The sequence below is a fragment of the Eptatretus burgeri genome, chromosome 11, assembly GCF_056783735.1.
Source record: "Eptatretus burgeri isolate ZD-2024b chromosome 11, Ebu_testis_v1, whole genome shotgun sequence".
Taxonomy (NCBI): Eukaryota; Metazoa; Chordata; class Myxini; order Myxiniformes; family Myxinidae; genus Eptatretus; species Eptatretus burgeri.
The window spans coordinates 52,976,908-53,043,546 of record NC_140971.1 but is presented as its reverse complement, the minus strand read 5'-3'; the positions used below and the strand labels follow the sequence as shown (position 1 = coordinate 53,043,546).

General features: G+C 41.9%; 1 long non-coding RNA gene across 1 annotated transcript; it reads left to right on the top strand.

Moving 5' to 3' along the window:
• Window positions 1-6,645: 6,645 nt before the first annotated feature.
• On the top strand, window positions 6,646-58,749 carry LOC147017081 (uncharacterized). The gene is made up of 3 exons (XR_015049716.1): window positions 6,646-7,333; window positions 38,543-38,661; window positions 58,026-58,749. It is a non-coding gene; the product is annotated as an uncharacterized LOC147017081 (long non-coding RNA).
• Window positions 58,750-66,639: the final 7,890 nt, after the last annotated feature.

Genomic DNA, 66,639 nt, shown 5'->3' with positions numbered 1-66,639 from the left:
TGGCTCATTTTCCTGACACTGATCCTGCTCACTGTGATTCTCTCAGTGAGAGGGAGTCTCATGAGGGGAGGGAGGCCAATGGGCTGACCACACACCTTGTGGCTGCAGCAGGTTGAACAGCATCTCAAGCGAGATGGGGATGGATGGGCCAGGCATCTGCTTGGGGGATGGCCAGTTGGAGGTGTCGTTGGAGTGCCGGGCAGAAAATGGACGCAGTAACGTGCTGCTCCGGCGTAGGTTCCCATTCCTTGACCCGTCCTTCTCTTTCCTCTCTCTTGCTCACCATGAATTCTGCATTCCTTGCATGTATCCCCAGTTCTTTCACTTGCCAAACTTGGCCTGGTGCAACTATTGTATCTTGAAATCCCTCATCAGATTCTTGAACTTACCACCCAATCATCCCCTCTCATTTGGATTCATTTGAATAACAGAATGGCTGAGTTGGTAGTGAACTCACCATTGAGCTAGTTTCTGGGTTTGAAAAAGGCTGCAATGCAGTTTCACCAGGGCAGGGAATGCTGAGTCTCAGAGCATGCTCTTCTCTGGATGGGGACATAATGCCGGCTGTGTCATCTCTATTTCCAGTTGTGGACGTTCTGAGATTCTACTGACAAACCATAAAAATGGCAATGCCGTTGTGTGCATGTACCCTGGATAAAATTGCTTACTTGAGGTGCACTGTGTAATTAGTGGGATCATCAGGTGGGAATGCCAGGTCAATGTGGACATAGACTTGGCATTATAGTCTCATTGAACAACCTAAGTTCCTTAATGGGTATTTCCTTTTAACTGCTCAACGGCTATCAAATTCCAGGGGATGAAGCCAGAGAATTTGAAAATCATAACCAGAGAGGTGTTTAAAATTTTCTTTTGTAGTGCATTGTCATGTAGGCATGATCAATTTATAATTCTAAACTGTTTATAATTTTAAGCACCTCACTGTACTGGAAAACGTGGGGACAGGAATACTGTACTGCGAATGGTGGATATTTGTATTGCCATGCCGGTGTGCGCCTCCCCCACCTGGAAGTGGCACGACACGATACACATTTACATAGAGCATTTTATGCCCCTCCCCCTCACCTCCAAAACCAGCAGCCAAGATAAAAACACCCCTGTACACTCATCGGGGTCGTGCTGATCCTATGTAGGAAGTCTGGATGTAATCAACTCCAGAACTGTAGGAGAAGCATGGACAAACAAACAAAAACACAAACATTGGTCTGTGAATTCATTGTAAGGATGCCACCTTCCCTCCCCTTTTGGAAAGCTTACTCTTTACCCCATTATCCAAATCGTTGATGTAAATAACGAATAGTAATGGTCCTAGTACTGATCCCTGAGGAACCCCGCTACTTACATCCTTCCAGCAAGACATCCTCCCATTCCACAGCCACTCTTTGCTTCCTTTCACCAAGTCAGTTTCCAATCCAACTGGCTACCTGACCAGCCACTCCACAAGCCCTCACTTTGGCTCACAACCTCCGATGAGGTCCCTTTATCAAATGCCTTCTTAAAGTCTAGATATACTATGTCCACTGCCATTCCCTCAACCACCCAATCAGACACTGTTTAATAAAACTCTAAAAGATTTATGAGACAGGAACTACCTTTGGTAAACCCATGCTGACTACCTTTTAATTAGTTTGTATTTATTTAAATGGTTCCTCATCTGGTCCCTAATTAATGTCTCCAACACCTTCCCCACAACTGAAGTCAAACTAACAGGTCTATAGTTTCCCAATTCTTCTCTGGATCCTTTCCTAAATTCATGAGTTTACATTTGCTACTCTCCAATACTCTGGTCCCTGTCCTGACTCCAGTGAGCTATTGAAAATATCCGTTAACATCTCGCCATCTGCTCCTCGCATACCCTCAATACTATCAGGTGCATACGATCTGAAAAATATATATATATATATATAAATATAAATATATATCTTCTTCTTCTTCTTCTTTCGGCTGCTCCTGTTAGGGGTCACCACAGCGGATCATCCGTATGATCCGCATAGTGATTTGGCACATGTTTTACGCCAGATGCCCTTCCTGACGCAACCCTGGTCGCCTCTTACGACACAGGGATATGGTACACCTATTTTAACCGGGGTATACACCGGCCCAATACACTGGTACTCATTTCGCCAACCTCGGAAGGATGACAGGCTGAGTCAACCCCCTGGTGTATTAATTCAGTGGTCCAACGGGGCTTGAACTCAGGACCTTTTGGATCCCAAGCCGCTGCCCTAACCATTGCACCAACACCAAGCTATTATATATATATATATATATATATATATATATATATATATATATATATATATATATATATATATATATATATATATATATATATATATATATATATATATATATATATATATATATATATATATATATATATATATATATATATAAATGTATATATATATATATATATATATATATATGTATGTATACATCTTTATATATACTAGTGCATGCTTGTAGATGCGTGGCCGTACGTGCAAACCCTCCCCCTTCCCCCCCGCCCACAAAAAACTCAAACCGCGTGTCAGAAACAACAAACCGCGTGTCAGAAACAACAACCACACAAGCCGTTCCTTCGCTTTCACGTGCCCGTACGTGCGTGGCTGTACGTGCAAAAAAAAATATATATATATATACTTTAAAACTGCTTGCCAGAAACAACCACACAGGCCGTTCCTTCGCTCTAGCATGGCCGTACGTGCGTGTACGTACGTGCATGGCCTTACGTGCATGGCCGTACATACAAAAAAAAATAAAAAAAACTTTCAAACCGCGTGCCAGAAACAACAACCACACAGGCTGTTCCTTCGCTCTCGCGTGCCCATATGTGCGTGGCCGTACATGCAAAAAAAACAACTTTCAAACAACCACACAAGCCATTCCTTCGCTCTCATAAACGATGACTGGATTGGGGCATTGTGTTTATCTATAAATGCGGATAAGAAATCGAGAAATTATTAGAATACAGTAAGTCATCACTATCCAAAAGTAGTGCGTGCCCGTACGGAATGTTCACATCATTCCACAAATTATCGCTTGCATTGAAGTAACAACTGCTGTGATACTTACATACAGAGTTAATTAAAATCAAGTTTACCTCCCTGTCTTTGCTTGCCATGACATTCGCTTCCATTTACTATTGGCACTCCTACCCCATGGTAACTAAGGCACCGATCGATCCCCATCTTAACCAGCACGGCACGTGACGTCATCGTCGGCCGGCCGTGCACGGGCCTACGCAGCCACGCCGATGCAGCACGTGTCCTGTCATTGGTTGGTAAATAAATGGCCATAACTTGGAAATCACTTGTCCGATTAATATCAAATCTTGAAAAGGCACATACTCAGGTCCCCAGCAATATACCTGGCAAGTTTCAATTAGATCAGACCAGTGGTTGTCGGGAAACAGCGGTCACAGACACACAGGCCACACACACACACACACACACACACACACACACACACACACACACACACACACACACACACACACCCACACACACACCCACACACACACACACACACACACACACACACACACACACACACACACACACACACACACAGATTGCTGGAATTATAGATAATTCAAAACAAAAAAAAGTTGTGCATTTTTTTTCGAACAATTTTTCTTAAATAAATAAATAATAATAAAAATCGTCTCCATGTACATTGTACACACCTTTATCTCGTTAGCTCCTCTTCATAAACAACATCGCTGAGGAAACGGTGCTTCTTCTTTGTTTCCTCGTCCAGGGCAAGAATACAGAGGCTTTTAATGGCCAATTATTCAATTAGCGCCAACGTATTTTGCCTTTTCGCAAGGAAAAACACGAAGAGAAGAGAAGAGAATAGAAGAGAAGAGAAGAGAAAAGAAGAGAAAAAACCCGTAATGGCGAACGCGGCTGAGTTTCTCTTCCCCATTGACCACTGCTACGCAGCAACGCTTCCTGTCATTGGTTGATAAAAAATGGCCGCAGCAACGGTTCCTGTCATTGGTTGGTAAATAAATGGCCATAACTTGGGAAGCACTTGTCTGATTAATATCAAACCTTGAAAAGGCACATACTCAGGTCCCCAGCAATATACCTGGCAAGTTTCAATTAGATCGGACCAGAGGTTGTCGAGAAACAGCGATCTCACACACACACACACACACACACACACACACACACACACACACACACACACACACACACACACACACACACACACACACACACATACATTGCTGGAATTATATATATATATATATATATATATATATATATATATATATATATATATATATATATATATATATGTATATATATATATATATATATATATATATATATATATATATATATATATATATATATATATGTATGTATGTATGTATATCCTGTGCCTATAAATGGTGAAGAATTGTTTTTAAAATTCTCATATCTGGATTTGGATATGATTTTCACCACAATCTAATCAATAATTCGTCCTGGTCACCACCCAACCTGTTCACCAAATTTTGTCTGAATGTGTCCACAACGTTTTGAGATATCCTGTTCAAAGACAGACAGAAAAACAAACAGACAATGATAAAAACATAACATCCGTCCACCTTCGGTGATGGGAGGTAAAAAAACGATTATATTTTACACTGGGTGTAATGAGTTTGGCCTGTCATATGATCTTGAGGTACGCACACTTGCCTCTAAGCTATCTCGACTGGGTTTGAATCTTGACCCAACTATAAACTGTCAACATGGTGTTTCACAGGTGGGGTGGTCCATCAATGGGTGACCCCTATTTTTTCACTCTTACAAGCTGTAATTTAGCTGGGGCACTGCTTTTAAACTCCAACCATGAACAGTTCAATAACCAAGTATCCATCCATGGCATGTTAGTCATTTCTGTCATAATCAATGCAACAAAATAATTATTGATCAGAGATCATGAACTCTACTCTATACAGGGTGTCGGTGCTGACAAAGCGGTTTCTATTGCTTGGATTACAATCCTGAACGGGTCTCCACTCCAACACAAGAAGTTAGTGCAGGAACTTTTAATTTGTTTACACTCATTTTCTCGTCCATGCGAGGAGGGGCTTTGAGGAAGGAGGGGGAAGAGAAGGAGGAGGAGGAGGAGGAATGGAGATGAGAATGTCCAACCATGTGATTCACACAATTTTTTCTTCTAATATGCAACCGACAGCAGTGTTTTTTTTATCATAAACATTTCACAATTTTTCCGTTGTGGTCCACGGTTTGTTTTCGAGTCGATATGTATCTCCTTTTTTCATTGCCTGGTGCTTTTCAAACTGACAAAAACGGCGTTGTCCCCAGTTATTTGGGTTGATCGTATCACGGATGTTGGACATGAAAAGGAAATAGCCATTTTAATTGTTTCGCAACATCGTTTATCAGCCTCGAAGCGGTTATAAAGAAAATCCTAATTGTATATATAAATTGGCTTCAGCTAATTTCATTTGTTGTTTATTTCCACGAGAGTTTTTCTGGTTTTTAAATGATGCTGATGGATGTTAACTTGTTGAACCACACATACAGAATGAACAACTAGTCTTGCTGGTGAATGGAAGTATCGTTCTGTATCGGCGGACAGGTGGAACAATGCATGAAATCAAACCAGACTTTGATTGAGGTATGCTAACCGTCTTGGGAAGAAAGGATAAACTGACGTTTCAGGGGTTGATCTTTCGACATATCTTTTGCTACGATGAGGGGTTAATGCCGAGAACTTCAGTTTATCCTTGCTTCGCAAAGTTGTTGGCATACCTCAATCAACTTCCTATTGAAAAAAAATAAAATAATATATATATATATATATATATATATATATATATATATATATATATATAAATATATATGTATGTAGACATATCAACTCCTCCCATGCTCTTCCAGCCAAAGAAGCTGCATAAAGAAACTCAGAAACGCCACCATGGAAAGCCCACACGGGTTTATTTGATTAGGTGAGAGCTGATTGGTTATCCCCTCCATTCACAGGTGAGAGATGTGGGTGAGTCTATCTATATCTATATATACTGCATATATATATATATATATATATATATATATATATATATATATATGCTCTTTCGAACCACTGACTGACTGAGTGATATTAAAGATCAGTGCCTTCCGGTTGATGTAGAAAATTGAAATTGTGTGTGTCGAGAAAGATCACAGCCAGCACACTGGAAAAAAAAATCACAGAATTGTCAGACAACATTCACAAATGAAAATAAATAAATGAGAAATCAAATGCAGGTGAGTAACCCGAGACAATGGGGAAACACAGTTCATATGCTTACACAATGTGGAGGCACACCCCGCAAGTATATACATATATATATATATATATATATATATATATATATATATATATATATATATATATATATATATATATATATATATATAGTTATGGATTTTAGAATCCGGTCTGATGAATGCATCCACACATCCAGGTCCTCAGACAGTTATTTCCTAAAATTCATGTTCAGATTAGCCCCATGTGTAATGGGATCTTAAATGCGATGTGTTGAGAAGGGTAAAGGATAGATCCCCTCTCTTATCGGAAGCTTTTTTCTTTACGACAGACACGTTCACACAGATTTCTTTCACGAGCTCTGAAGCCCGCCCTCATTTTTCCTCAGCAACATTCTTTCACGAGCTCTGAAGCCCGCCCTCATTTTCCTCAGTGGCATTCTTTCGTGAGCTCTAACGTCCGCCTTTTTTGAGAGCGCATGGGTCATCATGGTAACCGTGCCCCATTGGGGCGGGGTGAGCTTGGGGCGGAAGGCACCCTGCGGACACGGCCGGGGATATAAAAACAAGCGAGAGGTACGTTCTGAAGAGAAAAAGTCTGAAGAGAAAAGTGTGAGGAGAGAAAAGCGAAAGGAGGAGAGTGAAAGTGAAAGAAGGGGGAAAAAAAAAACGTTCTGAAGAGAAAAGTGTTGAGGAGAGAAAAGCGAATTAACTGAGCAAAAAGCAAAGGGTGAGAGAAGCGAGAAAGAGGCGGGTGTCTGACCAGCGCCGACGAGACAATTCATCCTTCCCAGTGCTTCGGAAAATGAGCGTGTGGTGCGTGTGTGGGTGTGAGCAGCGCCACCAATAAGTGAAGAACGGGTCGATCACCAACAACACCAGGGTCTAAACCCGCGACCGATGATCTCGGTGCCCTCCAGACTTTGACTGGCATTCAAGGCTGCCCCGTGAGTGGGTGCACAGCAAAGCTGGGTGATGGCGACAGACGTGACACGCTCGCACGCATTTCACGCCGTTTTCGCTTCATGGACGACTTTCTGGTGAGTGAGCCGATTGCCCCCCCCCACCCCTCCCCCTGAATGATCTGCTGGGTACCCTTGTATGTGTTTAGCTGTAAGAAAGTCAACCCCCGATAAGCATCTGCTCTTTGTCTCTTTCCTGGCATTTTGATTGATTTTGCTTTGAAATTCATTCTTTATTTAAAGGCCCGGTCACACCTTGACGTTTTAGCCAGCGATGGCAACATATTAAAATGTATGTAAAACGCTGGCTTACGTTGAACTTTTGATGTTTTTTTTTTAAAAATTCGGACGTATTCATAGCGACTTGGTCTTATGTATAACGCATTGATAATGGACACAGAATGTTTCGTTGTGTTATAGATAACTTATACCAACGAATGCTGAACCTGTTGGCGGCCTACACAACCGATGCCCAACGATAGTCTAACTTAGGCATAGCGCGTTGCACGCATCGCCGATGATGTGGTGACGTAGCCTATTAAAAGGCTGACGCACACTGATTCGAATCATAACTGCCGTAGAAATGGAAGTGTCAACATCGCGGTCACACCTTGGCGATCTTGCCAGCGTATGCCGACCTAAGAAAAATGTGTCTAAAACGTTGGGGCACGTCAAATACGGTATGAGTAAGTTTGGTATACGTGAGTACAACGCTAAAGTACGCTATCATACGTCGTAGTAAGTAGAGTACGTAAAGAAATTTTAAACATGTTCAAAATTTTATGACGTACTCGGCGTATGACACACGTTCCGCATGCGATGGGGATAAGTTTTACACACGATATGTGGACGCTTACACACGTCCACAAAGGCTACTTATAAGCTAATCATAAGTCGAAACACGTCGCGGTAATGTCTTTTTACGCGAAACTTATTTCTAACTTATGTTTGACGTGCTTTGAACCAATTCTTTACGTAGTCCCAACACACATCGACGTATGTAGACGTATTCCAATGACGTCTTCCGGTCGACAAAAAAAAAAAATTAACGTGTTTCTAGCTTACAACTGCCATATAAAGATGTGTTCCCAGCGGTTTTGGGAATTGGTATATAAAAATGGTGTTCATAAAAGGGGAACCCAACAGTGTTTTCGAGTCCTTTTTGAGTCGATGTCCATGTCAGCAGTAACAGTATCAGTATCAGTATTAGTATTAGTATTAGTAGTAGTTTGTTCATGTTGGCAGTAGTAGGTGAGTGTGAGGGGGAGGGTGTGGGTTATGATGGATCGTCCTTGCGTTTAACGATTTAACGATTTAAATGATAAACTCAACGATTTAAATGGCTGCATCTCCACTATTGAAAGTAGACGCTTGCGCTCAACAATTGGATTTTTTTTACACTCAACGACTTTTAAACGGTACCACTCAGCTATTTTCATTGTTTACAATGAACGATTGAAATTGCTGTCACTCGCCTTTGTTTTTTGACGCTGGGGTTTGGAAATTTGAAGCGTTTCTTCTGAACGTGTTAAAACGCTCAAACTCGACTATTTTAAATAGACGCTGCCGATGGACAATTGGAATCATAGCCAAGCTAGACATCGAAGTGTGAACATCCTCGTCATGCCAAAGAAAAGTTTGAAGAATGCTGCAAATAAGTGTCCTGGCCGTGGCCGTGGACGCTGATGCAAGGACGATCCATTATACCGACGTCTTTCAGCCTATGAGTAACTTAAAAGCAACGTCTGTCGATGTGTGGCAACGATTGCGTAACGTGCCAACAACACGTTAATCATAGGTTAGAAATAATTTCGGGTACGCTAAACATTACCTCGGCGTGTCTCAACTTATGATTAACTTACAAGTAGCATGTGTTGACGTCTGTCAACGATCGCAGACCGTGCATACAACTTGTGGCCAGCGTAGCGGAACGTGTGAGTCATACGCTGGCATACGTCGTGAAATTTCAAGCATGAAAAAATTTGAGGACAACCAAGAAGTACAACGTTTAAAGCCAACGTACAACGACGTATGGCAGTGTTTTTCAGCATGCTCTCAATGTTATTAAAACTTACCCATAACGTATTCAACGTGTGCCAGCGTTTTAGAAAAAAAATTTCAAAAATCGGCATACGTTGGCTAAAACGTCAAGGTGTGACCGGGCCTTAAGGCCCGGTCACACCTTGACGTTTTAGCCAGCATATGCTGACATACAAAAAATTTGGCGAATACGCTGGCACACGTCAAATACGTTATTGGTAAGTTTTGTATACGTTAAGAGCACGCTGAAGCACGCTGGCATACGTTGTAGTACGCCGAGCTCGTCGACAAATTTTAAGCATGCTCAAAATTTTCCGACGTGCTCGACGTATGACTCACACGTTCCGCATACGCTGGCCATAAGTTGTAGGCACGTTATGCGATCGTTGACACACGTCGACACATGCTACTTGTAAGTTACTCAGAAGTCGAAATACGTCGAGGTAATGTCTAGCGTACCCGAAACCTATTTCTAACCTATGAGTAACGTGTTTTGAACCTATGTGTAACGTATCTCCAACGCATAGTGACATATGTAGATGTATTTGACGTCTTCCGGATGACCACAGAACTTACTGAACGTGTTACTAACTTACAGCTACCGTACAATGGCGTATTGGCTGCGTTTAGGGGAATTGGTATATAAAAATGGGCTTTACAGGAGGAACCTGTCAGTGTTCCAGACTCCATGATTTTTTTTTTGTTGTTTTTTTTTCTTCGGAATGACGGTGATGTTGACACTTCGATGTCTAGTGCGGTTATGATGAAATCGTTGAGCGGCAGCCTATTAATATGGTACGCCACGTGATCGTCGGCGATACGCTGCCGCACTATGCATAAGTTAGACTATCGTTGGGCATAGATTGTGAACGCCGACAACACGCTAAGCATTCGTTGGTATAAGTTGTCTATAAGTTATCGAAACGTTCTGTGTACATTACTAATACGTTATGCAGACGTCCAACTCATCATTATTCACCCAAAACTGAAAAAAACATCAATAGTTCAGCGTACGCCAGCGTTTTACATATATTTTGATACGTTGCCATATGCTGGCTAAAACGTCAAGGTGTGACAGGGCCCTTACCTCAGCAAATAAAAAGTTATTTTTATTTATTTATTTTATTATTAATAAATTATTTGTTGATTTCCAACATGTCCGTATTTGTCCTTTCCTTCCATTGGTCTGGCATTGTCGAGGCCGAGATAGACTGGGAGGTAATTACCACAGATTTGACCAAAAAATCGTTGGCACGCACCGGCGGCTAAAACGCTCGGCCGCCCAAATTAAAATCTAATCAGATAACATTTGTGCTTTGACGAGGGCGCGCTCCCCACTCAGGTAACCACGTGACCTCTAGTTAAATGGAAAAATTAGACGGTGGACACTGGAACTCGTGGTTGATTGGGTGGCGTTCATGGTTTTAAAACAAGCCACCATACCACAACCTTAATTGTGAGCGGTGGCCTCAGGTCCGGCTCTACCGAGGACAACCGGGAATTGATCCCCCTGAGTGACAAGCTGGTGTCTTGGTACCCTTGGCCACAACAATATATATATATATATATATATATATATATATATATATATATATATATATATATATATATATATATATATATATATATATATATATATATATATATATATATATATATATATATATATATATATATATATGTAGCCTGGTGTGTTGGCGCAGTGGTTAGGGCAGCGGCTTGGGATCCAAAAGGTCCTGAGTTCAAGCCCCGTTGGGCCACTGGATTAATACACCAAGGGGTTGACTCAGCCTGTCATCCTTCCGAGGTCGGTGAAATGAGTACCAGTGTAATGGGCCGGTGTATACCCCGGTTAAAATAGGTGTACCATATCTCTGTATAATAAGAGGCGACCAGGGTTGTGTCAGGAACGGCATCTGGCGTAGAACATGTGCCAAATCACTATGCGGATCATATGGATGATCCGCTGTGGTGACCCCGAACGGAAGCAGCCGAAAGAAGAAGAAGAAGATATATATATATATATATATATATATATATATATATATATATATATATATATATATATATATATGTATTGTTGTGTCCAGTGGGTTTAACACCTACCTGGATGGACGGCCAAGCTTCTCCCTTGAAGACCTTCAGTCGACACTGTGATTAATGTGCGTGCTGGACGGGGGCGCAATTGGCAAGGGGCGGAAGAGCACAGAACAGGGGGGGTTTTACTCGAACTCCACTACAAATACACGGATGCAGAATTTTTAAAGGAACACATTTAATGAAAATAGACAAATATTTACAAAGGACAAGGATTCAAAAGGTAAAGATAATAACGTGAAGGAAATAAATCCTAAATTCGAGATGCCTCTTCACACAGACTTAAATACAGACAAAGGGAAAACAATAAAAAGAAAACCCTTCTCTTATTCTTGTACTTAGCTTGGCCCAGAGCTGGTCTTTGTGGAATTTGAAATCGAGGCACTTCCACCAGCACGTGCAGACTTGCGCAAAATGGCACCTCGTCGCTTCTCTCGTAACGTGACAAATGCATGCCAGGGAATCCATGAGCGACACTCCACACCAGGGATGAGACCCAGTGCAGCTGCTTCGTGCATCGCTCGTCCTCACCAATCCAACCAAGAGCCAAAAGCTAGCATCTTGCTTCACCACTCAAGCCAAATCTCCTCAACACAAATGTAAGGATCATGCTGTCCTCCTCGTGCATGCGCTCACCCTGAACTCCCGCCACTGACTGACAAACGTCACAGAAACCACCGTTTGCTCCTCCGGGGTGAGGCTTGCTCACCCAGGAAGGTGGGGCTTCCACCCACTCAGCACACCTGGCTCACCACTGACGTCTCACCCATCAATCTGCAGCCTAGGGGGTGTGACTTCATCCTCTGTCACCCTTGGATGTGGGGTTTCTGCCTACTCAGCATGTTTGCTTGTCGTTGTTTTAGGGACGTGTTTCCCCACCTCTATTGCCGATCTTGAAATATAAAAACATAGAAAAAAACACGGGGGGGGGGGGAACTCACTCACCCTAACTTATTCTTACTCCCAAAAAATTAACACCACCCCACCCCACCATGTGGTAACACCACCCCCACCATGTGGTAACACTTTAGCTCAAAGTTTCTCCACTTAATCACATCGAGACACCTCCTACACATCCACATACCAAACTACTGTCTTCAATGCTAAATTCCCTTTTAAATTCCTCCATCTATCCCCACAGCCATATATATATATATATATATATATATATATATATATATATATATATATATATATATATATATATATATATATATATATATATATATATATATATACACATGTGGAGTGTGACGATCACTCCCCTTGTCCCCATTGGACATAGTCCGACCCAAAGGCCTCGGCCCAGCAACACTGTAGAACAGACAAAGATTTCATTGTCAATGACAGTTTAACATGAAACGGAGCCAACTATCCAGATTTCAGATTTATTTGCCCTCATTAGAATGGCATACCAATAAAGAACACATTCGTCATTTATACATCAGACGCACCTCCTTACTGTTATGGTGAGCATCGCCACGGATTGTGTCTCACACGGTAAAACCGCATAATCCGCAAAGAACAACCATCTTTCTTCCAGCATGTGATGTGACCAGCCGGGAAATCGAAACATGAGGAGTGTGATGAGCACACCGCTGATCCCCATTTGACACAGTCCACACCAAAGTGTCGCCTCCAACACAGAGGCTTCGGCCCAGTGACTCTGTCATAGATATAAAGATTATGTGGTCATCATCATTTAGACATCAAACGGAAACACCGATCTGGATTTCGGGCTTATTTGCCCTCATCACCGGATCTTTGTCTCTTAGACAGAGTCACCGGGCCGAGCCCTCTGTGTTGCAGGCGACGCTTTGTTCGGGGATCAGCGGTGTGCTCATCATACTCCTCATGTTTCGATATATATATATATATATATATATATATATATATATATATATATATATATATATATATATATATATATATACATATATATATATATATATATATATATATATATATATATATATATATATTTTTTTTTTTGATGGGCGAGGTCCATCTAAAAAGTAACAGGACTGACTTCACAGAAATTTTATTCCAAAAAATAGTTTGAAATCACAGCTTGTCCCCTTTAAAATAGTTTCTCTCCAGTCTCACACACTTGTCCATCCTCTTCTTCCATGCTTTGATGTACCCCCGGAAGGCTTCTTCTGGAATCCTCCGGAGCTGTGTCATCACGGCCCTTTTGATGGCCTCCACATCAGGAAACCGGGTCCCCTTGATCACCTCTTTGAGCTTGGGGAATAGGAAAAAATCACAAGGGGCCAAGTCTGGCAAATATGGGGGTTGCTCCAGAGTTGGCACGTTCCTCTCTGCCAGAAACTGTTGGACGCTCAGGGCACTGTGAACAGGGGCGTTGTCATAGTGGAGCACCCAGGCGTTGTTCTTCCACAAATCCCTCCTCTTGTCCCGGACTGATCTCCTGAGGCGCCGGAGGATCTCCTTGTACACGTATTGATTCACTGTTTTACCCTGCAGTAGAAACTCGAAGTAGATGATGCCCTTGATGTCCAAAAACTCGATGAGCATCACTTTGACCTTCGACTTCGACATCCTTGCTTTCATTGGTCTTGGTGATGCCAGACTTTTCCACTGATGACTCTGCCGTTTGGTCTCGGGATCGTATTCGAATATCCACGATTCATTGCCAGTAATGACTCTCCCGAGCAGGTCTGGATCTTCCTCAAGGCGATCGATAATGTCTTGACAGACAGTGACTCTTTGCTGTTTCTTTTCGTCGGACAACAGCTTGGGGACCATCTTTGCGCACACCTTGCACATTTCGAGATTTTCAGTGATGATGCTCCAGACAGTGTCCTTGTTGATGGAAAGTTCCTCAGCAATCATCCGCACCGTGAGTTGATGATCTGCGCACACCATCTGCTTCACACGCTCGATGTTGTCCTCCGTTCTGCTCATTGAAGGTCTCCCAGACCGTGGATCGTCTTCAACCTCCTCCCATCCCTCTTTGAACCTCTTGTGCCATTCAAATTCACGTGTACGTGACATCATTTCTTCCCCGTATACTTGCTGCAGCATTGCGAAGGATTCGGAAGGTGTTTTGCCAAGCTTGGCAAGAAACTTCAGATTGGCTCTCTGCTCACAACTCATAGCGTGATGACTCAGACGAGACAATGTGTAAAGCACGACCTGTAAAAAATCATACAATGAGCGCAGTCAACTATCACCAATCACATATATTTCTGGAATGTTGCGAAAGACTGTGACACAACCCATTCATTCAAGTTGTGTAAGTGGAGCACACCGCAGGCTCAGTCCCATTGCTTTTTTGATGGACCTGATATATAATATTTTTTTTTTGCATGCTTTTATTGCATCTGATCTACTCCCCCATGTGATTCCACATTTGGCTGTCAGACATGTTGCTTACTCACAATATATTTGTTTATATTTTGCTGCAAAGCTGACCCCTGCTTATGCAGGAATAATTATTTCTGTCCAAATTAATTGAGTTCCCGGTACTCCCTCTGTCAGTGCATTGATTGCTGCTTTTCATTTGTACAATGACTCGACACCCACAAGCTGGCTATTAAACACTTGTCTGTAAACGTTATGGCAGTCCCTTGGATAACGATGAATTGTTTCCAAAACCAGGTTGGAAATCAGATCAAATTCTGAAAACTTCACTTTGAGAACTGCAGATCCTGATGGGGAAAAATAATAATTTATTAATAAACGTGAAAGTTGTCAACAGAAAATGCAAATGTTCAGATAGTGATTTTGAGGACCAACGAACTGCACACATAACCCTTTGGAAACGTTTCTGAAGTGTTCTGGCCAGGTAACATAGGGGAACTGCACACACCTTTAGTTGTCCGCAACTGCATTCAACTGACTGTGGAATCGCATCTTACTATAACATGTCATCTTGGTGCATTGTAACTTGATAGGTCAAAAGGTCGTTGCTTCGAGGGCATGTTAACCCGAAGTGAAAGATCTCGCAAAGGCCTTCGAAGAGAATAAGCCATAGCATGCTGGTACCGTGGTAAAATTCCCAATTCCTAACTCGTCTTCTGCAGAGTTCTTCCTCCTGTATTTATAACCAACTGAATGTTGGATCACAACATGAGGAGTAATGCCAAGAGATTGGTTCTGTGGTTGGAACTGCATCATTTATTGAGAAACTCCCACCCCCAGTGATACAAACCATATCGTGACAGGACATTTAATATTTTCAATGCGTTTTATTTATTTTTTATTTATTGTCACCCATCTCTCCTTTGCTTCTCCCATTCCAGCTCAAGGAATATGTGGAACACGAATTGTGTGCAAAGCACTTCCTTGGCACACCTGAGTTTTTATCAATCTACGTGGCCTTTATCCGTGGCTTGATGTAGTACTGCTCTCCCCTCTGGGCTGGCGCCCCTGCCTCACATATTGCTCAGCTTGACGCCATGGAAATCAAAGCCTTCAAGATCATTGAAACCTCCACCGATTAAGCTGAGTCTCTGCATCTATGACCTTCACATCGCAGACAGGTCGCTGGTCTCTGTCTTCGACCATCTCACCCTCTGACCTTTCCATGCTCTATCCTCCTAGGCTTCTGCAGAGCACACAAAGTCTGCCAGTAACCCCCTTCTGGGGAAACTTCCAAAATCCAGACTCACTCCCTCGTCTTCACTTTTTCGTTTCTCTTTTTTTTTTGTGCCTGTGAAACCAACTTCCTCAGTTTTTTTCCATCTCCTTCTTCCCTCCACGGCTTCTTGACAGCTGTTCACCACCACATGCCTCGACACTGTGTATTTTAATCAAATTCAAGAGACATCATATGAAGATTTTGGATTTGTTAAATGTGCAGCAAAATAATGCCCCTATTTCATAATTTGTAGATTTTACAATGACCAAAGGCTTGAATATAAAAGCACATTCTTCAGAAAGACGTTGGTAGGTCTACTTTTGCATAAAGTGCAAGGATATTATGAGACAATTGACAAACGTATGGGATATAGGGAATTGATTAGATGCTGGTCCATATTGTATGTGGGATTTGAACCTAGGTTTACCAGCATCATGAGATGGGGATTCAAAAGGGAACACCAACATGGACCCGAACTGTCATTCTGTTATTACATGTTATTGTTGTGTGTTCATGATTATTTTGAAGTTTGTGAAAATAATATTTATCGAATTAGCCATGCAGAGATGACTCGACCCACACTTTTTTTTCTCACTGAAGATTCTGCTTGAGACACGGCAAAATGTCTATGAAACTCCTTGTTTCCCCTCCAAATTTATTACTGTCAACTCATCCTACTCTGTTTCCACAATGATTTTATACCCCCTCTTAGCCATTCCTTCCTGAACTCTGTATTCCACACCTGAGAAGGTTGAGAAAGATTCTGTTCCAGCCTTGACCCTGCATCAATGCTCATTGTTTTTTTTGTTTTTTTCCAAATCCTGCTCTGCTGCTCTTGCTTCTCCTCTGCCAGCACTCCTCGTCCAGCCCTTCACATTTGGGTCTCCTATATTCTGCTGACATTGTTTTTTCTTTTTTTTCCAAACAGCCAGATCATTGACCATCATCTTGGATGCCATCCCAGTCACTCAACTTGGGACATGCTGCTGCTTCTCTTTCAACAATGATCGGTGGCCATAACTCTCAAACAAGAGGACACAATCGTCTCCATGGATATATCTTGAGCAGTCAATACAGTCTGGAATCCTACTCTGCTTCCCAAGCTTGCTTATCTGGATTTCTGACTTCCTCCACTTGCACAGTCAACACATTGCTCTCAATGGAATTCTTTTCTCTCCTCTCCTCTAAAGGTTGGAATGATTTGATGCAGTGTCTTGGGCTCGATGTTGTTCATCTATATTGTAAACGACTTATCTGATGTTCTGGAAACTCCTCTTCCTACTTGCAGATGATTCCACATGATGCAGTGTGGTACTCTGTCCCGATGACAGGCAGGCAGCAGCTGTGTCATGCTCTGCTGATCTGGAATTAATTAGATGCTGGTCTGACAAATGGAATAGGTCTTTCACTCCTGGAAAACATCACAGTCTCACTCTGTCCCTCCAAAAAGATCATCAAATTAATCCACTTATCTATTTCAATTGTCAGCCCTTGGAAAAAGTGCAGGCAATTGAAAACCTCAACCTCACCATCAATCGCAACATCTCATACGTACGAAAACTGCCCTCACTGCCTCTTCTCTCATCCTGCTCCCTCTGCTCTCTCAGCCCTTCTCCCCTCCCCAGCTCCTCCAGGTTGTTCGTTCCAGTAACTTCCAAAATTCCCTAAAAGCAAATCGAGCAACTCGTCTTGGTTAAAATCCCAAATTCCTGGCTGTCTGAACACCTCCATTTTTTTCTTTGTCTTTTCTCTCATTTGTGGAGCTACAGTCCATTGTGCGGTTGTTCAATCCCACACTCTTCCCTCCAAGGATTCAACTTGGCAGTGCATCACATTCTCAGGTTATCCTTCATCCTTAACTGTGATATATTTTCTTGCCTCTTTAACCTGCCCGGACATCTAACCCTTTTACTTCCAGGTGACTGTTTTCTTCCCTTCAAGCCGCTGTCACACCTTGACGATTTAGCCAGCGTATGCCGACGTATGAAAAATTTGTCAAAAACGCTGGCACACGTCAAATACGTTATGGGTAAGTTTTGTATACGTTATGAGCATGCTGAAGCATGCTGGCATACGTCGTAGTACGCTGGCATACGTCGTAGTACGCTGAGCACGTCGACAAATTTTCACATGCTCAAAATTTTTTGACGTATGCCAGCGTATGACTCACACGTTCCGCATATGCTGGCCATATGTTGTAGGCACGTTACGCGATCGTTGACACACGTCGACACACATTACTTGTAAGTTACTCATAAGTCAAAACACGTCGAGGTAATGTTTAGCGTCAGTGTTCCAGACTCCATGGTTTTTTTTTTATTCGGCATGACGGTGATTTTGACACTTCGATTTCTAGTGCGATTATGCTAGTAATATAATTAATAGGCTGCCGCTCAACAATTTAAATCATAACCGCACTAGAAATCGAAGTGTCAACATCATCGTCATGCTGAAGAAAAAAAACAAAAAAAAAAACATGGAGTCTGGAACACTGACAGATTCCTCCTGTGAAGCCCATTTTTATATACCAATTCCCCTAAACGCTGCCAATACGCCATTATATAGTAGCTGTAAGTTAGTAACACGTTCAGTAAGTTCTGTGGTCGTCCGGAAGACGTCAAATACGTCTACATATGTCAATGTGCATTGGAGATATGTTACTCATAGGTTCAAGGCACGTTACTCATAGGTTAGAAATAAGTTTCGGGTACGCTAAACATTACCTCAATGTGTTTCGACTTATGAGTAACTTACAAGTAACGTGTGTTGACGTGTGTCAACGATCACATAACGTGCCTACAACTTATGGCCAGCATGTGCGGAATGTGTGCGTCATACGCTGGCATATGTCGAAAAATTTTGAGCATGCTTAAAATTTGTCGACGTGCTCGGCGTACTATGACATATGCCAGCGTGCTTCAGCGTGCTCTTAACATATACCAAACTTACCCATAACGTATTTGACTTGTGCCAGCGTATTCGACAAATTTTTCATACGTCGGCATACGCTGGCTAAAACGTTAAGGTGTGACAGGGCCTTGACACTTCGATGTCTAGTGCGGTTATGATTTGAATCTTCGAGCGGCAACCTTTTAATAGGCAATGCCACGTGATCGTCGGCGATAAGCTGTCGCACGCTACGCATACGTTAGACTATCGTTGGCCATAGGTTGTGAACGCCAACAACACGCTAAGAATTCTTTGGTATAAGTTATCTATATGTTATCGAAATGTTCTGTGTTTGTTACTAATACGTTATGCATACGTCCAACTCGTTATGAATACACCAAAAACTGAAAAAAGTATCAATAGTTCAGCGAACGCCAGCGTTTTACATACATTTTGATACGTTGCCATACGCTGGCTAAAACGTCAAGGTGTGAGAGTGGCTTCACTCTCCTATTTTCCTGTTCATTCCTTCTCTTGCTTGCTGCATCCACATGTGGCCCCACTACCTTAACGCATCTTTGCCCTCTGTTACATTACACTTCTCTGAGCTAAGATTTAGCATCCAATTTTTTATGAACACAGAAGTTTTATTTATTTATTTATTTATTTATTTTTCAGTTGAGACATAATATTTAGGGTTTTGGTTATGCTTGTCATGCTTGCATTGTTATGATGAAGGAACTCTGTTTCTCTCATTCCAATTCCTTGACCTCTCCAGCATAGGTGAAGATCGTCCTAAATTGGATAAACTCCTGAATCTCACAATCAGCCATGATCTTATTTGGACAAACCACTTTTCAAAGTTGACCTCCAAAGCCAGCCGTGGACAGGGCATCCTCTATCATACAAATTCCTTCCTTAGCACAACTGAACTCCTATCCACCTACAAGACCTTCATCTGCAGTTTGATGGAGTACTGCTTCACTTGCCTCATATCTTGCTCAGCTGGATGCCATTGAAACTAAATGTTTTTTTAAGATCATTGGAATCTCCTGCGATGAAGCTGAGTCTATGGGCTTATCACTTCACCATCACAGACAGGTCGGTGGTCTCTCTGTATTCTACCCCTCCTTTTTGGTCTATCACTCTCTGCTCCATGCTTTGTCTCCAAAAAGTTTCTGCAGGGCTCACATGGTCTAGCATCAACCTCCTTGTAAAACTACCAAAATCCAGGAAAACCGATCACATCCACTCATCTGTTGTACACCAACCTTCCCTACCCCATACATCTCCAGGTGCTGTACGACGTCATTGCTAGGCTCTGAAGACCTTCGGTGCTGGCGATCACGCACGCCAAAAGGACGTACTCAGTTTTCACTCCTTTTTTTATTCTGTGAAAATATTTTTTCACCAAGTATATTCATCTGTGTGTTTGTCAGACGATTTTTGGACAGAGTTTTCAAGCAATCACTCAATTTTTTTTGTGTATCCAGGTTACCAGTCAAGGACAGCAATGCATAATTTTGAAGATCCGAATCCGGATCTGGATACTCGAATTTTTTAAGTGATTCTTCACCATTGAGAGATAGGGCCAAAAAGGATATATAGCACAATATCTCAAAAGGTTATGGAAGGAATCCGCCGAAACTTGGTTGATAAGTTAAGAATGCCACCAAGAAAAATTGATTCAATTTTGGTGAAAATCTGAATCCGGATCCGGATACGAGAATTATTTAATTTTCAAGTGATTTTTCACCATGAGAGATGGGGCTAAAAACGATATTGCATGATGTCTCAAAATGTTGCGGACAGAGTCGGATGAAACTTGGTGGACAGGTTGGGTATGTGGACATTTCGGCAAAATATTCAATTTCGGTGAAGATCCGAATGCAGATCTGGATCCGAATTTTTTTTAAGTGATTCTTCACCATTGAAAGATGGTGCCAAAAATGATGCAAAGCATGATATCTCAAAAAGTTGTGGACGAGTTGTGTCAAAACTATCTGGATGAGTTGGTTTGGCGTCAAGAACAAGCTGATTCAATTTTGGTTAAAGTCCGGATTCAGATCTGACCTATCAGTGGGATACACAATGTAAACTGTTCAGCCTGGTGGACGTATGCGCTCTACCAAGTGCCGTTCCATTTCACCAAGTGTCACTCTGTGAGTGAGTTTTTCATTTTTCTTGTTTGTTACTTGCAAAAATCGAAGATTTTTCAAGTATATTGGTTGGTCTTGTGCATTATTCTGTCTGTTTGTTACTTTTTAAACTGATCTTCATGAAACTTCACCAAATGGTGGAGTTGGTGGTCTGACAGAATCTTATTTATTTTGAGGTCAAAAGGTCAAAAGGTAATCATAGGCAACTTTTACCTCTTTTGATGGTCAAAAGGTAATCATAAGTCAACAACTTTTTAAAATTTCTGAAATCCTCAATTTTCATCCGATTGAATTCAAATTAAAAGAGGATTTGCATATCAAGTCACTGAATTCAAGCAGAAACTGTATTTGAGGTCAACATTGGCCAAAAGGTCAAAATAGGCTGGGTTTCTAAAATCCTCAATTTTCATCCGATTGTCTTGTAATTTGAAAAGCATTTGCATACAGGTCACTGAATTCAACCAACTATTATTTTTGAGGTCAACATAGGCCAAAAGGTCAACATTGGCCGAATTTCTAAAATTGTCAATTTTCATTCCATTGACTTTAAATTGAACAGGATTTGCATATCAGGTCAATGAATTCAACCACCAATTATTTTTAAGGTCAAAAGATCAACTCAGGCCTAATTTCTAAAATGGAGAAATCGGGCCAAAAACGAAATATATCATGATATCTCAAAAAGTTGTGGATGAGTTGGTTATGTGACAAGAACAAGAGGATTATATTTTGGTTCAGATCCGGCCCATTAGTGGGATGCAAAACGTAAAGTGTTCAGCCTGGTGGAGGTATGCGCTCTACTCAGTGCCATTCTACTTTGTTCTGTTTTGCCAAGTGTCGCTGCAGGAGTGATTTTTCATTTGTATGTCAATCGCTGTATGTCAATTTGTATGTACAATTTTAAACCGGTCTTCAAGAATCTTCACCAAATGGTCAAGTCCGTCATAAGCAAGAAGTTGGTTTTGAGGTCAAAAGGTCAACATTGGCCAAACGTCAACAACTTTGTCGAATTTTTAAAATCCTCAATTTTCATCCGATTGACAAGAAATTTGAACAGGATTTGCACAACACGTTGCTGAATTCAACCACCAATTATTTTTGCAGTCAACATATGCCAAAAGGTCAACATAGGCCAAAGGTCAACAACTTAGGTGAGATTTCTAAAATCCTCAATTTTCATCCCATTGACTTGAAATTTGAAGAGCATTTGCATATCGGGTCACCGAGTTCAACGAACAAGTATTTTTGAGGCCAATATAGGGCAAAAGGTTAACATAGGCCAAAAAGTCGACACAGGCCAAATTTCTAAAATTGAAAATTTTCATCCGACTGACATGAAATTTGAAGAAGATTTGCATATTTGGTCATTGAGTTCAACCACCAATTATTTTTAAGGTTAAATTTGTTTTATGTATTTCGCAAGTATCGTGCTATGCACGACATCTTTCTTTGTTTGTTTGTCTGGGCAATATCTCAGCCATCCTTTGAGCAAGGAAGCTGAAATTTGGGCTCAATAGTGAACAAGTGCTTTCGTGAAAATGGTATTTTATTTTTTTTTGATGAATCAATGAATTCATTAATCACTTAATTATGGAGTTATTAATTACTTATTAATTTTCTTTCTCATCTGGGCAATATCTCCGGCACATTATGAGCTAGAAAGCTGATATTTGGGCACGACAGTGACCAAGTGATTTGGCTATAAACGGTATTTTTATTTAATATTTAATTGTTTGATTAACTAATTGATGGCTTTTCAAAAGGTACAGATTCGGATGGACCAGTGGTTGTTTAAATATGTTATTAGCTAATTGTTTCAGAAAGTAATTATATTATGACTATTATTTATTTATTTTAATTATGCAATTAATCAATCCATCATTGTACAATGCTCCCTCCCAATTCCGTCTCTATGCGCTGCACGGTTGCATCGCCGAATGCTGAAGGCACCCTGCCAATGTTGTGCGCTGGAGGATATGTAATTTATTTATTTGCCATGGGTGTGGTGTACTTTGAATGTAGCCCTACTTGTTCCTCTTTTTACCGCCTGTGGAATCAGCTTCCATATCCTCTCCAGATCTTCAAGACAACTGTTCACCACCATGTCAGATCACCCCCAATCCAAAACCATGATAATTTCTATCCTCAATAACCCCACCCAAATCCCTCCTCCTTCCAATTTTCCAGTTTTCCCTCCTTGAAGTTTCCTTTTGCATTCATCTTGTCCATTCCTTGCATCCTATATGTCCAACTTGTCCACCCCATGCATGTGGGTTTTGCATCTTTGCGTTTTTGTCTGTTTTGTCCTGATTTGTTCACTGCACTGGCTCTTCCACGAGCCTCGACTATGTATATAAAAAAAAGTGACGATAATGCTTGTATAGCAATTGGATTCATTTGAACATATATATTACAGCACCACGATAAGATATTTCCATTGCTATTGCATCGCTGCAAGAAACAGGTCGACCAAAGATCACACAGAGAGATCAAATTGAAAACATTACTGAAGGAAAATGGTCTCAAATTTCATTGAACAGAACAGAATATACCATGTTGAGGGAGGCCTTTACCCTCTAGTGGACGAAATATGCTGGTCGAATCGAGATAAATCAAGTCTTATTTTATCAAAAAAGAAACCAACTCAAAAATAAAACCAGTATCTGCGATCACAAAGCGATCACTAAGAGTAAGCCTCCCCCACTAGGGGAAGCTTAACCTTGTCGATCACATGTGACTTACCCTTGGCCTGTGATCCAATGATGGCCATATTTTTTTCGGACTACCATCTGCCCTTGACCTACAACATTTCGGGATAGAGTGTAAATAAAGAAGTGTGTCTCCATCTGCAATCCATCCATAAAACCCACCATCATGAAAATCAAGAAAATTATTCAAGTTATGATTGAAAAAGTATGTTTTTTTATTTACAGGTCGCAATCTGAAAAAAAAGGTCAAGGAAACAAAACAAATAACAGCTGCACAATTATGATGCAAGAACATCTTTGAGGGCCAAGCAGTCTTTCAGATTCCGCATTGACAAAATTGAGTGATGACAAAAAAGCATTATTTCTTTCAGACCGCCATTTTACCTTGACCTTTAATGTTACGTGAATGCTCATTTTTCTATCGACAATCGAGAGAGTGCAATTTCGTTCTGATCAGACAAACTTTAGTCGGGTTGTGCTGAAAAATGTGAAAATGTCTATAATTAGGACATTACCTTAAACTTAGGTCAAGGTCAAAATAATTACGTCAACTCCATTTACTTTCTATTTGCATTAATGATCCAAAATTTCATTGCCAAACTCCCAACTAGCTCTGAGATTCAGCTCGGAAATTGATACGGTTCAGAAATTTGGAGAGTTGAGAGTGCAGCAAGAAAAAGAAAAAATTCTAATTGGTTTAGTGCTCCAAGTGGTCGAAGAAACGTTGGAGTACCACTTAAAATTGGGAGAACTAATTGGAGAAATAAACCTTACAACAGCAATTAGCCTTCCCTATCCTATAGAGGAAGCCTTAATTAAACATAGGGGCAATACCCTGGGCAATCACCTGGTAGCGGCTGGATAAGATAACCAGCAACGATTGGTCGGCATGGATGACCCACAAAATATGTAATGGAGAAGATAGTAAATAACGATGGAATTGATTGTTTTTAATGCCGTGAACAAACTTTGATATATCACAACCTATAAAGGTTGAGGTCAAGTTTCATCGGAATTATTGTATGCATGTGTAGTTTGTGGAGGAAAAAAGCAAATACCTATTGGGGGGGGGGCAACCCCCGTAGACCCCAATAGGGCCCGATTTTTTTTTTAATGCCATGAACAAACTTTGGTACATACAGGGTGATGAACGTTGTGGTAAAGTTTAATCAAAATCGTATGTGTCGTTTCAGAGAAGATGTTGAAAGTATTTGTGGACGGATGGACGATGCACCATTCCATAAAGGCCCAGTCACACCTTGACGTTTTAGCCAGCAATGGCAACGTATTAAAATGTATGTAAAACGCTGACTTACGTTAAACTTTTGATGTTTTTTTTAAAGATTCGGACGTATTCATAACGACTTGGTCTTATGCACAACATATTAGTAATGGACACAGAACGTTTCGTTGTGTTATAGATAACTTATACCAACGAATGCTGAACCTGTTGTCGGCCTTTACAACCTATGCCCAACGATAGTCTAACTTATGCATCGCGCGCTGCACGCATCGCCGACGATGACGTGACGTAGGTTATGAAAAGGCTGCCGCACAACGATTCAAATCATAACCACCACAGAAATGGAAGTGTCAACATCGCAGTCACACCTTGGCGATCTTGCCAGCGTATGCCGACCTCTGAAAAATGCGTCTAAAACGTTGGCGCATGTCGAATACGGTATGGGTAAGTTTGGTATGAGTGAATAGAACGCGAAAGTACGCTATCATACGTCGTATTAAATGGAGTACGTCTTGTAATTTTAAACATGTTGAAAATTTTATGACGTACTTGCCATATGACACACGCTCCGCATGCGATGGGAATAAGTTGTACACATGATATGCGATCGTTGACACACGTCCACCACGTTACTTGAAAGGTACTCATAAGTTGAAACACGTAAAGGTAATGGTTAACGTCAGTGTTCCAGATTCCCGGGTTTTTTTTTTTCTTCGGTATGACGGTGTTCAGTGTACAGTGCGGTTATGATTTAGGTTGTTGAGCGGCAGCCTATTAATTATATTATATTATAACCGCACTAGAATTTGAAGTGTCAAAATTACCATCATACGATTTGTTGATCGTATGGTCAAAATTACCATGATCGTGTGGTTGATCGTATGATCATATGCTCATAAGTCAATAGCTTGGAAGGAAGAAAAAAAAAAAACAGGGAGTCTGGAACACTGACGCCAACCATTAGCTTGATGTGTTTCGACTTATGAGCACCTTACAAGTAACGTGTGTTGATGTGTGTCACCGATCGCGTAACGTGAGTACAACATGTTACTCATAGGTTAGAAATAAGTTTCGGGTACGCTAAACATTACCTCGACGTGTTTCGACTTATGAGTAACTTACAAGTAACGTGTGTCAACGATCGCGTGCCGTGCCGACAACTTCTGGCCAGCATTATGCGGAATGTGTGAGTCATACGCTGGCATAAGTCTTAAAATTCCATGCATGGAAAATTTGAGGACAACCGAAAAGTACAACGTTTAAAGCCAGCGTACTACGACATATGGCAGTGTTTTTCAGCGTGCTCTCAATGTTATCAAAACTTACCCATAACGTATTCGACGTGTGCCAGCGTTTTAGACAAATTTTCAAAAAATCGGCATAAGCTGGCTAAAACGTCAAGGTGTGACTGGGCCTTAAGGCTGGAATGGTAATGCCTGCAATGAACCTTGCAGGAGCTATGGTTCTAGGGAGGGGGCTGTGTCATGGTTATGGGGGTAGATGGAAGAATTTAATAGGGAATATAGCATTGTGTAGAGTTGCTTGGTCCATGGATGTGTAGGAGGCATCTCAATGTAACTAAGTAGGGAACCTGTGAGCTTAAGTGATACGTGTCACCACATGGGGGGAGGGGGGGTGGTGTGGTGTGTTGTTAATTATATAGGGAGTAAGAATAAGTTCCCCAATATGTAATTGCCCCCTGTGACTTTTCCCTCTGTCTTTATAACCAAAACCATAAGTAGAAACAAGCAGATGTGCCGAGCAGGCAGAAGCCCCGCCTCCAAGAGTGATGGTGGGCAAAGTCATGCCCCCGAGGCTGATGATTGATTGGCGTGGTATCAGAAGCTAGCTGAGCAGGCAGAAGCCCCACCTTCCCGGGTTTCGTGCGAGCAGGCCACACCCCAGAGGAGGAGGATTGAGAGGTGTGATCAAAGAGGAAGGGTTGGTTGCACATTGTTTGGAGAGGCAAGAGTTTAGGGTGAGCGCACACTGAGGATGATGGCATGATCCTTGTATTCATGGTGAGGCGATTTGGCTCGCATGGTGAAGCAAGACGCTGGCCTTTGGTTCTTGGTTGGGTCGGTGAGGACGATCAGCGCATGACGCCATTGCACTGGGTCTTTGAGCCTTGGTGTGGAGTGCTGCTTGTTGATTGCCTGACGTACGTTTGTCCCGCTACGAGAGAAGAAATGAGGCACCATTTTGTTGCACGCGTCTGCACATGTGAATAGAAGCGCATCGATTCCAAGTTCCACAAAGGCCAGCTCTGGGCCAAGCTAAGTACAAGAATACTCGAAAGGAGTGTTTTTTGTATTTTGTTTTCCCATTGTCTGTATTTGAGTCAGTGTGAAGAGGTGCCTCGACTTGAGGATTTATTTAATTCATTATTATCATTACCCTTTTGAATTATTGTCGTTTGTAAATATTTGTTTATTTACATTAAATGTGTTCATTTTAAGAAGCTGTATCTGTATATTTTTGTGGTGTTCAAGTATAAACCCCCCTTGTGCTGTCTTGGTTGGTGCGAATCTGTGCTGTGCTCCTCTGCCCCTCTGCCATTGCGCCCCCTTCCTCCGGTAATCTCCAAGTCTCGGCTGTAGGCCTTCAAGGGAGAAGCTTTTCCATCCATCCAGGTATGGGTTAAACCCACTGGACATGACAATATATATATATATATATATATATATATATACATATATATATATATATATATATATATATATATATATATACACACACCATGTGTGTGTGTGTTGACCCCCCCCTAAGTTGATGGAGCAGCAAGGCACAGATTGTCTCATAACAGCCAAAGCTGAGTGAACTGTGAGCAACAATAGCTGTCTGCCACATAAGCAACATTGTCTCTGCTTTGCAGGCTTTCATCACACGTTTGTACATCAGCCAGGAGGTGGAGTTGCAGTTGGGCATAATAATAAACCAAATTAAGTAGAGTTACATTCAAAGTACACGACACCCATGCCAAATAAATAAAGAAATAACATATCCTCCAGCATGAGATATTTGCGGGGCACCTTTGGTGCTTGGCGATGTCACTGTGCAGCACATGGAGATGGAATTGGGAGGGAGTGGTGTACAATAATTGATTGATTAATTGCATAATTAAAATATATAATAATCATAAAATAAATGTATATTTTTAATCAATTGGCTGATAGCATATGTAAACCACCACTGTTTCATCTGAATCTGCAACTTTTTGAAAATTAATTAAGCAATCGAAAAATTAAATAATGAATCGATAAATTAATAAATCAAAAATACCCTTTATAGCCAGATCACTTGGTCACTGTTGTGTCCAAATATCACTTTCCTAGCTCAAAATATGCCTGATATATTGCATAGATGAGAAAGAAAATAAATAAGGAATTAATAAATAGATAACAATTAATTAGTTAATTCATCAAAAATAAAGAATGCTGTTTTTGTCAAAGCACTTATTGTGTATCAAAGCACTTATTGCGCCCAAATTTAAGTTTCCTAACTCAAAGGATGGCTGAGATATCGTCCAAACAAACAAACAAACAAGAAAAAGATGTCGTGCAGAGCAGGATACTTGCAAAATCCACCCACTCTCCAATGGTTACCATGAATACATCAAATTGTCCATTTCATGATGATTAAAATTGACAATCTTATTCCAATCTCAGGTCAATCGGATGAAAACTGATTATTTTTCAGATTGAAATATATTTTCAGAAGTTTGATGTTGAGTTGACCTTTTGATCTCAAAAATATATGGTTTCCCAATTCAGTAATGTACTGTGCAATTGCTGTTTAATTGTTCAAGTCAATCGGATGAAAACTCGATTTTTCAGATAAAAATTGATGATTTTAGAAGTTTGACCTTGAGTTGACCTTTGATCTTTTGTCCTCAAAAACAGTTGGTTTCCCAATCCATTGACGCAATATGCAAATGTTGCACAAATTTTAAGGTATTCGGATGAAAAATGACGATTTTAGAAATTTGACCTCAAAATCAATTGGCTTCTCAGTTGAGACAACCTCTACAACTTGGTCAAATTCCATGACGATTGGTTTAGAATTGTGAACTGTATGCGAACGACAAACAAACAGACAGAATAACAAGAAAAAAACGTCGTGCAGTGCACAATACTTGCAAATATATATATATATATATATATATATATATATATATATATATATATATATATATATATATATATATATATATATATATACAGTATAATGATGTGATATTTGCTCTCAACCAGTTAAGCCTGGTGATGGTTTTACGGTTAAAGTGGCTACCTTAAGATCTTTGGGTGGTGGTGGTCGTATGGCAGCTAAGCTGCCGGGGTAGCTATCATTTCTTGAAGCGTGACTGTGTTGCTGATGCAGTGCCCCTCTACCAGCACACACACTGGAACTGGTACTCATTTTGCCGACCTCGGAAGGATGACAGGTTGAGTCAACCCCCTGGTGTATTAATTCAGCGGCCGACGGGGCTTGAACTCAGGACCCAAGGATCCCAACTCACCACCCTCACCAATGAGCCAACACCAGGCTAGATATTTGGGTCTTGAGTTTGAGCTCTTGTCATCGATTAAATAACACCAGCTGAGTTGACTCAGCCTGTCATCATTCCAAATTCGGAAAAATGAGCACCATCTTACTGGAAACAGGGGGCACTGCATTAGCAGCACTCCCATGCTCCCAGCAATGATGCAACCATCAGCCACAGGCTGCATACGAAAGAATAATCAAACAGTTTCATATGGGAAATATTGTCGACCAAACAACATAATTATGGGTTGTCGTCCTGATGCTGCACAGCCAGGGTGCTGCATCAAGGAGTGTGCCATCCTTTGGAGAGGATCTTAATCGAGCTCTCCAAATGCTCATGTTTAAAGTCCCTTGGTTCCTTTAGAAATGTAGGCTATTGCAGGCTGCTGCCCTGGATAAATTTCTGCTCACTCCAGCAGGGGCACTGCATCAGCCAGCACCCTTGTAACGATGCAACAAGCAGACCAAATTCGTGATTAAATCCTGTCAAAGATATTCATTTGTGAGAGATACACATGTCGCCTGTCGCTTCAGGAAACTAACAATGTTGAATTTCTCATAAGATGGCCATGTCATTCCATTTGTTTATATCATTTTGAGGGGCAAAAATCTATTTTGATGACTGATAGCGTTTCACGAAAGCCAATTGACGAATAAAAAAAATATTTAACAGATGACCATACAACTGGAGTATGTAATTAGGCAGGACTATTGATGAAACGTTATTGATTAGATCTGTGGCCGATTGGTCAGCAAGCTTCAGTATTCATGGAATGTAATTCTCCATCACACAAACATTTCCATTCCATCCATGCTTGAAAGGGGGAAAGTATTTCTGGACGACATAGAAATTCTCCCCCGCAATCATTGCATCTGGAAATGTGCACGATTCCTTCTTTTATCGATCAATTAATTTATTATTCGCAGTTTTCATTTCGGAGTGAAATTTCAAAAATATTTATATGGAAAGAGAAGAGGAGGGAGTTGCACGTTGAGGAGCAACTCTGAAGAATGCTCAATCAACACGAGCCTTCATCGCAGTGTGAAGAACTACCAGGATATGCCTGTTATTAGATTGAGGTGGCTTTGTCGCAGGGTTGCAAGGTGTGATAGATCAGAACTTTGGAAGAAAATCACCTTCCACAATTCATACTCATGATCTTTTCTCATGAATCGTCCTCAAGCCCACCCCTTCCATTCCAGGTTATTGTGTTTTCTGCCCTAATTCCTCACCCTACTTCCCTTTCTTCTGTTCTATCGATGGTTTTCCCTCACTCTTTTTGCTGTGTTTGAGCATATATCCAGCTTGTTCACCCCATGTGTGGTCTTCCCCCCTCTTGTGTTTGACCTCTCCTCCGAGCCTCGACTTTGTATGCAAAAATAGGACCACGCATCCTGAAGCTCACCTGGAGCAGGAGCAAAGGTCACTCAAACTCCTCACAAACCCCTTTAGTCCCTTATTATTACCCTCACCGAAAGAGAGGGTATTGCGTTTGGGTCAGTTTGTTTGTTTGTTTGTTTGTTTGTCTGTCTGTCTGTCTATTTGTTTGTTTGTTTGGCCGCACAGAACTTTCGTGTTTTTCTCCGCAACCGCTTATCGGAGTGAGACTTAATTTTCACCATTGGTGCGACTATTCATGTAGAATGCTTCAATGATAATTATGACGTCATAAGTCACGTGGTGTGGCAGCTATGTTTGAAAAACGAAAAACCTTTGCACTTCTGTATCTCTGAAACCGCACCAAGGAAAAAATTGAAACTTGGCACATAGCAAGTACTCCTCACGGAGAATAAGTGATTTTTTATGACATCATAATTGTTTCTGTAGAACGCTACATATGATCAGTATAAAATTTTTTGAAGGTCCTCTCGGGATAAAATGGTCCGAGAAAAAAATTGCTGATATCATCGGTCACGTGATTCGGCAACCTTATTGTTTTTTCTAAAAAATCCTTCAAATAACATTCTTCCCTGAAGTGGCTGAACAGATTGAGGTGAAACTTTACATGTATGACCATCTATCCATGAGAAACAAAAGGTTCATACATATGATGTCATATGTCGCATGGTTTGGCAGCCAGATTGGATTTACCCTAAAACATATTAAAAAAAATTTCTTCTCCAGAACAGCTGGACAGAGCGAAGGGAAACTTCACAAAAATGTTCCTCAAGCCTTGGATGTACAAGTTTGTTAAGGAATAATTGATCGGTCACATAATTTGGCAGCCATATTGCATTGAAGAAAAACATTAAATAATGTTTTCTCTGGAACTGCATAATCAATCGATATGAAACTTCAAAATTATGATGTAGTCATGATGGGGGAATATATGTCTTAAATTTCATCTTGATCGGATTCATGGTCTGTCAGCCAGAATCATTAAAAAAAATTGATCTGGGTTCTTTTTCTTTATTTATTTATTTTGTTTTTTGATAAAGGCTCACTTGGCTGTGCTTGGATGGGTTTGAGGGTAGAGGAGTAGCAGCTGAAATGTGAATCCTATCCAGGTTACTCCTGATGACTTCATTTTTGCTTTTTGCTTGTTCAGGATCCTTCTGATTATGCCAATGCAGGACTTGTACCTATTTGATCTTCCATTTGATTAGAATTGAAATTATTTTAATCCCCTTCTAAATTCAATTGAATAATAATGAAAAAGGTCATGGGTCAGGTGTCCGATCAAAGTGGGGTTGCATCAAAGCGGGACGTCTTGGGACCTGGTCATTATTGGCAGCAGTTATAGAGTGGCAGTTCTAATTATCTCTTATTAATTACATAATACACAAGTATACAAACACCACACAAACACCACACAAAACTGCACAAACAAGACCACACAAAACTGCACAAACACAACAAAAACAAAAACAAGCAAGGGTCTGCAATCTCTGATTGCTCTTTCTAGTTTTATAATGCCGTGAACAAACTTTAGTACATCACGTGTGATGAAGGCTTTGGTCAAGTTTCATTGAAATTGTGTATGTAGTTTCAGAGAAGACAGCAAATATATATTTCGGGGGACTTAACCCCCCCCCCCCGCAGAACCCAGAGACCCTGATTTTTATTTTTCTTTAATGCCATGAACAAGCTTTGGTACATTACGGGTGATTAAAGTTATGAAAGTTGTGGTCAAGTTTCATTGAAATTGTTTTTGTAGTTTTGGAGAAGAGAGAAAATACCTATTTTGGGGGGCTCAAACCCCCTGCAGACCCCCCCCCAGAACCTGATTTTTTATGCCATGAACAAACTTTGATACATCACGGGTGATAAACTTCGTGAAGGTCGTGGCCAAGTTTCATCAAAATCATGTCTTTGGTTCAATTGATAATGACTGAAGTGTTTACGGACTCATTGACTGACTCACTCACCTACTATACAGACACTGCAGACTTAGTCACTCACTCACAGATTGACTTGACTGACTTACCTACGGACTCTGCTCAATCACATAAGCTCACCTGACTTAAGTCCAGGTGAGCTAAATATATAAGAACAAATCAATTCGTTTTGGGGTTTGAAGGTATATGTTTTTTTTTTATTATTTCGCTTATATTGGTGGGCACAGTGCATGACCACAGCCTGATATGATCAGTAAGGATGTGGGAATATCACCAAATGACACTTTTTCTCCTGAAGCTGGGAAATTCTTGAAAAGCCAAAGTTATTCCTATTTTAGGCCAGGGAACGTTCTTGGCCCAAGTCTTTCATGAACCAGAGAGGCAGGTCTCAGGTTCAAGTGAAGCAGGCAGGAATTTGGAATTTGTTCGGGGCATCAGCAGTAACTCGCCTACTCTTTTAAGAAAGACATGAGCAAGGGACTTTTAACATCCACCACGACAAGCTCTGGCAGATAGTTCCTCCTGCTTAACATCCACCCGATGGATGGTGCACACCGATGCTTCACCTTGCAAGTAAAACATCAACTTATAGCGGTGTCAAGATTCGAACCCAGGTTATACAGCTCAAAGGCGCAAGTGTGCGTACTTCCAGGCTATCCTGCAGGCCCTTAGAGAATCTTCCACCAAGGAATAATTGCCATTCCAGGCACAGCTCAAGGAGCAAATCATGTGTGGCAGGAATGAACTGCAAGGCATTCTTGCTTGTTATATGTATTTATTTTCCAGAAATGGTAACCACTACAGGACGATTAAAGGGAAACAAATTGTAAAAACGATATTCGCATTGTTCTCTCAACTTTTCATACTTTTGAAGATGCTTTTTATTCTCTCGAGCCATAGCTTTAGGCCAACTTTTTTTTTTAAAGAGCTTCAATTGACATTTAAATCGGTCTTGAATGATAGCAATATAATCGTGCGCAGAATAAAGTTGTGGAAAAATTAATCCCCTTCCACCACACCCAGTGCTCGAACGAAAGCCTTGTCTGCACAATCTCAAATCATAGCGAGAGTCTCAATTTGGTTGATTGAGGAAGGTAGAAGGTAAAAGTGAATCGATTTGCCCGTCTGATCTCATCAATATAAATGTGTTGTCACTCTCGGAATCACAAGTTGTTATTGTATTCAGCTCCACACCCTTTAGTAAATAGGAATTGTGGGGGTAAGCCCTCGATGACCATGCTTGCCAGCAGGTGATGCGGGTTCTTCATAAGAAATTGTGCACGCACTACATATTGGAACTACTCTGATCCTTGTGACGTCTTGAAATGCTTTCAAGTCAGGCCACAGAGAGCTGGAAGGAGCTCGGGATGAGCCTTTTTCATTTCTCTTCGTCTGTGCTGAGACACAAAGGCCACATCATGACTGACAGTGAGCATTTCCTCTGCTGGGCTGTAACAAAAAGCTTGGGTCTTTCTTCATTATGAGTCTGATGGAGATACAACAGTGCGTACATTAGTGTTCAATGACTACATTTGTGAATGGAGTGTGATTGATCTTGGACAATGCCAAACGGGAATTACACATTTTGTATTTTTATTTCAATGTACCAAACGATTTCGAACAACCTGTGGCTGACCGTTCATTGTCCTCAAGGAAAACGGCTGCTTGATGCGTCACCATTGAGTGAATCCTTTGTGAATTCTCGTAGAAAATTGCCTTTATTTTATTGATCAAGGTCGAAATGCTTGAAACGAATGTACTCAGAATGTTCGAACAGGTTCGTTTACAGTATTACACAATCTGATATGTTGGAAATTGGTTTTTCCATTTCGATGAAATATTTGATTTAAAAGAATTGGAGGGGGAGGGTGGGATTCATCAGATTCATACATTATTGTTATCTTTAATTTGTCACAGAAAATATGTGATTTATTTGAACACGGGCAAGTACAACCTGCCACTTAGCGGATGGGTATATTAAAGTGTGGGGGGGGGGGGAGAAGGAGAGGAGAGGGGAAAATAAGTGGGGGGGAGAGGGGAGGAGATTAGAGGGGGGATTCCGGCAGATGGGACGCCAAATTTAACGTACATCTGAGAGATGGCACACAGATTGATGAATCACTGTGCCTGTGAAAAACCGGGATGACAGTTTATCGCTGGGCCGGGATTCAAACCCATGCTAGACAGCTTAGAGTGAGCATGCACACCTCTCAGCTACCCTGCCGTGATGTGTCAATTCATTGCTTTGTAACCACTGAAAACATTTGTTCTCATTGTAATTCTCTAATTACCCTCGCCGAAGGATTCGGAGAGGGTATTGCATTTTGGGTATGTTGGTTTGTCTGTTTGTCTGTTTGTTTGTTTGTCTGCACAGAACTTTCGTATTTTTCTCTGCAACCGCTTATCAGATTGAGACCAAATTTTCACAATTGATGTGACTGCTCAGGTAGAATCCTGTAATGATAATTATGACGTCATAGGTCACGTGGTGTGGCAGCCATATTGAAAAACGAAAAATTTTGGACCTTTGTATCTCTGAAACCACATCAAGGGAAAAATTGAAACTTGGCACATAGCAAGTACTCCTCATGGGGAATGAGTGTGATTTTTTATTACGTCATAGATGCCCTCGTTATGACGTCATAATTGCATATGTAGAACACATCCAATCAGTATGAACATTTTTGAGGGTATGAACTAGGGATAAAATGGTCCACAGAAAATAAATTCATGATCTCATCAGTCACGTGATTCGGCCACCATATTGTTAAAAAAAATTAAACATTCAAAAATCTTCTTCTCTGAAGTGGCTGAACAGATCGAGGCAAAACTTTAAATGTATGACTGCCTGTTCATGAGGAACAAAAGGTTCACACATATGATGTCATTGGTCACATGGTTTGGCAGCCATATTGGACTTACCCTTAAACCTACAAAAAATACACCACTCAAAAGAAGTCCTGGCGAGAGTTTGCAATCTCTGATTGCTCTTTTACTTGTTTATTTTGCCTTCCTAACCCTGGGGATGTCCTCACGGAGAACCGAGCTGTGATATCACCATGTATGTTTGTGGAACGCTCATCAAATGGCTTAAGCAATCAATCAGGAACTCAAATAAAACAGTTGAAGAAACTTTTGAAAATGAAACGTTAAATTTTTTTTATATGTATATACCTGCAGTATGTCGAAGTGACCGGTGGTATAATGAAAGCAGATCGCACAAAAATGGGAATCGGTCATGTAAAATATAATTGAACTCAAGCAAGCACTCCAACGAAATGGTTGATAAGGAATGCCTGGCTTGGCAAGCGATAGCAAGCTCATTGGTCATGTGACATACCTGTGAAAACCAAAACATCACAAATTTCTTTACATTTTCAGATTTCACTCCAGATTTTCACAATGATTTCGTCCACATTATCTGATACTCCAAACTCAAATTATATTTTGATTATATGCTTTAATAATAGTAATTACTTTGTGAGAGTAGATCATGGAAAATCGCATCAGATAATACATGAAATCACTCCAAGCTCATAATTTGAAAACTATAGCACCTACAAAAGTGATGTATACAATGATTTGTAGGTATGAAGATGAAACATTCGATGATATGAGGAAAGCAAAATAAAATTTTTGAGTGCTTTATTGTTAAGAAACCGTTGCTACCTATTCCAAGTCATGGTATTTTTGAGCAGGCCAAAAAAATGGCGGATTAAGACTCCTGAGAGCGAGATGACCGAGGATGATGCCATGTTAAAGGATAATTAAATAAGGCCATTAATTATCTTCAAAAGGGGTGTTTAAATTAACCCAAACACCGTATTTTCACTCATACACTCCCTTGAAGTACCCTTGTTATGCATGCAAAGTTCAGGCCACTAGGTTTCATGGTTTGGGAGTTATGCAGGAGACACACACACTTATTATTATAAGTGAAATTGTGGTGTGGGAAGGAAGGGTTTGGGTTTTTGAATATATGGGGATTCCTGCATGGTCATTGTGGGAATGCAGACAGATGGTAGGGTGCTCAATGTATGGGGGTGGTGAGATTTGAGGTGGTTCTTGAGAAAGAAATTGGGACGTTTTTTTAGACTCCAGATTGAGGATGTGATTGGAGGGTCAGAGCAGCAGGAGATGGTTCGTAGAAAGGAAAATTTGAAGCTGTTTTATATGATTGTCAGGAGCTTGATGGAAAGATGAAAAAGCTGGAAGTTGGTTGGTAAGACAAACAACATAGTTGCTGTAAGTGAGACATGGTTTAGTGAGCAATCCAACTGGAGCATTGGCATTAAAGGCTTCAGGGATTACAGGTGTGATAGGAAATCGAAAAGGGGAGGTGTGACAATCTTGGTGAAAGACAGTGTTGTATCAAGAGAGAGAGGCATGATATTAATAAGGGAATTCATGGACAGGATTCCATGTGGATGAAGATTAGAGATCACAAGAAAGCAAGATACCTGGAGGATGCTTTTATAGGATTCACGGTGTGAGGGAAGAGCAGGAAATAGGGATACATTAAATATTCAAAAGAGCATGTGATAAAGGAAGAGTATTGATTATAGGGGATTTTAACTTGCCAGGGATGGATTACGCCCAGGAATTGGGAAAGGGCAGAGCAAATAAAGATTTTATTAGACCGAGACCAGGATTGCTTTTTAAACCAATTTGTGCAAAAGCTCAGGAAGGGAGGTGTTGTGTTAGACCTTTTATTGAGTAATGATTCCAATGTGGTGTAGGAGCTGGAGGTCGGAGAGCAAACAAGGGACCACAGTATATTTCACTCACCCGATGGTACCATCTATCGATTGGCACGTACATCAGATGTTCACGTGGTACGGTAGGCCAAACAATATGGCAGATCTGGAAAAGTCCAGCTGAAGCTGGCCTGGATGGAAAAATATTTTGTGAAGATCACTGATCTAGGGTAAGCCACGAAACATAATGTGAGTGTGAAGGTTGCTTTCTCGTGATTTGCCCATCAATGTCGATGACTTGTGAAAGAAATAAGATTACTAGAAATGAGAGGCATCAGCAGCAGTTTCAAACTCAGGGTTTCCAGTTGATGAGGTTTTGTTCTGTTGACTTCCTCCAGGGCAAAACAGGCCACTTCTGATTGGTCCAAATGGCCTACTGGGCCATTTTGCCCCTTGCTTCAAATATGATAGTTTTTATCCGTTTCTGTCATCGTTTCAGATATTCATGCACTCCTTATTTCTCATGATATTTCTTTCAATTAAAAAACAAAATACCTTGCAATCATTCCAGAAAAACAGATCGCCAATCTTGGACTGCTGAAGCTATGAGGTCAGTGCTTCAGGCAGTAAAATGTGCTGAGATAGGCTATATGAAGGCCACTAAACAATTGGGATTCCCCCTTTCTACCCTGAAACGATGTCACAAGGACACAAACAAATCTGCCAAAGGTGCATTCAAATCCCTTGGTAGTTACTGATGAAATGGAATCGGAGTTGGTTCGGTATATACGACACATGGAGGAAACCATGTTCGGTGTAAGTACTACAGTGTTCCGTTGATTGGCTGACAAACTGGCAGTGGGAAATTGACTGAACCATCCGTTCAAGAATGAAATAGCAAGAAAATATTGGCTCCGAAGTTTTCTCTTTCTGCGTTAAGAACTTGCACTTCAAATGCCTGCAGGTGGTGACCTGAACCTGAACCTGCTGGTGCTGGCCCAGTCCATCCCAGGTCTGCAGGTGGTGACCCAGTACAACCGGGACCTGCTGTTGGTGGCCTAGTCATACCCAGACCTGATGGAGGTGATGCAGATCAACACACACCCACACCTGCATATGCCACACCTGAGTCAGATTCCTGTGGAAGCATGTGATTATGCCACACAGAGTAGCCCTACTTCTGACTTTATTTAACCCTACCATATATCTCCACCTCCTATGGCCAATCACTTTAAAGGAACGAAGCGAAAATTCGAAGCGTCCTCTTCTGTTCATTTGACATCTAGTCCATACAAAAAACAATTGATGAAGTGGCAGAAGCAAAGAGGAAGGCAGAAGTGCAGAAGGTGAAATGAAAAGCAGCGAGAAGAAAAACAGGCAGAAAAATAATGGATGAAATTGACGAAGAAAAGGGAGAGGAAGAAACAGACCAAGAGAAGGCTGAAAAGAAAGAAAGGAAAGAAAGAACAAAGTTCATCAAGCGAGTTTCAGGATGAGGACACCATGCCGTTTTTGCTCTGACCTTTATAGCAATACAAATGAAGGATGGATCCAGAGTACTGCTCATCAGTAGTGGACACCCGATGGCTGTTCTGTGGTTGATGATTGGGATGACGACTTTGTTTTTCGAATTTTGTATGCAATTTTGGGTGAGTAGATTACAGGTGACATTGTGCCTGGGTTGACAATGATGATGATGATAGATTTCACATGTGGTGTATCCACATCGCAATATTGTCTATCATCGTTGATTTTATGTCCATGTTTCGATGCTGAAGTTAAAAGCCAACCATCTGCTCTTTTTGACTTATACACTTCAATGTGTCCAATTTCAAGTTTTGTAGTGTTTAACTAGTGTACTCAGGTTATCATTTATCATTTTGCCCCCATAGTTAAGGGCCATTTTACCCAACCTGGTGTGCAAAATGGCCCAATTTCCGTTAGGATTTTTTTTTGTATACACTGTCGAGGCTCGTATGAGAGCGAACACACAACACACAACAAGGGGGGCAGGAGACAAGAGGGTGGGAAAGGGAAGGACAAAACAGTAGGGAACAGAGACATTAGGTGATCTGTGGAAGGGAGAGGGATGGGGAGGGGAACACAGGGTAAACAAGATGGACATTACAGGAACTTTCAGGACCTTACACAACAAGGAACTTCAGGACCTTCCAGTGAGACCAGAGAGGAGACGGTAGAAGACAGAAAGACCACCGACCTGCCTGCATTGAGAGAGTGAGAGGCCCAAAGACTCAGCTTCACCACCGGAGATACCAATTATCCTAAATGCCTTGGTTTCCACAGCGTGAAGCCGAGAAATGTGAGAGGCAGGAGCACCAGTCTCGAGGTGATAGCAGTACTCCATCAGGTTGCAGACCAAAGCTGTGCATGTGGTCAGGAGCTCAGGTGGGTCGAGGAAGGACTTTGCATGACGGAGGATACCTAGTCGGTGACTGGCTTTGGAGGCCAAGTTGGAAATGTGGCTTTCCCATGAAAGATCATGGCAGATAGTGAGATCCAGAAGCTTGAATGAAAGGACTTCTTTCAGAGGATTGTTGAGAAAGTAGAGGGGGGTTCCAAATGGTCCTTTTTGAGAGACACAGTGAGAGTGTGAGATTTGTCAGGATTGAAAGACATGTTCCATGTGTTGGACCAGTTTGTGATTTTATCCAGATCTGCAGAGAGCGAAGAAGCTGCGTCTTGCTGGTCTGAGGGATGTCAGATGGTACGGCAGAGGGTGGAGTCATCAGCAAATAAATAGAAAGGATTTTTCAGGGAGTTGAAGAGATCATTGATGAAAACCAGAAAAAGAACATGGCCCAGAACACTGCCTTGAGGTACTCCAACCTGGACAGGAAGAGGGGATGAGAGAACTCCATTGAAGGCCACACATTGGCTGTGACAGGAGAGGAAGTCTGCGTGCCATGAGTAGAGATGGCCTTGGGTACCATAGGAAGAGAGTTTGTTGAGCAGGGCAGGGTGCCAGACCGTGTTGAAAGCATGTGATATGTCTAGGGATGTGGCATTGATTTAATGTCTAGAATTGAGAACCTCCATCCATTGTTGGGAGAGCAGAAGCAGCAAATCCACGGTAGAGTGAACTGGTCTGAAACCAAATTGTTGATCAGAAATCAAGCCATTGGAGAAGAGGAAGGATTTAATGTCTGAAGTAATGATGAAATTTTGGCTACAATTGTTTGACACTGTTGGTCCCATTGGAAGTTATATCGTTCTTAATAAACTGAATTTTATGAAAGCATGAAAGCAATCTTAGCATTTAAAATAATTGATATTGGTCATAAGCAATTTACCCCAAAGCTTAACGTGGCCATTTTGCCCCACCTTTCCCTACTGCTTCGGAGAAGTGTTGTATGATGAGGGTGAGATGGCAGACTTTTTAAAAAACGTTGTTTTGCTTCTACATTTACCCAGGAACACTTAGGGCAACTTTCACTTGCTTGGAGTATCTATCTCATGGGTGAGTAAGCGTTTTTAGAAGAGATCCAAGTTGGAATGGAGGAAGTGAAGAGAGCTAATCATGTTGGGTCTGAATGAACAAGTTGGAACAGAGGAAGTGAAGAAAGAGTGAGAAAATTAAGGGATGATAAAGCTCCAGACCCAATAATACACATCCAAGAGTATTGACGGAGGTGGCAGAGCAGATCAGCGTGGTGTTAGCAGAAATCTTTAACAGCGCTTGGAGGAAGGACAGGCACCAGAGCATTAGAGGGTCACAAATGTACGAGGTAACAAATTATAAATCAAAGAAGATAATATTAACACTCGTAAGACCATGCTATTCAATCTCACTGCTAAACGATCCGGAGAAGAACTGGAGAGTTATAGACCTGTTAGCTTAACTTCAGTTGTGGGAAAAATGTTGGAGACATTAATTAAGGAACGTATGGGGAAACATTTGAAAAACGAAAATCTAATTAAAGGCAGTCAGCACTGATTTACCGAAGGGAGATCATATTTGACAAATGTATTGGGCTCCGTAAAGTCTTTTCTGATTCGGTGGATGAGGGAAGTGCAGTGGATTTAGTCTATTGAAACTTTCAGAAGGCGTTCAATAAGGTACCACATAGGATGGGACTTGTGGAGTGGCTGGTCAGGTAGCTAATTGGATTACAAACTGGCTTTGTGGTGGGAAGCAAAGAGTGGCTGTGAGTGGGAGGATGTCTTTCCGGAAGGATGTAAGTAGTGGGGTACCTCAGGGGTCAGTTCTTAAAGGTTCTTAAAGGATCTTACAGACTTTGGGGTCCAAAGGGTCTTTTGGGTCTTCAGGGACTTAAATGTCTTCAGGGTCTTAAAGATTTTAGTGGTCTTTTGGGTATTCAGCATATTGGAGGTATTAAAGGGTCTTTGAGGTCATTGTCTTATAGGTCTTTGGTGGTCTTACAGTTCTTCGGGGTCGAAATGGTATTTGGGGTCTAAAGGGGCTTTGAGGTCTTTAAAGACTGAGGTGGTGGATGAAAATACCCTTAGGACAATCCCCAGTTCCGACTTGGTGTGTCTGCAAAATTTGGGGTTGTCGGCTCAGCGGTCTTTGCAAAAAACGTGAACAAACAGAAAGACAGACAGTCAGAAAGATGAATGATCAATTTTATTTATGAGATTTACATTTTTTTTATTCATCAACGATTTGGATTGTGGTGGGGGTGGGGGCAGCGGGGGTGGTGGTCAGATTCAGAAAGGTCCAGATACTTTAATAGATTGGGTAAAAGATTAACAGATGTAGTTTAACATAAAGAAGTGTAAGGTGCTGGGGTAGGGGGTAAGAATAACGAAAGCAGGGATTACATGACGTCACATGCAGACGTGAAACGTGTCACACAGGAGAAGTACGAGGTAAGAATCGATACGGTTGGGGGGGGGGAGTTAGCAGACAGCATAGTGCCAGGCAGAAATATGTAAAGCAAATAGGGTTTTAGGTTATCTTCATAGGGGGATAAATTATAAATCAAAGAAGGTAGTGTTAACATTGTCGAGTAATTTTGAGAGGCCTCATCGAGAAAATTATGCACAGTTTTGGTCACCGCATCTTTGGGACGGCTGAAGTTGACAGGAATCAGTCATTAAAAAGGAGGCGATTATGAGGGGATTTCATTGAGATGTTTAATATAATGAAGGGTGTGGACATGATAGGAGCAGCGGAGTTTTCAGCAGAGTGGACAGTTTTAGGACCAGAGGCCATTCACAGCTTGAGGGTAAAGAAGATGAGAGTTAGGACAGTTTTAAGACAGGGATCTTTCAGTCGGAGAGTGGTTAATGCATGGAATGGTCTACCCAAATCGGTGGTGGCAGTCGAGGGGGTAGATAAGTTAAAATGGGATTTTGATAGGTAGCTGGATATATATATATATATATATATATATATATATATATATATATATATATATATATATATATATATATATATATATATAAACACCAGGTGTTGGCTTCATGGTTAGGGTGGAGGGCTTTGGATCCTTGGGTCCTGAGTTCAAATCCCGCTCTGTTGAAACTCTTGAAACTGTTGAAACTGTTGAATTAATACCAGGTGGGGTTAATTCTGCCAGCCATCCTTCCGAGGTCGGCAAAATGAGTGCCAGCATGCTGTATCAGGACCCTTAACCGTTATACTGTGTCGGAGTGGCGACATGTCCAGGATTGTGCTCAATAGCGAAGGAGACTGCCTTGGCGGCACCAACGCTCTGCACAGAGTATGGTCCCAATCTTCTCCTCCTCCAGGATATATTGGAGTTCCTGTATATCGATATGGGGATATTGGCATGTTTACATGATTCAGAACTTGAATGTGGATGGGTGATGATACTTGGGTTGGTGCAAAGTGGGCATGATGGGCCAAATAGCCTCCTCCTGCGCCAAAGTTCCTTGTGTGTATTCATATTCCAGTCGGTAAGGCGATTCTTTAAAGGACTGGGAGACTAGTCTAGGGGTGTGTTCACTCCGCGCTGATGTGTCTAAGCTGGGTTTGAATCTCGACCCCAGCTAGAAATGGTCACACCTATGTTTCACATGTAAAGTAGGGTGAGGCATCATTGCATATATCATCCATCAGATGGACATTAATTTGGAGGACCAAACTGGGCGTTGTAGTATGGTAAAGATCCCACTAGACTATGTCTTTCACGCACAGTCGAGAAGTTATCGTCGGTCCCTCTGAACAAATTTTGAATTCCTGCCACCTTCATTCCAATGTCTGGCCTAGATAGCCAGTTCGTAAAAAAACTTGGGCCAAAACCTTCCCCGGCCCATTCCACCAACAGAGAAAAAAAACATTAATTTGTCGTCTTCAGACACATCGGGTTGCCGAAGCAGTTTTCCTTGGCCAGTGTGCACAATCCTTGGGACGTGTCGCCACTCCGACGCAGGATACTCGAATGGCTCATTCTTCCCAGTAATCTGGAACTCATTTTGTCGACCTCGCAAGGATGACAGGCTGAGTGAAGCCCACCTGGTGTTGTTATCTTAACGGCACGACAGGAGCTCAAAATCAGGACCCTTAACCGTTAAACCAACACCAGGCATTAAAGGAAGGTGGAAATTGTTAACGTAGTAGTAGTAGTAGTAGTAGTAGTAGTCGTAGTATAGTAGTAGAAGTCCTTGTCGTAGTAGTATTTAAAATATATGTTACTTGTGGAATAAAATTGTGAAAATTAAAAAATGTTTGCTCTGGATGCTTTAATATTATATAAGCGATTGTATTTTTAAAAATATTTTGGTCAAGACGACGAACTAATGCATATTTTTAAACAATCTCAGTTATTTCGCATTCACATGATTTAGAATGCAAACCCTTGTATTGGTTCAGCAATTAAAATTGCTGATTTGGAACAGCAGCAATTTATATATTTTCTAATTTAAATATTAATGGCTGGGGGGGAATTACAGCATTAGCAAGAGTAAATAATTATTTCATTGTTTATTCTGCTGTGACTCCATGAATGTGTCTTTTGGTAACATATTTTCATCCCGTTGAACCTGTCACGAACATATACATATGATTTGTATCAACCATCTGGTGAAACGATTCCACATCCCGTTGTTTCCATCATAATGCATCCCACATGTCTTAGGCAAGGTTTGCTTTACCGTTTACTCCTTGTACCCTGAAGCATATGTACTATCCATCCATCGGGACCATACTCTGTGCAGAGGGTTGGTGCTGCCAAAGCAGTCTCCTTGGCTATTGTGCACAATCCTGGATGGGTCACCACTCCGACACAGGATACCAGCAAGCTGGTACTCATTCTGCTAACCTCGTAAGGATAACAGGCAGAATCAACCCCATCTGGTATTAATTCAACAGTGAATGGGATTTGAACTCAGGATCCTCGGATCACAAGCCTACCACCCAAACCATTGAGCCAACACCAGGCAAATATGTACAATGAGCTTGATTTTTCTCTTAGTTAACTGAAATGCTTTGGGAGATATAAGGGTAACATTAAAAAAAATAAACAACATTCTCTTCTTGCAAACAAAACCTTGACTACACTAGGTGCAGTAGGATAAAGGCATTAAAGCACTAAAACAGGCAAACATGGGCCATGGAATTTAGACATGTACCCTCTGCAATTCAAGGAAACACCTGGAAATTTTGAATAATCGGAAGGGCATTTCAGATGTCGTGCCTTCTTCTTTCACGAACTTGTTACCTACGCCACCGAAAGTGGACAGAGGTTAAGTATTCATCTGTGTTTGTTTGTCTGTCTGTGAACAGGATATCTTAAGAAGTTGTGGATAGATACGAACAAAACTTGGTGAACAGGTTGGGTGTGTGACAAGAACAAATTGATTAGATTTTGGTGAAGATCTGGATCCGGATACAATAATTTAAATTTTTTAAAAGTGATTCTTCACTATTGAGTAATAATGCTTTTTCTTATCCTTCTTCTCCTTCTTCTTCTTTTTCTTCTGCACTATTGAGTAATTAGACTTCGTCTTCTTCTTATTTCATGTCGCTGCACTTTTCACAGCCAGTGTAAAACTCAGGATCTGGCACAGGAGTTGAGGGCCTTCAAGCCATCTGATCTGCAAAGGTTCTGGTAAGAGAGGGCAATCCAGGAGATGCTGCATTGTTTGAGGAGCCTGTCCACAGTCACAATCGATAGGGCCGTTTTGATTATATCCTCACTTCTGCATTAGGACTCTGCAGCATCCAACTCCAGTCCTGAGGCGGTTGAGACACAGCTAGGTTGGCCATGTGTCCCTGGCTCATTTTGGCTCATAATTTTATAGCTAAAAGCTCTTAGCTAATGTCAGCTAACACAGATAATTCTACTGATCATGAGCACAAGTATAACCAACAATATAGCAGTGGTTTCAAAAATGTTCTATGCTTGTTTCAGCACAATTTGAACAATCGGAATCAATTGAGCCAAATTACCGCAAAACACAGTCTGAGATATCTAAAAATTTATCATATCAATATTTTACGGCCAGGGATTCATTTTTCCTCAAATCTAATGGTTGGAATCAATTCAGCACTCCAAAAAACCCCACAAGTCAATATTGACATCCCACAAGTCAATATTGGAAAAAGTTAATTTTTCTGATTTTTTCGTGCAGGCCCTCTGAGCACCCAAACTTTGATTGGCTCCCCAGAATTTTCCACAAGGATTTGGGTTTGCACTAATTGATAGGTGTTAGTAGACACCTCGATGAATACGTTAGTGAATAAATTTTTTGATAAGCTATTTTTTCACAGATGGTCAATACAATTTGCTAAAATTCCCTAACTAAATGTAAAAAGTGCTGTCTACTTCAATCACTCCTGATAGCTTAGTCTAGCTAATACTGGATTGACATTCACAAACTAATGCTAGCAGATAGCAAACCAAGCTTCACGTCTATCTGAGGAACAGCACACTTTGTGATGCAATGCCCAGTTGCCTGTGAAGAACCACTCTCACAGTTTCTATCCAGCTTGGCCAGGAATCAAACCCAGACGAGAGAGCTCAAAGGTAAGTGTGCTCCCTCTGCACGAACCTGTCAGACTTTTGGGAGTATAAATGTAATGACATGCAAATTAGATTGGTAGTCATCATGGAATTGACTGTGAATACAGTGAGCAAGTATCTAGTAAGTGTCTACCCAAACTAACGTGGTCATCCTGATTATTGAACAGCACTTGGACAGTATTGAACTTGGTCCTTATTGAGCAGTAAAAGTTATTTCTTTCTTTTTATGTTTACCCCACGCACGTGTGAAGTGAGAAGTTGGGTTAAGCAATTGCTTCACTTCTGTCTGTCTGTCTGCAAACGTCAGTTTATGATCAAGGAACAACTAAATTTGAATTGAAAGTTATATTTTGCACATGAATCATTAAACAAACCTTTAATTTTACCGTACATTGTCTCGAAATTGGTTCTGATCACACATGCGCAGAGAGGAGTGAGATAATTTCTTTACTCTGTCCACCTGCCTGGTAGTCAGACAAAATTGAAAATCATACCAAACAGGAAACTTACTGTTTACCTTCGCATTCTGCAAAAGGTTATGTTTTGGTCGCTGTGTATTTATTTATTTGTGAATATGTGTGTTTGTTTGTTATTCGCATAACTCAGAAAGTATTAAACCGAATTGCATGAAAATTGGTGGGATGATTCGTGATTATCCAAGGACGATTTGATTAGATTTTGGGAGCGATCGGGTCAAAGGTCAAGGTCATGAAAAGGTCAAAAACACACTTTTGAGCATAACTTCCTTCATAAGACAGCTATCGACATGCAACTAACGCCATATTGTTCCACAATGAAATACCTTTCAGGTACGTAGTGTCAGATTTGACGTGACATCATTAGAAGTGCGTCAAAATGACGTCACAAGATGACGTAAATTTTCAATTTTCGAACTCATCAGTTTTGATCATACCGTTTTGTAGGACTTACCTTAAGGACGTCACACACCAAAATTGACGTCGTTCAGACTGACCGTTATGACGTCATTGACGTTTGAACATAACGTTTTTCAATTGTGGCTAAAATGTCCTGATATTTTATATTCAAATATCTATGTAATTTGAAAAGGAAATTGTTCCAAATCCAGGCATTATGATCAGTACCAAAATATCTGCTTATTTATGAACAGGTTTTGCAAATTAACTCTATGGTCAAGGTCAAGGTCAAGGTCACACTCAAGGTCAAAATATACTTGTAGGCATAACTTGAGATCTAATAGAGCTATTGACATGAAACCAACGTTAAAATGTTCCGTGAAATAAGAGCTTTCAGGATGGTAGTCCGCGATTGGTAGTGACGTCATTGGAAGTGCGTCAAAATGACGTCACAAGATGACGTCATTTTTAAACTTTCGATTTTTTTTCAGTGTTTATCATTCCATTTTGTTGGACTGCCCTCAATGACGTCTCACACCAAATTTGACGTCCATCGGACTGATGGTTGTGACGTCATGGACGTTTTTAAATGACGTTTTTCAAATGTGCCTGGAAAAAAGTAGCGGCGGCGAAGGTATGCGCTCTACCGAGTGCCCGTTCTAGTTTTAAGAATGTCATGAAGGACACAAACAGCAAGCATGAAGAACTAATGTACCATGTTGGATAAGGTGGTGTAAAAGATTCTGCTTCAATAACAGTAAATTTCCCCCAAAAAAATTTCTACACCCTTTGGAATATTTATTTTATTTCCTCCACCACTGAAAGTGAATGGATGTTACATTTTCAACCCTGTTTGTTTGTTTGTCTGTGAACAAAATCTCTCAAAAAGAAAGTAATGAACGGATTCGGACAAAACCTGGTGGACAGGTTGGTGTGTGACAAGGACGAACTGATTCGATTTTGGTGAAGATCCTTATACGATAATTTTTTTATTATTTCACAAGCGATTCTTTACCATTACATTGAAAGATGGGACCAAAAACGATATGTAACATGATATTTCAAAAGTTGTGGATGAGTTATGACAAAGCTTGGTGCATGAGTTGGGTCGGCTACAAGAACAAGTCGATTATATTTTGGTTCCGGTCCAGATCCAGATCCAGCCCATCAGTGGGATACAAAAGGTCACCTGGTCAGCATGGTGGAGGTATGCGCTCTACTAAGTGGCATTCTCGTTTTAACTGAATTATATATCGTACTGTACTTAACACTGCAGATAAATCCCTTTTTATATTTGCATCCTTCTTTCAATGAGGCCTCATCCCTTCGGATTTCTATCTTATGGTTATTTCCCCATGTGAGTCTCATCGTTCCAATCTTTAAGGTGCTTCACACGTTAAAAAAAAATCTTTGTGGGTTGTGTAATGTTTCTTTCCTTTGGGTTTACAGTGTTTGTGACCTTGCCTCCCAGCCGTTCTGGAAAATTATTTCATAACAATAATGATTTTCAACTCAGACTCAAACTTTTGAGTTTCAAAATTTTGTCTCACCGAGTTTAAACTAAGCAGTGTTTTTTTTCTTTTCTTTTTTCCACCAGTTTTCCAGGCTTTTGGCAATTACTTTGTTGTCTTCATCAATTGGCACTTACCAACGTTCATAAAGTAACCATGAACCCTAACCCAAACTCTCGCTCCCTCCTTGAGGAGCCAGTCAGGGTGGCTCTTTACTTTGGCACAAGGCAGCACAGTCACCATTGCCTGTTCATGGGAAAACAGTCACAGTCTGCTTCAAGCCTACTCTCAGGGGTGCTCCCCCTGGTCACAACTGCAGAACCAACAACAGTTCCCCCAAACCTCCAGGCAGTGGTGTCCCCACCATTTTCCCATGAACAGGCAGTGCTGCCCTGCCCGGTTACACAATACCACAACCTGACGGGGATGATCTCCCCGACTTCTTTTGGTTTTATCCTGACTGCCCATGGTGACCCTTCATCTTCTTCAGACAGTCCTCTTAAGGGACTGAACCTCATTCTGTATACAGCAGGCAGATGCATTTGGACCCTGGGATGGACTCTTCCATGGTCATGATGAGGAAAGAAAAGGCTAAATCAACTGCAAGTTGGTGCAAGCCCCTTCGAGATTGTTCCCAGACCCTTGAGTTGCTCTGAAGAGTTGTTCAACCACAGCTCCAGGGAAGATCTCTCTTCTCAAATGTGATTCATCTCTTTTCTCTTCAAGATCATCATGCTCAATCTTTGCTGACATCTGACCAGTGGGTGGCTGCGAGGTTTCCAAGCTAGACTGGCCCAATCTAAAAGAAGAGGAAATGGTTGCAAGCAGGAATGATGGTGAGGGCACAGACCCCCTCTTTAAGATGTTTATACAAATTCTGCAGTGGGCCTTGAGTAGGGTTTGGTTCCTGAGCTTCCCTTTCAGCAGCCTTCTGCTACAAACAGCCAGCAAAAGAGTAAGACACCAGCAGCTCTTGGGGCTCCATCTTCCGACGTAAAGTGAGAGCTCAGCCTTCCGGGGAGCAGCGGAAGTGATACCATAGATCTTGGTTCTATTTTTGCTTTTTCCTACCTTTCAGCAGAATCTGCTTCCTTTTCTGCTGAGGCAAATCACAGAGAGGTGCAGCAGGTGATGTAGGCAGGGTTGAGGCAGTAGCCTTGTGATGCCGTTATCTCCCTCAAGTGGCACCACAGACACGAGAAGCTGAATATTTTTGCCATGTGATCGGTCAAAAGCCACCACGGCCTTCAGTCAGTTGGGATGTCTGGGGAATCTGATTTTTGCTCATTACGAAGAGAACTATGTATGACTCACTTTGCACCGAGCATCCACTCAAATCGGTCACTCCAGGTGTGAAACATGCTTTTCACTTCATACCAGAAGATTACAGAAAATATTTTGCCATTTTTTTGTCCCTCCCCAGCATTAGAATGTTTGACAAAGTGTATCGTAGTAGATCAGAACCATTCCCAAACTTTCTGCTTCAGGTCATTTATGCGCTTTAGGAAAGGTGGAGGTTCTCTTCAGTCATAGCTAGAACCAGCTTGTGCCTTATTACATACCAGGGATGTCTACAATCTTTTTGTATGGAGTCTGACTGAAGGCCATACCTGAAGACAGGAAGCTCAGTGCATACCACACAGATTGAGAACACTGTCACATCCATCTCCACGGTAGTGGTTTAGGCAAATTGGCAGAGAGCAAGTCTTTGCTCACTCTGCCAATGCATGTGCCACTGTTGTTTGGGGTCACTTGCCGGCCACCATTCTTCTTCTTCGTCTTCTTCTTCTTCTTCTTCTTCTTCTTCTTCTTCTTCTTCTTCTTCATCTTCTTCTTCTTCTTCTTCTTCGTTCGTATGCAGCACAAGGCTGCAGGGTAGCATCATTGGCTGAGGGCGTGGCTGTGCCACTGATGCAATGCCCTCTGCTGGTTTGGGCAGGAATTTGGAATTTGGCTACAGTACCGGTGATAGCTCACCTACTCTTTGTGAAGGTTACCATGAGATCTTGAACATCCACCAATTAATCCTGGCAGATGGGACATCCATTTAATGTCCATCTGAGGGACAGCACACACATTGATGAATCACCCTGCCTGGGAAGCTCAGAAGACCCAAAATATCCCAAAAGACCCAAAATAACTCAAAAGACCCTGAAGACCCAAAGACCCCAAAATGACCTGAAGACCCAAAAAGACCCTGAAGACCCAAAAGACCTCTTGAACATTAATACCATTTAGACCCCTTGGACCTTTTCATAACAAATACATTTCAAATAAATATCTCACCAATATTACAAATAAATTTGTACAAAAGAAATGTGTGTATTATGATTGGTGTAAATCATGCCAACACAGCAAATCTGTGACAATCTCTGCAATGACGTGTGGAGAGGTGAGCTGAGTGAGCTGATCCACGCAAGTGAGTTGAATAAAGTTGTGCTTCCCACCTTGGTAAGACTGGTGCTTTCCAGTTGGACATGGAGTGCTTTGTGCTGTCTGGAGAGTGGACATCCCTTTAACCTTCGTGTCATGCAACTCAGCAACCATGACCTTTGGCATGCTGCAAATACACACATACAAGGTATATCTCGTCACTGAGTGAACTCCAATGCCAATGACTGAAAATCATATACCATTCACTTTAACCCCGTTTTGATTCAATGTTTATTCAACAATTATTTTTCGAACATTGTGAACAAGTCATTATGAACTCAAGTTGCAAGTAAGTCGCAAGCAAGTCGCAAGTCCGAATCGAGTCACAAGTGGCAAAATGTTGCGACTCGAGTCGCCAACTCTGATCAAGAGTGACAAATTTGTTTTGTCAATTGTCTCCATTGGCTTCATAGTCAAATTGGAGTCACCCCTCCCAGAAGGCATTTTTCACAGAGAAACAACCTTACCACAGGATCCTACAGCATGACAAGTGGTGGTCATTGAAATCCAGACCCTTGTTGAGAAAAGGGCAACCGAGGAGGTAAAGTGGTCTTTTCCTGTCTATCGTGGTCTATGCCCAAGGAGGTAAAGTGGTTTATGAAAAGGGCAATCGAGGAGGGAAAGTGGTTTATGAGGACCATGGTCTATGTCTGTCGATGGTATTCCTCATCCCCAAATGCATCATCAGACTGCAGATGGTTTTGAATTAAAAGGAGATAAATCAGTAATTCTGCAGCCCCTCTTTTCGCATGGATACACTTAATTCCATTCTGCAACTCCCGAAGCCAAGGAATTGAGCAGTAACCCTGGACTTAAGAGATGCATATCTGCATGTTCCCATGCATGCTGAGTCCCTTCATCTATTGGGGTTTGCCATGGGGGATTGGGTTTTCAGATACACCACCCTGCCCTCTGGCCTGATGCCCACCCCTGAATCTTCACCAGACTGGTGCAGTTGGTGCTAGTGACACTTCCTCAAAAAAACACCATAATTTTTTGTACCCTTCACAGCTGGTAGCAAGTGGCATGGTCAGCAACTCACTCCTCCAGAACCATTTGCAGATTACCATCACATTGGTCAAATCTCTTGGCTCCTTTATCAATTGGGAGAAGTCCAGTTTGACTCCTTCCCAATTCAATTCTTTCCTCGGGGCGGAATTAGACATTCCAGCTCAGCTAGTATGTCCAACCACCCACCTCAAAGAGAAGATCCAATCGAGGTCAACTCGACTAACATCACTGCAAGTGGCTCCGACAAAGGTATAGCTTAAGTTCCTGGGCCTCCTCACCAGTCAAGTAGATCTGATACTGGATTGCAGGTTCCACATGCAACTGGTTCAGATGTACCTTCGATGTCACTACTCTCTTCAAAGGGATCCCCTGAACCTACCCATCCCCAACCCCCATAGGAGCTGAAGCAGCTCTTCAGGAGGTGGAGCAGCTGAGAGACCATCCTGGTGGGAAAGCCATTCAGGCCACATCTGCCTTCAGTGGTTACAGCAATGGATGCCTTCAAGGAGTAATTGGGACCACACTGTCAGCACAATTCTTTGTTCAGCAAGTGGTCCCCACCCCAACATGCCCCCCCCCCCACCAAGAAGCTTGAGCTCACATCAACACGCTTAGAGATGAGGGCTGGCTATTCGTGGTTTTCTAGCTGTGGAGAAAAGGCAATTCATACTGATCAAGACGGACAACTGCATGATTATGGCATATATCAACAAACAGGGAGGAACTCACTCCTACTCCCTTTGCCATCTGGCAATGGACGCCTGGGGATGAACCTGCCTGTATGACTTTGGATCTTTTTGCAGCATATATTCTGGGAAAGACAACTTACTGACAGATTTTCTGTCAAGATGACATTACCTTCCATCAGAGTGGACACTCCATCCACAGCTCATAACAATGATTTAAAGTGTTTCACATCTCCACAGATTGACTTGGTTGTCTCGTCACTCAGTCACCACCTTCCAGTGTACTGTTCTCAGACAAAGGATCTGGCTGCTTGGGTGATTGACATATTTTCCATCTCCTGGACGGCCGTGGTCTGGTATGCCTTCCCACCATTCCAGGTAATCCCGCAAACCCTCACAAAGTTAGAGTAGGAGTGAATGTAGGTCTTCATTGTAGCTCCCAGGTTTCCCAGACTCTCCTAAGTTGGCGAGCTTCTGTGCCTCCTGGTGGGGTTATTGAGGCTCCTTCCTTCCATGGAGGACCTCCTCTCCCAAACCCTGCTCAGGAATTCCACACAGGAACCTGGCCTATCCCTGACTAATACTGTGGCATCTCTCAGGAGATCTGCGGAGGAGGCAAGCCTTTCTGGAAGGGGTGCCTCTTTCACCACCCAGTGCCATTGGGAATCCACCTAAATTACCTATGATTCCCATTTGGCAGCTTTCCTTCAATGGTGCTTGGATCATGAGGTGGATCTTGTTGTTGCCCCTTTAGGAAAGGTGGCTGACTTCCATCTTCCTTTTTTGATGCAGGGTTAGCTTTCAAAACAATTAAGTGTTACTGCACAGCTATTGCAGCAATTCACAAAGGTTTTCTGGACAGATCTTCTGTTACATCATCGAGAGTTCTTACCAAACTTGTCAGGTCCTTTTTGAATATGCCCCCGATCGAAACAGCTGGTTCCTTCTCAAGACTTCGGCTCAGGCACCATTTGGAACCTTTTAGAGGCTGCATCTCTGCAGCATCTGCCAGAAAAGACAGCCTTACTCATAGCTATAGCCTCAGGACAGAGAGGCAGCACCATCCATGCTCTCACCATGGCCAGTGGCCACATTTGTTTCAAGCCAAGGTCTGTGAAGCTGATCACTCATGCCAATCTATTGGACAAAAACCAATGGCAGACCCTCGACCTCAGTGGAGGTGGTCCTCCAAAACCTACAATCCGCCTCCTCTGAAAAAGAAAATTGCATGCCCGGTCAGGGCATTGCAGTGCTAATTGTACCATCCATAGCACTTGCTGGTATTACCCCAACTCTTTTTCAGTATGAGGGAACCATATAAGGCAGTTTCATGTGATACGATCTCACATTGGATTGCATCAGCAATCCGTGCAGCTGGTGATGGTGCCATCATTACTGATAGAGTAATAGGGCCCATGACACGAGAGAGATGGGCGCTTCCTGAGCTTTCTACCATGGTGCTTCCGTTTATGACATCCTAATGGTGGCCTACAGGGCAAGTACTGACTTTATTGTGTTGTGCTGCCTGAGAGATGTGCTCGCTGCACAATCTTCCTTTGCTGGAGCCTCCATCTCCACAGCTAGTCATAACTCTCACTAACCATTGTAATTCCCTGAGGGGGTAACTCTCGCCATCCCACCACCAACTGCCACAAGGTGGCAACCTATCTTATTTGAAGAGACTCGGTATAGGTATAAGTTATGAATCAGTAGTAGACCACAAAACTCTGGCCCAGTCGTGATCATTCTATCTCCCATTAACTTATGGACGATAGCCCATAAGTGTAAGTTTTTGGTAGATAGAATGATTACTACCTGGTAAACCCACCCCTCCTCCCCTCCGGTGGACTGAATGAACTGGACGAGAGTTTTGTGGTGTACTAATACTTTGTGGTGGTACCCCTTCAGCAAAAAGTGCTGGGTCTCTCGCAGTGCACTATGGGTGCCAGCTGGGCACAACCATTAGAGTTATATGGGGTGAGTGGTATTTTTGGGGTATTTGTGGGGCTTTTAAAGGGAAAAGCTTATTTGAAGAGACTTGACAGATAGGTATAAGTTATTAATAGACAGAATAATCACTACTGATAATTACAATCTACATCACATTTGCTTTTGATGCAAATGTGTTTTCTTGCATCCCAGGCAAGCAAAATCCAGGTTTGTTAATGTGTACTTTACCATTATACTGTATAAACAGAAAAAAAACACAATATAATGAAACTATAAACACACAGGTGGTTCACCTGGAGCGTTCTCATCGGAACCTCTGGCTCATGATGCAGGAAACCCAGGATAACATCCCATACACCATATGGGTTTGTTCATTGTTTACTGGTGTCCTTATAAATCATGTTCAATAAATTGACTTCTACTAATGTCTTTGTCTTGCGTGATTTATTTATAAGCTCTTCCAGGAGCCTTGGATCAATGTTGAAAAAGAAGGTGAATGTAAATTAATGGTGTTTGGAAAACAAAATTCAAATGAACAAAGTTTAAGAAGAAATCATGCTGATAGTTCACCGGTATATAACATATCGTTCCATTTGATTTAGATATGCCTAATATACGTTGTTGCCTCATGTGTATTAAATTATTGTTCCAAAGGTGGGCAACTTTTGGGAGAATCAGGCTTGAGGTGTCTTTCGTACAATAATTGGAGATAAAAAGGTATTCGTGGCATAAAGCTTTATGAAAGGTCTTCAAAATGTTTTTGGAATGAGATACAGAGAAGAAACGGCAAATATTTATATTTTAAATTACACAAACACACACACACACACACACACACACACACACACACACACACACACACACACACACACACACACACACACACACACACACACACACACACACACACACACACACAGGAAATACTTTTCTTCCTAACGTGTTGGAAAAACATTGGCGTTTCTTGGACTATTGCAGATATCTTCCCTGTTCTGGGCTCATCGTCCAGATGAGATGTTATGTGCGGAGGAGTGGTTATATTCCTTCCAGCAGACTGTCTGCCTCTTGATTCGATTCCCAACGGCATCACACTTGACTGCAACGACTCTCTCTGTAGGCAAGGTGTTGCATCAAGAAGTGTGACGTTCTTTGGAGGCGATATTAAGCTGCCTGTCCTGTTTGCTCGCACTCGAGTCCATTCAGCATATATGAGGATGGGATGCCATACTTCTGTGGAATGAATGAGATGTCACAAAGTCGATGATCTGCAATGAATCATCATCAGATGTAAAGGTGGCAAACAGTATGTGCTTCAAAACATCTGCATACCAGGTCACGTGCCCACTCACTTGACAGTAAGATGAGATAACATGTTGTTTTTTTTTTGGATGCTTTGAGCGTTGTTCTACATGGAGGAGCATCTGGAGAGTCCAAATTGTTAAAACGCAATTCGTTTCTCAATGCAAACCCACCTGCTTGGTGACATGAATAATGCATTCTAAGCTTATATAATTTCTCTTTTTTTGTTTGCGAATTCCTGCGGTATTTTTTTATAGCCAACTGAAGACGATGCGATGTTTGAGACTGCAATAATAAAAAATAACTCGAGCACAACCACTGAGTTATAAATGCAATTATGACTCGTCTTTGCTACAACAAGGGAATAACAATGTTATTATGGAAATCGCTATGATGAAACATGATGATTTTGGGAAGCTGATGTTTTTTTTTTAATCTTTATGAAAGACTTTACATGTTCCATATATTTACACTTTTGAAAGAAGAGCCATTGATAAACAAACTATTTCAGTCATAACTACAGGGTGAGTCATAACTAATGATCATTTTGGATCATTGGTATCTCCTGCAGTGAGGCTGAGTCTTTGGGCCTCTCACTCTCTCACTTGCAGACAGGTCGGTGGTCTTTCTGTCTTCTACCGTCTCCTCTCCGGTCTCCCCCCTGCTCTCTCTGCGATATGTCGCCACACCCCTCCCCCCCCCCCCCGCCACATATTTCTGCAGGGCACTCAAGGTCCGCCAGCAACCCCCTTCTGGTAAAACTTCCAAGATCACGAATCACTGCTCACCTTCACTCTTTCATTCCTTTTTTTTCCCCCGCCTTTGGAACAATCTCCCACACTCTCTTCAATTCCAATCCTCCCTCCAAGTCTTCAAAACAGCTGTTCACCACCATCTCTTATCTTCCCCCATCCAACACCTCGATTTTTTCGACCCCCGTTAATCCACCCCAAACCCACCTCCTTCAAATTCCATGCCTTCCTTCCCAAAAGTTCCCTGTCGTGTAAGGTCCTATGAGTCCCTGTAATGTCCATCTTGTACACCCCGTGTTCGCTGCCCCCACCCCTCTCCCTTCCACATATCCAGGGCCGGATTAAGACATTTAGAGGTCCTAAGCACAGAAAAGATTATAGTACCCCCATATACTGTATATGTAATCCAAAATAAAAACAATACTAAACCGTAAAATGAAATTTTATTTTTCCAAATGAAACAAAACTTACAATAAGGTTTGTTTACAGTAAACGCTACGGCATCAGTATTGCATTGCATAAAAAAAAATGTGTAAAAAAAATATTCTTGTATACGTTTTTTTTTTTTTTTTTATTGTGGGGCCCCCTTTTTGTGGGCCCTGGTTCAGCTGCAACATTTGCACCATGGTCCATATAAGTAAATCTGGCACTGGAAAATCTCTGTGGGGCCCCTCTTCCCTTGAGGCCCTAAGCATGTGCTTATTTTGCTTAATGGTTAATCCAAGGCTGCACATATCTCTTAATATCTCTATTCCCCACTGTTTTGTCCTTCCCTCTCCGGCCCCTCTTGTATCCTGCCTCCATCCCCCTTGTTGTGTGTTGTGCATTATCTCTCATACAAACCTCGACAATGTACACAAGAAAAGAAAAAAATAAGTCCCAGGACACAGTTTTAGCTGCTTATACAAGATTTGTTTATTCCATATATTTATACTGTTTTCTGTTTGTTTGTTTTCAGAGAATACAAGTAATACATTAAACCAAGATGGCAGACACAGTCCATTTACAGTGGGAAGATAGGCTGGCAGCAGTGTTGTGGTACCACGACAGGAGAAACACAAAGAAGATGATGAAATCGCATGTGGATGCACTCGATGTCTAATCTGATGGTATTGAAATTGTTATATTTCTGTAATCTACCAAATATAACACAATTTATATTTGTGTATTTGTTTGTGTGATGTGTGCCCCCCATCATAAGGACGATTTAAGAAGGGTTTTAAAAGCCAATTATTTAACACGACTTGTGTGTTCACTACGGTCTGTCTTTTTTTCAGGATAAAAAACTCGAAAAATACTTTCCATTAAAGAGCAATTACGTCTCTTCTTTTGGAAATGTTCACGGTGACTCAATAGTGGTGTACAGAAGCGTTAAAAAATAACAATAAATACAAGGCGCAGGGAAGTGATATTCACTGCATGTGATGTGTAACACGCACAGCATAAAACGAGTGTTCATTTACATACGTGTGATGTCAAATAAATAAAGAAGATATAAGCACACCTGACGCTAGGCCGAGGCTTCAGGCCTTGGCATGCTCACGAGGCTGTACCCTCAAAATGAAAGGTCCCAGAAGATACAGAAAATGGGGTAACATTTGCACATGTTGTATTTTACAATCACACTTTTTCTTGCAACAGAACATCATGTCTACCAGTCTGAATATTTCGAATAAAATAATTCCAACCTGTAAATGTTGACGGGCTTTTATCGAGTATTTTATTATTACTCCTGTTATTATGTATTGCTCTTATTACTGCAATATGTTATTACTCCTGGGGTGTATGGCTCACCCTGGTAGATGGTATAAACAAATCTTGCATAAGCAGCTAAAACCATATCCTGAGACTTATGGCTCACCCTGTAGAATGCTATTCGGTATCGTTCAAGAGCTATGGCACTATTAATCATGTGTCTGGGTCCAAATGGTTTGGGGATGATTTCCGAATCAGAATTTTGTGCCGATTACAAAAATCAATTTCTTAATTTCTGCAGCTACCGATTTTTTTTTTGATTTTTTTTTGTGAAAAACACCATTCTGTGTTTTTTTCACCTATAAAATCAAAAAATCGTTTTTAATTCAGAGTTATGTAAACATCACCACGACACATGTATATGGGGGTATTAAAATAAAGCCCATCGCTTTACGGACATGGGCAAACATGAAAAAGACATTTGGAATATGTGAGACATAAAAAAGCCCATCAATCAATGATATTGAGGGGGTCATGAGAGGAACAACATGCATAGACATTGACTTCATCATCTCTGGTCCTGACAAAAACGTCCAAAGAATTTTAATGCTGTGTTGAACTCAGGAAAATTAAAGACAGCCCTCTTACACTTCCTTGTTAAGGAATGGCATAGAACATGATGCCTCAAGCAGATTCAAGGGCACCAATTGATTGTGGGACTGGATGACAAGGCATGCTGATATCAGGAAAAGGAAGGTGGTATTGTGATAGAAGAGGTACTCAGCTTATCCTGAAGCTTTTGCGTGTAAGGGTAAAGCTTGTCCTTTGGCGTTGTTGGAAAAAGAACACAAATTCAGGAAAGCCTTTGCCAAACTGAGACAGTTTCCAACCATATCTGCAAGTTTGTTTGCAGACCTCGAAGCCTCTGTCTGTATCCTGCATGGAATACGTTGGTCTGCATCTGCAGACGTTGGTAAATACTGCAAGACACATCCTCTTGCAACAGCATTTCACACCAAAGAACCAATCTAAGCCTCTGGAGAAAATCAAGGAATCAGATCTCAGCACTCTGCCTCCATGTATGTCTGTTCTTTCTGAGAACGTGAAGCAAACAAACCTGGTTGCTTTCATGTGGGAGAGTGCATCAACATGCGATCCTATCCCCCATGCTGGGGAGAATGGATGGCCGCTGGAGAATGGCTAATAAAGAATCAAAGCTTCATGTCCCCCCCCCTTCTGCCTCACTCTGCACCCCACCTCATGCTTGTCTGTGTGTTGTGCCATCCTCCCAACAGTGATGACTCCATCTCCATCTCTTTCTCAGACACAGTGATGACTCCATCTCTATCTCTTTCTCAGACAACATGGACCAACTTTTAACGACTAATCCTAACCCTCTCTTCCTCATATGTGGTGATTTCAAATGGTCACGAGGCTAATTGGCTTGGAGTTGGTACCCTTTTCACTAGCCATGGCACTTCTACAAAGGATCACTTCTGACATTAAATCCTTCCTCTTCTCCAATGGCCTGATTTCCAATCATCAATTTGGTTTCAGACCAGGTCACTCTACCCTGGATATGCTGCTTCTGCTCTCCCAACAATGGATGGAGGTCCTCAATGCCCGGCATGAAATTAGAGCCATATTCCGAGACATATCGCATGCTTTTGACATGGTCTGGCACCCTGCCCTGTTCACCAAACTCTCTTCCTATGGTATCCAAGGCCAACTCCACTCATGGATCGCAGACTTCCTCTCCTGTCATAGCCAACGTGTGGCCCTAAATGGAGTTCTCTCATCCCCTCTTCCTGTCCAGGCTGGAGTTACTCAAGGCAGCGTCCTGGGCCCTGTAATTTTTCTGGTTTTCATCAATGATCTCTCCGACTCTCTGGAAAATCCTCTTTATCTATTTGCTGATCACTCAACCCTCTGTCGTACCATCTGTCATCCCTCAGACCGGCAAGCAGCATCTTCTTCGCTCTCTGCAGATCTGGATAAAATCACAAACTGCGCCAACACGTGGAACATGTCTTTCAATCCTGACAAATCTCACTCTCACGATGTCTCTCCTAAAGGTCCGTTTAGAACCCTCCCCCCCCCCATATACTTTATCAACAAACCTCTGAGAGAAGACCTTTCGTTCAAGCTTCTGGGTCTCACTATCTTCCATGATCTTTCCTGGAAAAGCCACATTTCCAACCTGGCCTCCAAATCCATTTGCCGACTGGGAATCCTCCATCGTACAAAGTCCTTTCTCCGCCCACCTGAGCTCGTGACCACATAGAAAGCTTTTGTCCACAGCCTGATGGAGTCCTGCTCTCCCCTCTGGGCTGTTGCTCCTGCCTCTCACCTTTCTCGGCTTCACTCTGTGGCAACCATGGCATTTAGGATCATGAGTATCTCCATTGATGAGGCTTAGTCTTTGTGTCACTCACTCTCTCACCCCAGGCAGGTCGGTGGTCTTTCTGTATTCTACCATCTCCTCTCTGGTCTCCACCCCCCATGCTCTGTCTGTGATATGTCCCCACCATATTTCTGCAGGGCGCTCAAGGTCCACCAGAAACCCCCTTCTGGTAAAACTATCAAAATCACGAATCACTGTTCACCTTAACTCTTAAAATCGACTTTTTTTTACCACCTTTGGAATAAACTCCCACACTCTGTTCAATCCCATTCTTCCCTCCAGGCCTTCAAAATAGCTGTTCACCACCACCTCTTATCTTACCCCATCCAAAACCTCAATCTTTTCCACCCCAGTTAATCCACCCCAAACCCACCTCCTTCAAATTCCCTGCTTTCCTTCCCGAAAGTCCCTGTGGTGTCCATCTTGTATAGCCCGTGTTCCCTGCCCCATCCCTTTCCCTTCCACAGATCTCCTAATGTCTCTGTTCCTCACTGTTTTGTCCTTCCCTCTCCCACCCTCTTGTCTCATGCCCCCCTTGCTGTGCCTTTTGTGTTAGCTCTCATATGAACCTCAACAATGTATACAAAAATAAAAATAAAAAAGGACTTCCGTGACTCCGTGAGACTGAGTCAATCCGTTAATTTTCCCACCCTGATTTTTCCCAATGAAAAAATCTTCCCTTCTGGATTTGGTAATGACCAACTTCCCAACCAATGTATCTTGCTCATCCTCTGCCCCAATTGGCTCATCTGATCATGTGCTTGTGAAGGTCATCATCTCTCTGGCCATTCTCAGAGAACAGCCTCAGCACAGGCAAGTCTGGCAGTTTACCCAGGCAAACTGGCATGGACTGCAAGCAGCCATCACATTTCAGGACTGCTCTCCAATATCCACCACCCCTGATATTACTTCAGCCTGGAAGTTCTTCCACACAAACCTGCTCTCTCTTATGCAAAGATTCATTCTGTCCCATCTTCAGGTATCGTACATTCTCCTCCTAGAAGGCAAATCCAACTGATGGCAACATCAGATCATTCCACAAAACCTGCACCGTGTGTGAGTCTAATCTCAGGAGAGCAGGAAAATATCATCTGTCCAATCTCAAGAATGAGCTTTCAATCTTGTCTCCCTTCTCAGAAACCTGATGCCACCTTATCAAGTCTGTGTCTGGTGTATGCTCCACTTCACCCCCCCACCCCCCACTTACTTCAAATGGCATCACAGCCGAATCTGCTCATGAAAAGGCCAAATGCCTAAATTCTGTGAATTCTTGGCCCTGTGCTTTTTCTGGTTTTCATCAGTGATCTCACTGATTCCCCAGAAAATCCTCTTTATCTCTTTGTGAATGACTCCACCCTCTGATCAGCAAGCAGCAGCCTCTTCACTCTTTGCAGACCTGGATAAAATCACAAGCTGGTCGAACACGTGGAACATGTCTTTCAATCCTGACAAATCTCACACTCTCACCATGTCTCTCCGAAAGGACCATTTGGAACCCCCCCCCCGCCACCCCCATCTACTTTCTCAACAATCCTCTGGAAAAAGTCCTTTCATTCAAGCTTCTGGGTCTCACTATCTGCCATGATCTTTCCTGGGAAAGCCACATTTCCAACCTGGCCTCCAAAGCCAGTCGCCGACTTGGCATCCTCCGTCATGCAAAGTCCTTCCTCAGCCCACCTGAGTTCCAGGCCACATGCAAAACTTTCGGCCGCAGCCTGATGGAGGACTGCTCCCCCCCCCCTCTGGGGTGATGCTCCTGCCTCACACCGAGCTTGACTTCTCACTGCGAAGACCAAGGCTTTTAGGATCACTGTTATGTCCCACGATGAAGCTGAGTCCTTGGTTCTCTCACTCTCTCATTGGAGACAGGTCGGTGATCCTTTTGTCTTCTCCCGTCTTCTCTCCGGCCTTGCCCGCCCCCCCCCCACCTGGTTGCTCTGTCTGTGATCTGTCCCCTCCATATTTACTCAGGGCGCTCAAGGGCCGCCAAAAAACCCCTTCTGGTGAAACTGCCAAAATCAAGAATCAATGCTCACCTTCACTTGTTCATTTCTCTTTTTCCCACCTCCGGAACAAACTCCCACACTATCTTCAATCCTACCCCTCCCTTCAAGTCTTCAAAACAGCTGTTCACCAACATTTCATATCTTCTCCGATTCAAAATCTTGATCTTTACTACCCCTTTTAATCCACTTCGAACCCACCTCCTTCAAATTCCCTGTTTTCCTTCCTGAAAGTTCCTCTCGAACCATCTTGTTTACCCCATGTACCCCATCCCGTCCCTCTCCCTTCCACAGATATCCGATTGTCTTTGTTCCCCACGATATTGCGCTTCTCTCTCCCCCTCCTCTTGTCTCCTGCCTTGGTATATATCTCTGTGTGTTCGCTCTTTCACGAGCCTCGACTTGGTATGCAAAAAATATAAATAAATTTAAAAAACTCTTCGGTCTCAAATATGTATAAAACTATGGAGAATGGGTGTTCCATAAGATTAACTTGACGTTCTCTATAAATCCATTTAAATATTTATAAAACATGTAATACATGAATCAACAATCAACATCTCACACCTGAGCTCCGATCCACCTGTAAGGCTTTCATCCGCAGCTTGATGAAGTGCTGCTCTCCCCTCTGGACTGGCTCACCCCCCCCTTCAAAAAATGGTCCATCGAAATTCTAGAGCTTTATAAATATGAAAATAGATTTCTTTTTAAAGAAATCTTTATTAAGAAAATATTTTTCTAGAAAATATTTAAATTCGTCGAGCTCAACAGAATTTCAATCGAGTCAATATAATTTTTATGGAACCTGATGAAATTATATTGAAATTTGAGGAGAGGTGGGTTGTTCTATATAATTAATTATCCATTCTATAGAAGATCCATTGAAATGTCTGCAGCACTCTGTGGAGAATGGGTGTTCTATATAAATCCATTGAAGTATTTATGAAACTTTGCGAAAAATTGGTGTTCCATATAATTCATGAGACATTCTTTAGAAATCCATTTCAATATTTGTAAAACTCCATGAGAAATGGGTGTTCTGGAAAATTAATTTGACATTCTGTAGAAATCCATTTAAATGATTATAAACCATGTAATATATGAATGAACACCAGCTATGGTCTGCGAATGTGCGAGACCTAGGTCCACTGGAGATCGGGTGGGAGCGCTTTGTCATGTGCCACACATTTTGATTCATATATCTATCTGCCTGATCGCACTTGCCTTCTGTTTTTTTTGGTTTGCATTAGCGGGAACCTTTTGAGTGGCAAACAGGCCTTTGTTATTTGCAGATTATGTGTTTTTTTTTTTTTTTTTTACATGTGAGACAATCCGTGGCTGATGGTCACCATTGAAGCCAAGAGGTACCATTTGTATTTAAACAACTACTGTGGTCATTATTGGTTAGATATTTATATGGTATGAATTGACCCTCATCTTCCTCCACTCTCATTGTGTCAACCATATTATAGAACTTTTATGTTCCACAGAAACCAAAGAGTATGTGCTGTGTAGTCCAAGTACACAGCCCCCATGCCAAATAAGTAAATAACAAATCCTCTAGCGCCCCACATTGCTGGGGTGCCTTGGTCACCCGGTGATGCCACTGTGCAGCACATGGAGATGGAATTGGGAAGGAGTGATGCACTTCTGGGGGGAATGTGTGCAAATGATGCTTAATTTATGTGCCCAAATACACTGTATAAAATACAAATACAAATACAAATACACGAATGCACTGATGAGATGAATGTGTACAAATGATATTTACTCGCCATGCAGCACATGGAAATGGAATCTGGAGGGAGCAGTGTAAATATTTGATTGATTAATTGCATAAAAAAATAAACAGATAATAGTCGTAAATTAATAAATTTCATAAATATTGGCACACAGCATAATAAAACCACCACTGTTTCATCTGAATCTGTAACTTTTTTAAAAATTAAGTAAATCATCAAAAAATGAGAAATGAATTGATTAATTGAGGGTGGAGGTTGGAGGGTACTTGACAGAGGAGTCCAAAGTGATGGCCCGTTGGGCCACTTACTTTGAGCAGCTGTAACAGGCTGACCCACCAGCTGGTGAGTTGAATGTCAGGGGTGTCACTTTTCATATTGCTGACCCTCCAATCAACTGAGATCCACCTTCGTTTGGGGAAACACAGACTGCGGTGAACCAGTTGAAATGAGGCAAAGCTCCTGGGATCTGTGGCAGCAATGCCGAACCTCTCAAGGATTGTGGAAATGCTGTACTCGTGTCGTTGCATGCAGTTCTGTGATCTGTTTGAAATGCAGGCATCATCCCCACTGACTGGAAGAGGGGCTTTTTTGTCCCTCTCTGGAAAGGGAAGGGTGATTGCCAGGACTGCAACAACTAACGAGGGGTGACGCTGCTCTCAGTGCCGGGCAAGGTCTTTGCTCAGATAATTCTTCATAGGGTTCGCCACCATCTGCTTTTGCAACAGCGTCCAGAGCAGTCAGGATTTACACAAAATAGGTCAACGATTGACTGTATCCTTGTTCTTTGGCTCCTCACTGAACACAGTCGAGAGTTTCGGCAGGGAACACAGTCGAGAGTTTCAGCTGCTTGCAGCCAAGGTTGATCTCTGTAAAACATTTGATTCAGTGAATCGGGATGCCCTCTGGAGGATTCTTGGTCTTCGTGGGGTGCCACCAAAACTGATCAAAATGATGTCTGAACTCTACTCTGGTACTGAAAGTGCTGTGAGATGTGATGGTACCATCTCTGACTTATTTCCAGTTGTTACTGGAGTTTGTCAGGGGTATGTACTGGCCCCCACACTTTTCAGTGCTTTTATGGACTGGATTCTGGGGAGGATGTCGGAGAGATCAAGCTGCAGTGCATCATTTGGGAGTGTCAAGCTCTCGGAGCTTGATTTTGCCGATGATGCAGTCATCTTTGTGGAGACCCTGGATATCCTTTTGGGGGCCCACGAGGTGCTGAATGAGGAGTTGAAGGCACAATAATTATGGGTTTCCTGGGTCAAAACTAATATCAAGGCTTTCAATGACATCTTGGATGCTGCTATCTTCTCTGTACCTGTTTGTGGTGAGGATGTTGAGGTCACAGATCGATTCACTTCCCTTGGCAGTGATATTCATGTCTCTGCTGGCTGCGAACCAGTGGTCAATAGATGTCTGGGTCGGGCCTGGGTAGTCATAGAATCATTGTGGATCATGGGTGTGGTGCTGTTGGTACTTGTGCAGGAAGACGAAAGTCCGAATCTTCAGGTTGGTGGTGCTTCCAGTCTTGCTCTACGGATGTGAGACTTAGACTCTGACCAGGGATCTGAGATGGAGACTTACCTCCTTCGGTACCACGTCTCTTGGAGAATTCTTATATATCGCTGTTCGGACCTCATGCCAACGATTGGTTGCTGAGAGCGACTCAGATGAGGTTTATTACCTGTATCATCCATGAATGTCAGCCGCAGCTGTACGGACATG